The sequence below is a fragment of the Balaenoptera acutorostrata genome, chromosome 16 (assembly GCF_949987535.1).
Source record: "Balaenoptera acutorostrata chromosome 16, mBalAcu1.1, whole genome shotgun sequence".
Lineage (NCBI taxonomy): Eukaryota > Metazoa > Chordata > Mammalia > Artiodactyla > Balaenopteridae > Balaenoptera > Balaenoptera acutorostrata.
Genome location: NC_080079.1, coordinates 32620168 through 32692256, shown reverse-complemented (window position 1 = coordinate 32692256; position 72089 = coordinate 32620168). Strand labels below are relative to the sequence as shown.

General features: G+C 37.2%; 1 protein-coding gene across 1 annotated transcript; it reads left to right on the top strand.

The window, feature by feature from the left end:
• The first annotated feature begins 42977 nt into the window (after positions 1–42977).
• On the top strand, positions 42978–71799 carry CC2D2B (coiled-coil and C2 domain containing 2B). Its single transcript, XM_028167818.2, has 10 exons — positions 42978–43013; positions 51642–51740; positions 54227–54424; positions 57558–57647; positions 60250–60363; positions 62392–62526; positions 62923–63045; positions 67490–67548; positions 69546–69723; positions 71611–71799. Exons 1-10 carry the CDS (start codon positions 42993–42995, stop codon positions 71797–71799), a joined length of 1206 nt encoding a protein of 401 aa, XP_028023619.2. The 5' UTR covers positions 42978–42992.
• The last annotated feature ends 290 nt before the right edge of the window (positions 71800–72089 follow it).

Genomic DNA, 72089 nt, shown 5'->3' with positions numbered 1-72089 from the left:
ACAGTAAATCTTTGTTGCTTGTCTATTTTAGGTATAATAGTTTGTATCTGTTAATCCATTACTTATAATTTGTTCCTGCTTCCCTCCTTCTCCCCTTTGGTAACCATAAATTTCTTTTCTATGTCTGGAGTTTGTTTCTGTTTTCTGTATAGATTCATTTGTATTATTTTTTAGATTCCACATATAAGTGATGTCATATAGTATTTGTCTTTCTCTTTTTGACTTACTTCATAAGTAAAATATTCTCTAAGTCCATATGTTGCTGCAAATTACACTATTCCGTTCTTTTTTATGGCTGAGTAATATTCCAGTGTGTGTGTGTGTGGGTGTGTATGTGTATTTTTTTTTTTCTTAAGCCAATCATCTGTTGATGGGCCCTTGGGGGTTGTTTCCATATCTTTGCTATTGTAGATAGTGCTGCTATGAACATTGGGGTGCATGTATCTTTTTGAATTAGAGTTTTCATTTTTTCTGGGTATATACCCAGGAGTGGGACTGCTGAAGATCCTTAGTCTTTAGGCAGTTATAGAAATGGTTCCAACCTTTCGTAAAAACTCATTTTTGTGTAAGAATATTTCATAGAAGTGTCACATGAAAGTAGTTGTAGTTTTACAGTCTATTTTTAAAAAATACATGTTGATTAAAAACTACTCTGAACTTATTAATACCTTTCAATTGACTTGGATTATATTTATCTCAAGTGTTTGTATATGTTTGAGAATTAGTCCACATACACATATGTGCAAGATATATTATTAATTCAGTCTAAAAACAATACTCAGATAGTATATAGAGTTAAGGACCCCTGTAAAAAAACGTGATCTACAAGCTGGGAATCATTGGCTGATAGACTCATTGGGAAGAGAAGTTAGGAAAGAATAAAATAACTGGAAAATTAATTTCAAGTCAACACATGATTATGTGTCAAGGAATCTCCAAAAGCAGGAAAGCTCTCTGGGAGGTACTTATTGGGTAGAAAGTTAAACTACGCACAAAGACATGACATCTGTGAGAGTGATTTGATAGTTAAAGAATTTCCCTGACTCTCTGCCCATTGACCTGAAATGGCTCTACAAGCTCTTAACCACTAGAGGCAAGTTGTTTTAAATAATTGGTTTCCTAGAATAACCTAGTTAAATGCAAACAATATTACTTGAGGAAGTTGACATATGCCTTGTACAAGTACTGGCACATAGTGAACTCTCAATAAATGTTAGTTGAATGAATGAGTGAATGAACAGAAACCTTCAGTATTTACAAAACAAACTAGTGTTATTTATAAAATTAACTACAACTTAAGGCAAAGAACAGTCATTGGCATAAGGAACACAGAGCAAGTAAGGAAGGATTGAGGAGCAAAGAGAGTGGTAAATATGTGGGTAAGTCTCAATGAACAATCCTGTAGTGATGTAATGATGTCTTACAGTGTATAAAAATACAGAGAGAGTTAAAATATAAAACTTTTAGAATGGAGTAAAGAATGGAGAAGGGTTAATGTAATTAAAGATATTTGCATTGACTAGGAGGAGAATAAAGGTAAAGCTTAATATTAGACTTTGATAAATCAAGGACTTAGATTTTAACTTGTGACCTCTAAAGAAAGAGAATTAAATATATCTTCCAAATCAATTGAAGAGGAAAATAGGGTAATAAGAAAATACTCAAACAATCCAAAAGAAGGCAAAAAAAAAAAATAGAGAGAAAAGGGACTGTAGAGACTGATGAGACAAGGAGAAAGCATAAAAGAAAATGGTGGAGTTAAACCTAAATATATCTAAGTGAGTTAAGTGATCCATTTTTATCTAGACTGGATTAAAATAATTGGATTTTTTTTCTGGAATTTTTCTTTGTGGCAGTTATGTCTGAATTTTATTTTATTTTATTTTTATTATTTTTGGCTGCATTGGGTCTTCGTCGCTGCGTGTGGGCTTTCTCTAGTTGTGGCAAGCAGGGGCTACTCTTCGTTGCGGTGCGCGGGCTTCTCACTGCGGTGGCTTCTCTTGTTGCGGAGCACAGGCTCTATGTACATGGGCTTCAGTAGTTGTGGCACATGAGCTCAGTAGTTGTGGTGCACGGGCTTAGTTGCTCCGTGGCATGTGGGATCTTCCTGGACCAGGGCTCGAACCCGTGTCCCCTGCATTGGCAGGCAGATTCTTAACCACTGTGCCACGAGGGAAGCCCAATAATTGGATTTTTTAAAATCCAGTTATATGTTATTTAGGAGAGACTTATCTAGAGCATAGGGATATAGAAAGTTAGAGAATAAAATAATGGAAAAAATATGCCACATAAACACTAACAAAAGAAAGCTGGCATAGCTAAGTTAGTATAAGATAAAATAGATCTTTAAGGCAAAAAGCTTTACTAGAGCTAGAGGACTACATCAGAATATATGGTTTAATTCACACGTGTGCATACACACACACACACACACAGACATATACATATATGCATATCATATGGCTTCAAAATATATAAAGCAAAATTTGACAGGAATATAAGGAAAAATAGCAATTCACAAATGTATTGGGCAATTTTAACACATTCCTCTCAGTAATTGATGGAATAAATAAACCAAAAAATCTTATTAAGGATATAGAAGATTTGAACAACATGCTTAATAGACTTGACTTGGTGTATTTGTAGAATATTGTACCTAACAACTGCAAAATACCACTGTCTTCAAGAACACATGGAACATTTACAAAAATTGACCTTACGTTATCTCAACAAATCTCAGAGTCTCAATATATTCAAAGGATTTAAATCATTTAGTGCAGAAACCCAATACAAAAATGCAAAAAATATTGCTAGGAAATCTCCATATGTTTGGAAATTAGGAAATACAGGTCTAAATAATTTGTTAGCCAGAGAAGACATCATATTGATCATTGGAAAATGTTTTGAATTTACTGATAAAAAACTAATATGTATCAAAATTTGTGAGATACAGCTAAAATAATTCTCAGAGGAAAATTTGATTATTTAAATACATATGTTAGAGAAAAAGAAAGGTTGAAAATTAATGAGCTAAGCATCTTTCTTAGAAAGCTAGGGAAAAGGATAGAAGGAATGAGATAAAGAGAACAGAAATTAATAAGAAAGCTAGGATAGAATCAACAAATCCAGATGTTTGATAAAAAATTGATAAACTCGGGACTTCAGTTTATGAGGTTATCTTATCCTTGAAATTAAAACCTAACAACAATACAAAAAATGCTGCAACCCAATTTCATTCATGAAATAGCTAAACAGAATTTTATCAAATAATATAGCTAAACTGTGGTCATTCCAGGAATGCAAGGATGATTTAATATTAGAAAGTCAATCAGCATAATTTGCCTTACTATAGTGTGTTTGCAAAGTCAGGAAACCAGTAATAGTATATTACTTCAACATCCACATAATCTGCTCACTACCCATCAGGCAAAGTACCTCTAAATTTGAAGCAATAGTTCTAATTGTTAATCTGAAAAAATGTATAAGAAATATACTACAGAATGTCCAGAAAATCTGGAAATACATGGATGTTAGCAGAGCAGTTTTGAATAGTGAAAAATCTTTAAGAGGTATGAATCTCTAAATGGAATTTCATTCTCTACAACAAGATGTGGGTAAAATGAAAAAAAAAAAGGAAGGGTGGAAGGGCCCAGAAGAGTTAGTACAATACATTCTTCCAGGCCATTTGTAATGACTTGTACTGTAGTTCTAATCCACTAACATATTTTTTAAAATTTATTTATTTTATTTATTTGTTTTTGGCTGCATTGGGTCTTCATTGCTGCGTGCGGGCTTTCTCTAGTTGTGGTGAGCAGGGGCTACTCTTCATTGCGGTGTGCAGACTTATTGCGGTGGCTTCTCTTGTTGCAGAGCACAGGCTCTAGGCACGCAGACTTCAGTAGTTGTGGCACGCGGGCTCAGTAGTTGTGGCTTGCGGGTGCTAGAGCACAGGCTCAGTAGTTGTGGCGCATGGGCTCAGTAGTTGTGGCTCACGGGCTTAGTTGCTTCGCGGCATATGGGATCTTCCCAGACCAGGGCTCAAACCCATGTCCCCTGCATTAGCAGGCAGATTCTTAACCACTGCACCACCAGGGAAACCCCACTAACATATTTTTAATCTAACATTATTGTAGTAATACAAAACAGCTCTATGATTTAGAAAAGGAAAAGGACTTCTCCCTACTACACAGTATATTATGGACTTGGAAACAGATGAAATCCCTTCGACAACGCCAAGGGTTTACAAGCACCTCGATAAAGTTGCAGTTTCAGAGGTGAGTGGCTGCTCTATTTGTTCTTATAGGTCTCCTGAGGAGCTGCCCACGAATAACTGGGAATTCACAGTAACTTGGAAAAGAAAATCCAGAAGCTAGTCAACTATTTGACGTAGTCAACAAAGAACTTGTATTTTGAATGTATAAACAATACTTACAACTTAATAAGACAACTCAATTTAAAAATGGGCAAAATATTTGAACAGACACTTCATTAAAGAAGGTATATGGATGGCAAATGAACACAGGAAACAATGCTCAACATTATGTTATGTCAATAGGGAAATGTAAACTAAAACTGCAGTGGGATACACTACACACCTATTAGAATGGCTAAAATCAAAAAAAAAAAAAAGAATAGAGAGAAGAAAGAAAGAAAAGAAAAAGGCAATAACAAATGCTGGCAAAGCAACAGGAACTCTCACTGATGGCTGGTGGAAATGCAGAATGGCGCAGCTACTTTGGAAACAGTTTGGCACTTTTTGATAAAGTTAAACATAGACCCAGCAATCATACTTCTAGATGGAACATGTAAGTCACAAAAACATATCTAGTGGAGGAGATAGTTACAAATTAAAAACTTTGCTTGTTAATCACTTCTTAAGCTGTTTTTGAACCCACAGTGAAATATTGTGAACCCACAGTGAAATAACTGGTTCTCTCCCACAAGCCGTTGTCCTGGGTCTTTTGTTTTTCAAAACTATAAAAGATTAGTATAATTCCAGGCAATTAAGAAAGATGTTTAGCTTTGTTGATTTTTTTTCCTGCTGTAGTAGTTTTTAACAAAAGTGCTTCTGACAGTTTCTAAACCTAACCCTGCATGGACTTTGTTTATCTTAGGCTCCTGAATTCATGTAAACTTGCTGACTTGCCTCTCATCTTTTAAACCGGTCTAACACACTCGTGCATTATGAACCCCTCTTCAGAAAAGGAGAGTCACAGATGCAGTAAGCTTGTTCAGAACGATAGCTCTGGACCAATATTGCCTGCTCACCACCTACTCTTTTTCTACTAAACTCCAATCCCACCTGAGGCCCTTTGCATTTGTTCCTTCTGACATTTACCATTCAACTTTCCCAGTGGACTTTGGCTTGGGTTTGCCTCTCCAGATTGCTCCTGTAGACTTCTGAACTAAACCCCACAGTGTCAGTGATGAGTTTGGCCGCAACAGGACTAGCTAGCCCCAGCTACCCTAAAATGGGGCATTTCACTTGAGCAAAGTATCATTCTTTTTTTTTTTAACATCTTTATTGGAGTATAATTGCTTTACAATGTTGTGTTAGTTTCTCCTGTATAACAAAGTGAATCAGCTATATGCATACATATATCCCCATATCCCCTCCCTCTTGCGTCTCCCTCCCACCCTCCTTATGCCACCCCTCTAGGTGGTCACAAAGCACCAAGCTGATCTCCCTGTGCTATGCGGCTGCTTCCCACTAGCTATCTATTTTACATTTGGTAGTGTATATATGCTCAATGTTACTCTCTCACTTCGTCCCAGCTTCCCCTTCCCCCTCCCCGTGTCCTCAAGTCCATTCTCTACATCTGTGTCTTTATTCCTGTCCTGCCCCTAGGTTCATCAGAACCATTTTTTTTTTTTAGATTCCATATATATGTGTTAGCATACGGTATTTGTTTTTCTCTTTCTGACTTAACTTCACTCTGTATGACAGACTCTAGGTCCATCCACCTCACTACAAAGAACAAAGTATCATTCTGATCAACTAGAAAAGCTGATGTTTCAAGATGCTCCTGGGAACTCTGTTTCTAGGCTAAGTGTATCACCAGCAACCTCACCACAGGCCTTCACCTTGTAAACCCTAATTGAATAAGCTTGTAGCCAGGCCTATGTGAAAGACAGTACTTATGACAGGAAGACCTGGGACCTAGACACTGAGCTCAGGTTATCTTTTCTTCATATATTTGGTTTTGGGCATATCGAATTTGATAAGCTTTTGAGACATCCCTAAATAAAGCAACTGAATGGGCAGCTGGATGTATGGTTTGTACTAGAAAGAAAAATGCTGAATTTTGTGGCAGAGTAATAGTAATTGAAGCCATGTGTGTGCATGAATCTGGTTAGGGAGAGGGTAGAGAATGAGATGAAAAGAGGGCCGAGAGCTAAGTCTTGAGAAACTGCCTTGAATGGCTTGATAGAGGAGGAGAAACCAGAGGAGGGACAGAGAAACACCAGTTAGAGTGTTTTGCCACAGAGGCAAAGAAAGGGGAGTATTTTAAATAGGAGGGAGGGTTAATAGTGTTTAATGCTTCTGAAGAATCAGTTAAGTCTCGGACTAAAAATGTTCATTGGATTTCCTCACATGGAGGTTACTGATTGAGAAATTAGAGCAGGTTTTATGAAGTGATGGTGGCAGAATAAAATAGCAGGAAGTTGAGGATATAGTCCTGTCTTCTCATTCAGGCAATAAATTTTCCTTGTCAAACATTACCAACACTACATTAAACTTAGAGAAACTGCCTGGGTAAGTAGCCACAAACCTTGTTGTATTTTGGCTACTGAACCCAAACCACAGCACTGGTAAATAGCACGGTGAACCCAGATTCCTATATATTGTCTTTACCTGTGTTCTCTGTTAGGCTCCTACTTACCTGGAAGGGATCCAGATAACTGTCAAAGGGGCTTTTAAAAGATACAGAAAGAGCAAGCTATTCAAGCAGGAAAATCCATGTCATTTCCCAGAGCTGCTGAATAGAAAGGAGGAAGCTGTGGAACCAAGACCACTGTCTCAGTGATCTCCTCAAAAAGAGACTGCCTGTTAAAACACCTATTGTCTAAATACTGTACATTGCCTAAGTTACTCTACCCTGGAATCACCTGGGAGAGATCTAAAAACCACTATTATGATTTAGTTGGTACGAAGTATGGTCTGGGCATCAGGAACTTTAAAAATATCCCCAGGTGATTTTAATATGTGACAAAGTTTGAGAGCCATTGGATTAAACAGTAAGTTAATTGACTTTCATATTGATTACCCTGAAGCAGAGGAAAATAATAATAATATTTGTTGAGTGTTTGTTATACTCCAAGCACTGGACTGAGCACTTTACATGAATTAGTGCATTTAATTCTCATAACAACCCAATTTTCAGATGAGAAAAGTAAGGCATAGAGTACTTAAGTAACTTGCCCAAATTCCATAGTGTCAGTAATGGGTCTGGGCTTCAACACAGGTAGTCTGGTCTCTAGCCCATATAGGTAGTATCTACACTAGGTTCCCTATATTTCACTGCAGAAGGCAAAAAGCATATGATATTTTACAATGATAATGAGATATAATTCACATACCATACAGTTCATCCATTTAAAGTGTACAGTTCAATGGTTTTTAGTATGTTCACAGCATTGTGCGAGCATCACCACAATTAACATTTTATAACATTTTAGGCACCCCCCCCCAGTAGAACTATCTTCCTATTAGAAGTCACTCCTCACATGTGTAGATATAGTTTTTATTTTTCTTGGGTATATACCTAGGAATGGAATTGCCGGATCATATGGTAACTCAGTGCTTAACATTTTGAGGAACTGCCAGACTGTTTTCCAAAGCAGCTGCACCATTTTCTATTCCCAACAGAGCATATAATACTTATCAAAAAATCTCCTTTTTAAAAGATTAAAAATAAAAAACTGAACTTTGAACTGAAAAGAATAAAGTCAACTCCCAGACCAATTATTTTCTGAAAGGGTTCCGGAGAACTGGGGTTTTGCTGGACTACTAATAGAAGAGGAATAATAGTAATACCTACTTCGTAGGGTTGCTGTGAGAATTAAATGAGTTAATATGTGTAAAGTACTTAGAATATTGCCTGGCATGTGCTTAGTAAGTACAATGTAAAAGTTAGCTGCTGCTACTACTACTAGTAATAGTGGTGGTAGTAGTAGTGGTGGTAGTAGTAGTAGTTGTTAGTGGTAGTGGTGGTGGTGGTGGTACTAGTTATAGTAGTGGTAGTAGTAGTTGTTGGTAGTTGTAGTAGTGATAATAGTAGTAGTTGTCATCGTTGTTAGTGGTGGTGGTGGTGGTGGTAGTTGTAGTGATAGTAGTAGTGGTAATAGTTGTCATTGTTGTTAGTGGTGATGGTACTAGTTGTAGTAGTGATAGTAGTAGTAGTAGTTGTTGTTGTTGGTGGTACCAGTTGTAGTAGTGATAGTAGTAGTAGTTGTCATTGTTAGTGGTGGTGGTACTAGTTGTAGTAGTGATAGTAGTAGTAGCAGTTGTCATTGTTGTTAGTGGTGGTGGTACTAGTTGTAGTAGTGATAGTAGTAGTAGTAGTTGTTGTTAGTGGTGGTGGTACTAGTTGTAGTAGTGATAGTAGTAGTAGTTATCGTTGTTGTTAGTGGTGGTGGTACTAGTTGTAGTAGAGATAGTAGTAGTAGTAGTTGTCATTGTTGTTAGTGGTGTGGTGGTACTAGTTGTAGTAGTAGTTGTTGTTGTTAGTGGTGGTGGTAGTTGTAGTAGTGATAGTAGTAGTGGTAGTAGTTGTCATTGTTGTTAGTGGTGGTGGTGGTACTAGTTGTAGTAGTGATAGTAGTAGTAGTTGTTAGTGGTGGTGGTACTAGTTGTAGTAGTGATAGTAGTAGTAGTAGTTGTCATTGTTGTTAGTGGTGGTGGTGGTGGTGGTAGTTGTAGTGGTGGTAGTAGTAATGTCATGAACTGCTTACTGTTTATGCATAAACCCCAAGGAGTATAACTGAGATTTACCACTTAATATTCCTATAGTGTCCTGCCCTTACACATGCTCATGTTCTCACAGCTTAAAAAATATGAGAGGGACTTCCCTGGCAGTCCAGGGGTTAAGACTCCACACTTCTACTACAGGGGGCACGGGTTCGCTCCCTGGTTGGGGAACTAAGATCCTGCATGCCATGTGGCAAGGCCAAAAATTTTTTTTAAAATATGAGAGGAAGCAAAATGAGAGGAAACATGGCATGTGCCCTTAAATTTATATCTTCCATCCCCCTTGGTTACTTATTCTCACCAGAGAGGTTTCTTGATGTCCCTAGAAAAGGCTGAAGACACTAAGTAGGGAGAAATCTGTGAAAACTAAGAACAAGTTTATGAAGTTTTATGTATATACATATATATGTGTGTGTATCATACTGATAATTTCCTTGGGATGTAAAATTATTTTATGTAAGAAATTGTGGTGTGTGTGTGTGTGTTGGCAAGATATCTAACAACTCTCAAATCCATTATTCCTGCTTTAAATAATTCTATTTATTATTAATTAGGATGAAAATGAATAAATGTGATGAACAAAAACAAGAAGAATTGTCAAAAATGTCTGAGACTCAGAAGAAAACTGAAGGAAAAGCATTTAAGAATGGGGAGAAACAGGAGGTATTTATATTGCAAAATAACATTCAACTCATCTTAACTAGTTATAATATTTGTTTGGTAGAATAGGAAATCTTGGTATTTGTAACAGTTACCCAAGAAAATGACAAATATAAGAAATAAAGTTTAATTTTAAGAATAATTGTCCTAAGCAATGAACTTACATTATAAATTATATATTTATTTTTCTGTTTCTAGAGCTTCTCATATTTAGCTTCAGAATTTGAAGAAACAGATATTGAAAGAATAAATCCAATTACCTTGATGCCACAACTTTCTTTCACAGCAGAATTAACAAACTTATCTAGATGTTCACTGTAAGCATTTTTAAAGGATTATTTCTTCATTATATATTGTCTAGTAATTGTATTGTTTTTTTAATAACGTTAGATTTCTTGAGTGAGTACCATATACCACATATACCAGGCACTTAGCATGCTGAGTTTAAAAAATATATTTGCACATTTAATTGCCACCATAGCTCTATGGTATTATCTTCATCTTAGAGATGGGGGTCACACTTCTAATTCATGACTGAGGTGGGACATAACCCAGTTTAGACTGATGATTGTTTTTTGTTTTGCTACGGTAGTAATTTTTGTTCAGGTATAGATAGGTGGAATATAAAGCCACTGTGAAAAATAAGGTTATATGGTCACCCTTGCTTGTTGAAGGACCTCCTGGCTTTCATAGAAAGTGTTTGGTATAGAAAAGGTCCTCTGGACAATTTTCTACTTTGACAATGCAAGCTTCTTTCCTTCTCAGTTGTGACTTCTTCCTTGAGCTTTAAGGTTTTCTCCCTACTCCTAGGACATCCATGCATAAACAGATGTCATGCCGATTCCCATTTCTCCCATCTCTAAGCCTTTGGATCTCATCTCCCTTAAAGAGGATGTAGCAACTTAGAGCACTGAACTAGGTACAACTTTCCAGCATCTCTGTCCCATGGAACACTTGGTACAGATTCATCTCTGAGCACTGTGAATGTGCATCATTTAGCATGGTGTTGGAAGGTAGTGTGTGCCCAATAAATACTAATCTTCATTAAATGAATGAATAGGTGGTTAAACTTTTAAATGAACATAAAGAGTAGCAAACACAAAGGCACAATTATCATTACCTTCTTTCTGACTAGAGAAGTGCAGCAGTGAAGCAATGTTTTATTTGTTCTACACCTACTTCCAAAAAGGGCCCAAGATGATTTATTATGTAAGACACCCATGCAAAAGGACCATCTAAATGAGGACAAGAGAATAACCATAAAATGGAAGTTGGAAGTAAAAAGGAGAAAGAGAAGGAGGAAGATATCTGTGCTGGAAAGCCTAGGCTAAAACTTAGTGGAGGTCAAGGCAAAAGACAATATAATGCTTTATATCTTTTCAAAGCTATTGTTGTCATGTGGCACTGCTGTCATTATCCATTTAAAATGTCCAGTTGAATAAGAATTGATTCTCTAGAAAACAATAATATACTGATGTCAAGGATAGAGGTGAAAGGAGTACAGGGATTAAAGAAAAATTAAAAAGTTTACAGGTGAAGAAAAAGGCAAGATTTCATGAGGATAAATATAATCCCGAATTAACAAATTTTCATAATCAGTTCATAAGCTCATTATTTAAACTACTTTCAGAGGACTTATTTTATGAAACTATTTCTTTAAAGGTAATTGGGAGGAAGGTCAAAAAAGCCTACAGGGAGACAGGAAGAGTAAGTAATCTTTTGTCCCATAACCCTCTAAGAAGGTTACAGAGAAGATGAGCAGATATGGGGGCAGGGAGATACTGGCCTATAGGATGATTAGGATGGAGAACAGAAGGGGATTTTATTTTTCAACCTATGGCTTATCTTCCAGCTAGTCTTCTACCTTCTGAAAAGCAGGATCAAGTCTTAAATATCACTAGGTCAGTTGCCTTGCAGCTGAGAAGATATTCAGTAAATGTTGGTTGAGTGAACAAATGAATGGATGGATTGAAGACTCTCTTTGGTAGTCTCATATCATTGAGTGGATCAATTTCTTCCCCAAAAAGTGTTTTCATAGCAGCCCCAGGAAAGTAACCTCTCTGGCTTGCCTGTCTGATCTTTGGGTTCAGAGAAACAATGTCCTGGGGAAAAAAAGGTATACAACCTAAAGCCTAAAGAGATTCACAAAGACCTTTAAGAGGACAGAGCAAGCCTATTGACTTAGAGCCACCTCCTTGAGGTTATTGAAGACACGGTGTGTGTGACTGTGTGTGTGTCTTTTAAAAGTTAGAAAATATTTTTGAATTCTCGATTCACGCTCCCCCACCCCCATTCCTAAGTCCCTCAGCTTTCTCCTCTCATAAGACATCTTATAATGGGTAAGTGCTATAATCTCTTTAAGTTATAATTTAGTAAAATAACTGAATGATTTATAGTACCTTAATTTTAGTTCTTTTTGTATTTTTGAGTAAATGTCTTTTTAAAAAAACATTTGACGAGTAGGAAGGGCTTTTATCCACATATAGGCAAATGTTATTGGGCTCAAATGTTATTTGTCCTCTAAAATGATCATATTTTAACATGTTGAGGTACATTTTGAAAAGAATAATATTTTATATCTGGTTTGCTTTTCAAGGGTCCATTAAAGGTTTATTTAATTTTTAGGCATGAACAAAGGAGGAGAGCCAAAATTCAGAAGCTTAAATATTTTATTAAAATATTATACAACAATAAACATGTTTCTTGCACTTCAGTATCTCCCCTACAGTTTGATTTTAAAGTCATGTTTCAACAAATTTTCAATATTCAGTTAATATATTGGCCTGAAACAATTTGCCTGGAGGTATGCCATTGTCATTTAATTTTGTATCTTATTTTATGACATACATAATTTTAAATTTCTTGTTAGCTACTGTTATATGTGATAAGTAAGTTCTTTTATATTGAGATGACTGATCTATATGGGTAGACAAGATATTTATAAATAATATATTTATAATTCATCAATAGTCTTTTATTAATAGCTGTAAGTACAAAATTATTTGATTTGTAGTTGTTCCAAATACTTCTTTCCTGCTAAAATTCTTGCCAACCCTAGATGTGCAGCATTATTATTCATTTGTTAGTGAGGTGGAAGAGGGTTGTTTAAACTATGAGTAGTATAGCTATTGTAAGTGTTGAATGATTTCTCCAAATTGCCCCAACCTTGACTTCGTGATTTCAGTCTCTTGATATATTTGTTCATCTTTTTAAAAAATTTTGGATCCCTTTAAGAATCTGATGAAAGAACACACATACAGCAGACCCCTGATTCCTGCCCAAACACCCCACCATAAGAATCCCTTCACTAAAAGAGAAGAAAATAGGATGATGGAGAAAAATTAGAGACAGTAAAGGAGTTTAGACAAGATGGTTAATATAAGGGTTAAACTTGCACCTAGAGCTGAAAGAAAAGTTAGGAGGGAGTAAAGATTTGTTAACTAATGAGAACCCGCTGTATAGCACAGGGAACTCCACTTTGCTGTACAGTAGAAACTAACACAACATTGTAAAACAACTATACCCCCCCCAAAAAATAAAAATAAATAAAAGTAAAGATAAAAAGATTTGTGTATGTGAGTGTGGGGTGGAGTTTGAGGTGTGGGGAGAAGATTATTATTACAAATCTAAATCAAAGTTATTTTTCAACGCCTAAAATAATTTTGTGCTATCCCTGATCAAAAGCTGTATTCATTTTGTTCATCTGAGCTGTCAAGTTACTATCTTAAAATGTACCTCTGTTGAAATTTCTATTTAAAAAATATACTGACTACACTTTCCTACTATTGTACCTAAAATAAATTGTGATATAATAATCCAACCACTTGAAGTTTAAAACCTGCCCCTTCCCAAAATATATGTGTGTATTTTGAATCCCTCATCATCCCATGAATTAGCACATGATCTTAACAAAACAAGAGGCAGGGAAAGAAAGGAATCTATCTAGGGATAAATCGCACCATTAGCAGTGCAAAACTTGCTAAATAAATCTATATGCCCTAGACTAACAGATTCTAACCTACATTTCTAATTTTCTTCTTACTATTCTTCTTTACTCTTTCTTCACTTCAGCCAAACTGAACTGCTTGTTTTTTCCATACATTCTTGCAATTTCCTACTTAGAGTTTTGAATATTCTAGTTTCTCCACTTATGATGCCTATTTTCATTCTTCACACTCCATCTCAGCCACACAGTGGTGTTGATAGCTTCCATTAGGAGACAAGTCTGTCTCTGGGGAGATTCCAGGTAGAATTCTCTACATTTACATTTGCTACCATCCAGAATCTGGCCTCCAGCTCTGCAGTCTCAGAAACTGGATTTAACAGTTCCATGAGAATGCATCTACATACCCTAAATAAATTTACAAGGATGATGTGTAAAATCAGAATGCCAATTCAATATTTGAATGTATTTATCAGTTCATTGTCTCATTTTAGTTAGTCAATTTACTAATTTACAGTAAGAAAATTTTTTCACAGACCTAAATACTTTAAGTCCATTAGCTATAACCCCTACAAACCTTTCTGTATTAGGGATGCCTTTGTCAAAGGGACCAATGTGTTGGGTTAAATTCACTCTTACAGGGACAGTATTTAGATGACCAGAAAAATATTTGCCTCTTTCTCTTTCCTTTTCCCCTGCTTTCTTGGTTAATCAACTATCCTTTTGATTGGTACATTCTTTTTTTATCTTTCACGGGGCATTTACCCCCCCCTTGATTTCCTTCTTCTTAGAACACATATCACTGATTCCCCAAACACTGATAACACAGTATAAGTCAAAATGAGATTTTTCTATTGAAAAAAATTTAGGTTTGTAGTTATGGCATTGATGGAATTATAGTAGAAAGCACAGCATACAGAATCAGAAGACCTGGGTTAGTACCCAGTGGACATCTATGGGACAGTCTACTCAACACCTCCCTTACTCCTTCTGGGACTTTTCGTCCCTTCCCTGCCCCATAGCTTGTTTATCCTGTCCTTGGATTCCATGAGCCAACAAATCTCCCCTTTTCTTAAGCACTTCACCTGGGTTTCTATCACTTTTAATAAAATTTAATATAGTTTCATATAGAGACTCCACTTCTTCATTTACAAAATGGGAAGAATAATACCTATTTCCTATAATTTTTATCAGGTTTAAATGAGATAAAGAATTTTAAAAGTGCTACACAAAAGTAAGTTATTCGGGTATTGTGTTATATGTACTATATTCACAGAACTGTATTTGTAATCCTTTTATTCAATTGATTTTCTTTGAAACCAGTAAAAGGCATTATACTTTTAAATACATAGGATTATCTACTTTTCTCACAATCATGTGGATCAAATGCTATAGAGCAATACCTATTTTACATTCTAGTATTTTTAAAAGCATTATGTTAGTGATGATCTTTATTTTAGTTCTTTTTCTATTTTGTACTCTCAGTGATTTATCAACCATTTCTTTTATATTTAGGTTTATGAAATAAGTAAAAGGACAAGCTTATTGGCAAAACTATATTTACCCTTACCTAAAAACACAGAGCTAAAAGGCAAAACTGTTTTGGAATATGTAGAATTTAGCTCTGATAAGCTGGTCACACCTGCATATGGAGAAGTAGGAAGCAGTAAGTTTATTAAAAATGTTTCTTCCCTCCTATTTTCTTCATGAGTTCCATATCCTAAATGACCCTGGGTCATTTATATGAATAAAGAATCCTATATTTACAGAATTAGGTTAAAAATGAATTAAGTTCTTCTTCCAGACATTAAACTAATTTTTAAAACTTTGACTTGAATCAGATTTTTGGGATATCTAAAATTCGGGATTAGCCCCTTTGCTTTTCCTAGGACATCTGAGACAAGGGCGCTATGCTCTCTGGAATGTGAGCTCCACTCCTGAATGGGTAGGCTGCTCTGCCTCTGCCTCTCCTTTAGTAAATCTTAAAGATGCTCCAGGACAGGTTGATTCACCTTTGAACTGAATAGGGGAGGGAGGAAGATAAAGAGAGGGAAAGGAAGAGGTAAAGGAGAGAGGAAAGAAGAAGCGATGTTTTTGTTTATTGTTGTTCAATTGATTTTACTCCTCCTGCAATTAAATTTAAGTTAGAATGTCTGCCAGAATGCTGTCATTCCTCTTCTCCCCCAGCTCCCTTCTCTTTCACCTTCCTAGGGGTTTTGCAATTGCTGCATCCAGCTGGTAAAAAGAAAGGGAGTATGAATGAGTGAGCAAGGAGGAGAGAGAAGAAAATAAGTAGGCAAAGGAACCAGGGGAGAACAGAAAATGAGGGAGGAATGTAGTCTGCTTAGACAGAGTCCAGATGAAGCAGAAAATAGGGTTGTGGAGATCCAGGAGAAAAGACTTAAGAGTGAAAAATTTAAGGAGCACTAGGAACTTGGCAGAAGTTTCAAGGAGTATCGTTAAGCTCTCTGGAGACAGAAGGAAGATGAGGAGAGGGGGAACACTCAAGAATGTAGGAAAGGAGACAAACAGTAGCTCTTTTTCTGCTGCCAATATTTTTTTCTTGCTGGCAGCCACTCCCAGAAAGAATGGGTTAAAAACTTCTGTGTTCAGATAAATATGTTCCTCTCTCTTTTGTGGTCTGTTTGAAGCAGTCTACCTTGAGGGATCTTAGATGTGAGGTGAGGGAGAGCTCTAAGATTAGAGCCTGTGGTCAACATAAACTTTGTGTTCCTGAGGTTCCACAAGTAAAAGTCTAGAAAAAACCTGCAATGTGCTCAAATATTCATTTGTTTTTAATGCCTTTTGTAAATAGATGTGCCCTTTCTTCTTGAGGGAAACGGAACTGAAGAACTTTGTCTTTTGACTTCAGGAAAACTAAGCTATTCTCTATCATGGGCCTTAGATGAAAATGGTGTTCCTCTGACACCTATGTCACAGTCATTAAGATCTGCTTACTGCAGGTAATAAACGTTTATGCTTGAAAAATAATGCCAGTCCTTAGCAAAGCATCACACAAGGCCTACAAAAGGGAAAACTCTAGAAACAGTAAGAACAGTTTAGTTTACTTGGATGTTGCTTTATTTTTCATTTGTATTTATAAGTATGTAAAATATTTATATATTTTATTTATTATCACTCTACTAAGACAATAAGTATCTTTGTATGTAAGAGAATGTATGCTTCAATGCTTAGGATTAGAGCCACATGGATGATGAGAGAGGCAGTTCCACAGTCCTTAAATTGTAGGCAAAGGCCAAGACTCTGAAAGATTTTATTTCTGGGACCTTTATATCTCCCAATCATTCTGGATTATGAAAGAATCATTTTTTGCATTATCAATTTGCTGGAAGAAATTGCCGGACATAGAAATTTCATCTGTATCCCAGGATTTCCTAGAGGAATTGGGATTAACTGCTAGACCACATCCACAAACAGGATTACTAGAAGTAAAGTAAAATTCTATAAAAACGATGATAATGCTGGCTTACCTATTGTGCTATGTTTGAGTAAAATGGTAAATATAAAGGACCAAAAGATCCCATCATTTAAAAATTAGTGAATGATGATAACAAGAAGATAGCCTTTCCCCTCCCCATCTAAACACATATGTTTTTAAAAAAACATGGCTATATCCAACTATATGACATTATGGGGAAGGCAGAACTATGGAGACAGTAAAAAATGTCAGTGGTTGCCAGGGGTTAGGAAGAGAGAGGGATGAATAGGCAGAGCACATAGGATTTTTAGGGCAGTGAAACTACTCTGTATGATACTATAATTGTGGATACATGTCATTGCATATTTGCCAAAATCCATATAATGTAAGATACCAAGAGTAAACCCTAATGTAAATCATGGACTTTGAGTGATAATGATGGGTCAGCATAGGTTCATGGATTATAAAAAGTGCAATTCTTTTATTGCAACAAACATAATAAATTTTAACCCTGGTGCAAGATGTTGATAGTGAGGTAGGCTGTGCAAGGTGTTTTAGGAGAAAAATGGACAACTAATAAGGGTAATTCATTTTGGAACTAGTGAATAAGCTTTTAATACGCTGAACCATTATTTTCTTGTGTTTCTTAGTATTTCCCTAGCACAGTCCCCACTACAGCTATTTTTAATCTTTGCCTCATCATACTATTCTTTGCCTTTTTCTTGGAGTCAGATGTTTGTTCTCCTCACTCTAAAGCTAGCTTTTATACAAGTAATTTGGAACTTTCCTTCATCTCCTTTAGGATTCTGCTGACATATTTCTATCCTTTTCTTATCTTTTCTTCAACTTTTCCGTTTCCTATGCTATAAGTCTTTTGTATCCAAGAAGCCTTCTGTGCTTTGAAACAAAGAAAAATCCAAGCGTTTGATTAAACCCTGAAAACTCTTTCTGGTTGTTTTTCCCACCCAAGTCCTCGTATGGGTGGTCTACTGGTCTGCATACATTGCCTCTACTTTTAATTCACACATTTCGTCCTTAACCCAACTCAGTTATTCCTGAAGGCTACCAGGGACCTTCTGGACATATTCATTGGCCCGTCCTCCTCGTTTTGCTTCTTGAAGTCTCTTGTCTCTTGGCTTCTGTGATGCTGCACTTAACAGTTCCAGTTAGTTGGGAACTCAAGTTTATAAAAGATTGAGAGTAATTCTGCAAGATTGGAACAGATGACAGGTTTCAACAGAGAATGAATTGCAGGAGAGGTTTTCAAAGCTCAGAGTCCTTTCTAAAGTGAACTAGAAGTAAAACTTTACAGTTGGGGCCTCTGAGATCAGAGAGGGAAGTTACAGAACTCTCCTTCTCTACAGTTGTGGGAGGCCAAGGACTGGTGAGGAGCAGTGGTTCTAGGAACGGGGTGGGTGCTCCACAAGGCAAGATTGACTTGTGAGAGTCAGAGCATGGAGCCAAAGGAGAGCAGAAAGAAAGTATGCTCATTCACTGTTTCACTCACTCATTCATTCATTTATTCATCAACTACTGACAGAGCCAGAGACAAAGAAGTGAATGAAAAGAAGATCTTAGAATGCTTCAGTGTAACATTAGGCACACCTCTCCAATCCCATGTTGTCTAGAGTTTTTGTTTAATACATTTTTAAAACATAAAACAGTCTTTCTTACACTCACTAGTTAATTATTTTCTGACGTGGTTAACTGACTTTTATGTTTGCCCTCATTTCTTACCTCCCACAGCTTTCATTCTGGATTTACTTGCTGAAAGTTGCTCCTTTAATGATTCAGTTTTCATGGCTAGCAAGCTTGTTTAGTCTTTGTATATCTGAAAATGTATTTATGTTTTCCTCCTTCTTGAATAATTGTTTAGATGGGCATAAAATTTGAGGCTGATATTTATTTTCCCTATTTGAAGCTATAGTTGCATTATCTTCTGGGATTTATCATAGCTGTTTAAAAGTCTGCCATCAGTCTAAACGTTCGTATTTGGTAGATTGTCTTTTCTCCCTGGTACCTTTAAAATTTTTTGCTTAATTCATAGAGACAAAGCCAGGGGCTGAGGGGAGGGAGGGATGGAGAGTTATTGTTTAATGGTACAGAATTTCTGTTTGGAATGATGAAAAATTCTGGAAGTACGTAGTTATGGTGGTTGTACAATACTGTGGGTATACTTAATATCACTGAATTATATTACTTGCTTAGCATTTCGTTGTGAAGGAGGGGGTGCAGATGACCGAGGAATTTTGCCTTTGCCCACAGCTAAACACCTGTAGGGCCAGCTGGGGGAATCATTATAGCAAGGGCAGGAGATGTTCTGTGGTCTTTATTACTTCCCCTGAGGCAGAAATCTGGAGACTACCTTGAAATACAATTACAACCTAATTTTTTTAGGCTGTAATGGGATAAGTTTCTCTCCCTAATCTATTCATTGACATTTAAACTGTACCTCAGCCTTTGTTCTCTAGGGGACCTGGGCTAAGAATCTTCCCATGAGAAGGAAAATTTGTTACATGATGGTGTTAAGGGTGTCAGGCCCTAGATATCTCTTATGACAAAGACATTAAAACAGTTTAAATATGAGGGCAGACATAGGAATTAAAGAAAGGAAGAATACTCAAACTTCACCTATTTGTAATTTTGCTTAACATCCTGTCATACCAAGCATTGGCTTTGTTAGCAATAGCTTCCAAAGATTCATCATAAAAATATGAATAGATACTGATGGAAAGTAGACAGTGTAAAATGTATGTCCATGTTTGGGTTGACATTAGTGAATCTGAGTCAGAACTGTATTTCTGGAATCCTAGTTTATGGACTGGAATTTTTCTTGAGTACTTTACAGAAAGGATCTTAGAAATCTTCTAGTCCAAATTGCTCTAATTCTACATGATGAAACAAATTATCTATGAAGAGAGAGATTAAATAACTGGGATAATTGATGGCTGAAAATAAACCCTTACTGTTTAGAGTTGAATTCCTTCTGCACTTAGCCTATAGTTGAAGTCACTAAGGATGCATTATGAGTCTAGCCTATCTTTTATAGCTCTCTTAACTTGTGAAGATGGCCTCATATGATCAAAGATATTCTTCTGGCCCATACTTCCCAGTTAATTGTATTACATACTCTATATTATGTTTCAACTGTAAAGATATAGCCTAAAGATTCTTTTTTATATTGTGGACTTTAGATAGCAAAGATGAATATTTACAGACTTTACCCTTAAGAAGCTTACTTGTCTCTTAAGGGAGGGGTAGACATTTATCAAAAAGCTATGATACAGTTAGAAAGTGAGAAGAACCAGGAAAGATATCACATCTAAACCTTCTATTTTATCCTTAAACACAGGATAAGCTTTATCTTTAAATACCTGGAATGGGTAGGTTTTACCCCATATAACAGATTTATCACCTGCATATTATATACAAATTCACAAAATAGTTTTCTTTATGTTAGTGTGTTAAGGAATGTAGATGCAAGAGGTGTTCCTGGAATTCCATGGCTTATTAATGCACAGAAGCTTTTTGAATGGGCAAATGAGGTCAGAATTGACCCAAATAATCCAGAATATTCTGATTTAATGGAATTTGTTATGGTAAGTTATAGCAAATATCTGTACTGTAAATATATTTTATTTCTTAAGCTCTACACTCTTATACTCCACAGTTTGCAGTGTATTTTTCTAGGCATTAGGAGGCATTAAAAGTAAATCTGAGGACAGTTAGAGTTTTCAGCCAGTTCATAGTATTGTAAGGCAGTTAGAAATTCAGCAACTGAAATAATTACTACTTTAGGCCTGATGATTGGTACTCTGCCACTATTTAGCAGCCCTTGCTTGGTGCATCTTTTTTATTTATTTATTTATTTATTTATTTTCCACACACACACACACACACACACACACACACACACTGTATTTTATTTTTACAAGAGATAAATAGACTGACACCAAGCATTGTACATGGATGACCACAACAAAAGCAACAATGATTGCAATTATGCTTGGTGCATCTTGCATCTAGGCTGACATCTATTGTACATCTACTGAATGCCAGCCATATTATTAAATGCTGAGGATTTTAAAGATGATTTATAGATACACTCCTTCCCTCAAAGACTCTATTATCTATTCACTTCTCCTGCTCCTCCTTACAGCCAACTGAACTGCTCTGTGTGCTCCAAACAGACTTTCTTCATACCTTTATTCATGTCATTCCCTCTGTTTAGAAGGGCACCTATAGCAGCTGTCTTACCCACCCTGCAAGTCTGGTAAATCCTTCCTTGGCAACCTCAGTTAGATATGGGCTTTTCTTTCCTTGCCCTCCTGTTAACTTTTTTTCTTTTTATAAACTCTTATGGCTCTAATATCATTCTGCCTTTTACCTTAGTTATTTGTCCATGTGCTTTATCTTTCCTTGTGGAATTACAACTAGTAAATCTTTGTCTCTCTTATGGCAGCTAGCACTTTTCCTTGCATGTACCATGTACTCACATTTGCATTTATTGAATAAAGCAGTGCATGCATAGATTATTGCAGTTAAGTTTCTTCAGATCAGAGCTTCTCAACTGATGTGCTGAATTGATTACACGTGTACAGAAATATTGATCCTCTGTCGACTCATAGGGCAACTAGACACAAAATCTCTCATCTTTTAACCCACTGTGCAGTACACATGTTTTCATTTTCTGTATAAATCATGACCAGGAAAAGGTTGAGAAACTGCATAGGCAGGATTCTGCATTTTTTTTTCAGATTTCTGTACAGATTCAGTTGCTCTATTTCCTATTTCTATTGCAACTCTCATATCTCACAGTTAGGGGGAAAAACTGTTTTGAAATAATTCTTGAATTTTAAAAAATTAATATTTTAAGTAAAGACTTTACATTATTTGTGTTTTATAGTACATGAAACGTAAAGAACAGGATATTCCAAAGTATTTTCGTCTCAAACAGTTGCAAGATGAATTTAACTTTGTTTCTGAAGAGGAAATGAAAAAGAGTAAACGTTTCCAGCTATTGCAACTTAGAAATGCAGGTCAATTAGATGTTTTCCTTCTGCAGCAAATACCCCTCTATGACAGAGAGATTCCAGATTTACTCTTCCAGGTACTTGGTTTCTATTTGAATATAGTTTATTCTATGATAAGTTAATGTTTAGCTGCTTTAAATCTATCTTAATTTTTTTTAAAACTGATAATCTGTAGACAGCAATTTTCCTCTCTTAAATTTTTTTTTAATTGAAGTATAGTTGATGAACAATATTTATATAAGTTTTATAGGTGTACAATATAGTGATTCACAACTTTTAAAGGTTATACTCCATTTATAGTTATTTATAAAATATTGCCTATATTCCCTGTGTTGTACAACATATCCTTGTAGCTTATTTTATATATGATGGTTTGTACCTCTTAATCTTCTACCCCTATATTGCCCTTCCCCACTTCCCTCTCCCCACTTGTAACCACTAGTTTGTTCTTTATATCTGTGAGTCTCTTTTTTGTTGTTGTTATATTCAGTTGTTTGAAACAATATGTTTTGTTGGACATATTAGGCAACATGTTGAACATGGATAGGCAACGGTCATGTCCATGTTGATAATACTTTCTCTTTCACAATTAAGTCGAGCTTGTTTCATGGGAATTTTTCTTTCTTGATTTTTTTGGGATCCCCTTTTCTTTAGGCATTAAAAATGTATAGCTCTCCCAAATTTCAGAGAGTCCTTAGCTTAACTTTGCAACTTAGTTGTCCCAACAACCTATTTCACAGCCAGACTCCTTTAAGTATGTTATAAATTTACGTAAATATTGTGGTTTTTATTGTAAAATGTATCACTAATTTAATAGCAACTTTCGGGGATAAGGGAGAGAAACACTACCAGGTTAAACTTACACTTGATCATAAAGCACAAATCAATTTCAGAAACTTTAAAATGTGGGGAAAAAAGAAAGAAAGAAAAGTTCATCTCATGCTGTGTAGTGATGGCGTGCTGGAGCCTGCTGTGTGCATCTCTTCCCAGCTCCACCTTCAGCGATTTCATGTTGGTTGCTTTAAATGTATTGCTGGGAGAATGTCTACACCATAAATCAGCAAATGCTGCAAATTGGGGCTTCCCCTCCCACTCCCAGAGAACTGGCTGTTAAACATTTACCAGCACTCCACTAGGCTTAAAAGAATGGAATTATAAGAGCTAATTCCTGTAGAAAAAGACAATTGTACTAATCCTAACACTTGTGCTTGCAAAGAGATGGTTCAAGAAGAAAGAAACCAGTGTTCCATCTCTGAAGAAAATGCCTGTGTAGTAGAATTACCACTGTAGGGTGACGTCAGCCAGCTTAAAGATAGCAGATGCTGATGAAGGATATTGAGGTTTATACATCTTATGAGTCAGAAAGAGTGAATGCCTTATACTAAAATTGGTTATAACAGGTTTATTAATTTAACTCTGGTGAATTATTATCAATTGATAAAAAACAGATAAACTTTTTGATATTTGTTTTCATTTGATTCTGGACTGAAGGGAAAGAGCAGCAAGCCACTTAATATTAAAAATAGTAAAAGTTACTTATAAAAAGGTTTATGTTTTTTTCTTGTTGTTGCCACTCAGCCATCCTTTAGCTGTTATACCCTAATATAGAGGAGACACAAACAAAACTATACAGGACTCATTACATTTAAAACTCAAGTAATAGTGGGAAGACAGTCATGGCTGAACCAAGTGGATTGTCTGAGAATCTCTTGTGGTGTGGCTCAGAGGTGAAAGAGGAAATGCAAATTAATGATTTTTCAATGATAATATCATGGCACCACCGGTTAGCACATACGACTATTATAGTCATAGGATTTGCAGATTATTCATTATTTTCACAAACATGGGTGAGTAGAAATATATGTATTCACAAACAGACCAATTGACATTTGGCTTTGGAAAGCATTGCTCATCTTTTAATTGTGATTCATCTATTTTGAGACCTTAGGAATTTCAGTTAGTAAACTGCAGTGGGAAGGCCTTGGCTTAGAATGGCTGAAAAGTTATTCAATTTCCTCCTGCTTCTCTCAATGATTGAATTCAATTCCACAGTTCCATAAACTACTATGGGCAAAGCACAATGCTCAGCATAATTGAGGATATAACATCATAAAAAAGGAATAGTTTCTGCTTCTGAAACTAGGGGCTTTGCTAACTTTCCTTATCTTATACAAACTATTCAGAGAACACAAAAAGAGGGAAAGCAACCCAACTCATTTTCTGAGGTTGATGACCTTCATGCCAAAATTGGGCAAAGAAAGCAAAAAATGATCATTTTAGGTCAATTTCACTTATGAACATAGATGTGAAATTACTAATAAAATTTTAACAAATCAAAAAGCAATATATTATGTATAAATATATAATTATACACCATAATCTAGTAAGGTTTATTTCCAGATAACAGAGCTAAGCTAATCTAATTAAGGAATCTATTAATATAATTTACCACATTAACAGACTTAAGGAAGGAAAAAATATGCTCCTTTTTTTTTTTTTTTTAAATCATTAGAGCTTTTTTTTTTTTTAAAGTTTAATTTTTATTTATTTATTTATTTATGGCTCTGTTGGGTCTTCGTTTCTGTGTGAGGGCTTTCTCTAGTTGTGGCAAGTGGGGGCCACTCTTCATCGCGGTGCGCGGGCCTCTCATTATCGCGGCCTCTCTTGTTGCAGAGCACAGGCTCCAGACGCGCAGGCTCAGTAATTGTGGCTCACGGGCCCAGCTGCTCCGTGGCATGTGGGATCTTCCCAGACCAGGGCTCGAACCCGTGTCCCCTGCATTGGCAGGCAGATTCTCAACCACTGCGCCACCTGGGAAGCCCAATATGCTCCTTTTAAATGCCCAAGGGACTTCCCTGGTGGTCCAGTGGTTAAGACTTCGCCTTCCAATGCAGAGGGTGCGGGTTCCATCCCTGGTCGGGGAGCTAAGATCCCACATGCCCGGAGACGTCTTCAGCCTGTCCCCCTCCTCCTCCTCCTCCCTCCCTCTTACTCCCCCCACCTGGTCCTCCTCCCCGCTTCCTCCTCCTCCCCCTCCTCCTCCTCCTCTAATTTGTTTACAAGAAATATGAGGAATAAAGGAACAAGTTAAATGGCACCACAAAGAAACAATTAGACAAATTTGGAATGTGGGCCAACTGGCTAGCAAGTACAACTGTTTCTCTCTGTTGCATTTTGATCTCTTTAAAAAGTCATCATTTTTAGACCTAAATAGACATTTCTCCAAAGACATACAGATGGCCAACAGGCACATGAAAAGATGCTCAATATTGCTAATTATTAGAAAAATGCAAATCAAAACTACAGTGAGGTACCTCCTCACACTAGGCAGAATGGGCATCATCAAAAAGTCTACAAATTAAATAAATGCTGGAGAGGGTGTGGAGAAAAGGGAACCCTCCTACACTGTTGGTGGGAACGTAAATTGGTGTAGTCACTATGGAGAACAGTATGGAGGGTCTTTAAAAACTAAAAATAGAGTTACCATGTGATCCAGCAATCTCACTCCTGGGCATACATCGAGAGGAAACTCTAATTCGAAAAGATATGTGCACCCCAATGCTCATAGCAGCACCATTTACAACAGCCAAGACATGGAAGCAGCTTGAGTGTCCCTTGACAGATGAATGGATAAAGAAGATGTGGTACATGTATACAATGGAATATTACTCAGCCATAAAAAGAATGAAATAATGCCATTTACAGCAACATAGATGGACCTAGAGATTATTATACTAAGTGAGGTAAGTCAGAAAGAGAAAGACAAATACCATATGATATCACCTTCAATTTAGGAAATGCATTACAAAGTCTTAAAAAGAGAGCTGTGCAATTATGTGCTCATACACATACATCCCTTGATGGTATTAGGTTTGCTAGGAATTTCCAGGCTGGAATCAGTAGCAATTCTCTAGAATTTTGTGAAGCCATCATTTGGCTGTCTCATGTAAAGCTTGTTCTCAATAAAATAAGATGAAAGAAAAAAATATCATATGATACCACTTATATGTGGAATGTAAAAAAATGAGACAAATGAACTTATTTACAAAACAGAAACAGACTCATAGACATAGAAAACAAATTTATGATTACCAAAGGGGAAAGGGGTTGGGGGAGGGATAAATTAGGAGTTTGGGATTAGCAGATACAAACTACTATATATAGAATAAATAAACAACAAGGTCGTACTCTATAGCACAGTGAACTTTATCCATATCTTGTAATAACCTATAATGGGAAAAAAATCTGAAAAGAATATATATATTATATGTATATGGAGATATACAATATATATATATGGTGAAAAAACAGCAATTGGTGAAATTTGGATATTGGACTATTATGTAATATTGATAATTGAATAGTAGATATATTGGAAAATTGTTAGTTTTGTTGTCTGTGATTATGGCACTGTGGTTGTGTCCTTAGTTTTTGGAGATTCATGCTGAAGTACTTATTTAGGAATGAAGTGTCATGGTGTCTGTAATTTATACTTTGAGATATTTTAGCCAAAAAAAAGAAAACAAAAGAAACAGATTAAGCAAATATGGCAAAATATTAATTACTTAATCTAAAGGGTAGATTCATAGATTTTAACATTCTTTCTAATTTTCTGTATGTTTGAAAAACTTGAGGAAAAATTAAAAACAAAAAATAAATAGCATTCTATACACCAACAAAAACCCACTAAAAATGTAACTTAACAAAGATACACCCTGCAATAGCAATAAAAACTCTTAGATTCATAGGAGTATATTGAACAAAACATGTACAAAAACTTAATGGAGAGAATTATAAAACATTTTTGAATGGTGTAAAATTAGATTCAGACCTCACAAAAGAAATAAATACCATGTGTAATGAAGATTACACATGAAATGCATAACTTTAAATGTATATCTTAAACTTGGGCAGGAAAGTATTTCTTAAACAAAACACAAAAAGTATAAATTATAAAGAAATAGGTTAATAAACTTGATAATATTAAAATTTAAACCCCACAGATTAGGAAAAGATATTTGCAAATTATATATTAATTAATAAAAATATCCAGAGTATTTAAGTGACTCCTATAAATTAATACTTTTAAAATAAATAAAGTGATATGAAATAGTAATATAATATATCCTTAGGTAAAAAGCTGTTACTTGTCAACAGGATTAATTTCAAGATTTCTTGTGGATAATTAGAAAAACAAATAAATTACTTTCAGATAATTTCCTTAAGATAAGAGATACTTCATAATTTTTGTGTCATCTTTAATGCTCTCTATAATGTAAAATGATTTCAGTGTGCAGTTAGGAACATATCCCACAAATGCAGATATAACAGATGCAATTTATTCTAAATTATATAGATGAAGCATCCTGACAAATAATCTTATACCAACTGCTGGATGTTAAATTAAAGTTATTGATTATGGTCAGCATATTTTGACTACTTACTGTATGCCATGCACTTTATAGATATTGTTTCAGTTAAATCTCACAGCAATCCTGTGACATATTAATAACAGTAATATTATAATTATTACAAAAGAGGAAACTGAGGTCTGCAGTAGTTAATCGACTTTTTCCCAAACCACAAAGTTAATAAATGGCAGGGCCAACTTGAATCCAGGACTATGGCCTCCAAAGCCCACTCTCTTGACCCTTATACTCTACCACTTTCCATTTCTTTTGTTTCTAGTGATTACCAGGTAAATGCATTCATGAAGAATAGTTCTCAATCGTCTTTACATTTTCTTATAATTTTCTCAATCGCAAATTTTTTCTCAATCATTACTCAGTTTTAAAAGATGAATGGACCTCCTCCTAGAAGCAAACAAAATATGTGTTCTTAGTTAATTCTTAGTGGGAGAATCTAAAAGAAATATTCTCTTCTCTCAATTCCAGAACGTTGCCAATATCTCCTACACATGAACTGAAATGAGTAGTTAATATTTTATTGCAGTGTATCGTATCTAACCTCTGTTACATTCAAGAAGTGAAACTAATTTAATTCTCTGTTTATAGGAATATGAAAGTCAGATAGAGAAGGGTATGTCCATTTCAGATATGAATTCTATTACTGCACAAAGGATTAATTCTGCCAATTTTCTGAAAAAGGTAACAACAACAAAATAGTTTTATCAATATGTTTGAATTTACTTTTGTGAAAACTGGTCTGCTGGATGCACAGTACTATACTCTTCCCAGAGAGTCAGATGGACAGACCTGCTTACTCATCACCTCTTTCTGATCACTGAGGGGTTTTCTGTTCTATTCAGACTTCCTTTTCAGAGTTAGTTACTGACCATCTGTAAATGTACACTGTTGATGTACATTGTTGATGCAGCAGTTACTTCAATTGACAGCAAACTCATTATTAAAGCATATCCCAGCTGTTTCCATTTACAAATGAACGTTAAAGACTTCCCATCTCTTTTTGACCCTAAAAGTTCACTTTGGGAAGTACGCCAGCATTTTGCCAGAATCCCTAGTTTTATTAATAACTCATAATGCCGTACACCAGAGCAGTTCATGGGACAAAGGGATGGAGGAGCTACTAGGAGACAGAACACCCTAACAAAGCCTAAACCAGGTTTGAGGTGGAATCCCTCACTGAATTTCACCCCTAATTTCTTTCCACTGACCCCTCATCGCTCCAGGGACTGTATATATAGATCCATAATGCCCAGCACAGTGCTCTTCACTCAGAAAATGTTGAGAAATGTTTGAACAATTAATGAAGTAAAGGATAAAATTGCAGGCTGAGGAGGTTTCTAAGACTTCTGCAAGAGTAGAATCTATAGCCTTTGCTATAGGGCACCAGAGCAGCCTTTTAGGGTAACTTGAAAAGAAGCAGAGAGCCATGGAAAGATCTAAGAGATAAATACAAATCCCTCATGGAGACAGGAGAGAAGCAACCTTGTGTGACTAGAAGAGCCCTAGGCAGGTGTGTGAAGACCTGTTCTGACCATCCTGTTTGTCTTTGGGAGGGTAATCTATGCACTGAGTCCTGCTTTATTGTTCTATAAAAACAGACAATAAAAATGCCTGCCTTGCTTTACTTCTGAAGTAAGGAGCAAGTAAGATAAAACCTCAAGTGCTATGCTAGTTTGTACTCTGCTCCTATGGAAGTGTGGCAGAAATGCAGACCACGATAGCTATTGTAGCCTGAAAGAGCACCTCCTCTTTATCGCTGGCAGGCGTTTTTTTCCACTCACTCTTGCCCCTCTTACACCTTCTTCATTAGCTCCATATATATTTTTTTAAGTTGAGATGTGATTTAATAATGATATTTAGGTCTTAGGAAATAAAGAGGTGTTCTTACTTATAAGAAAAGAGAATACGTATCCTTCTTATGCCTTCTCTTTTTTTGGTGTATGAGGAAGCCCAGAAGGGAGGGCAGCAAAAGATCAGGAAGGTGGTAAGAGAGCAAGTGTCTGAGGATTCTTGACCTTCATATAGGAATCCTGGGAAGGAGCTTTAAGAACATTGTGTGATTGGGTTTCGACTCCTTGTGAAGACTTCTTTGCTATCTCAGGATAGTTTAAAACTACAAGTTCAAGGGATAATTACTTTAATTACAGGTACTGGAATCCTGCATTGACACTGGAGGCCTAATAGGGCCCTAATAGGGCCACCGGTGTTTAAATCCTGCTGTGGGAGGGACTGTGAGTTATATGCATTACACTTCCTGCCGTGTTACTGGGGTCAGTGGGGGCTGAGGCCGGGATGGGAGCAGTAAAGTCCCAGCAGTCTCAAGGATTGCTAGATAAAGTTTTGCTGAAATATTTGCATCTAAGAGGCCAGTGCTTCTCCTCAAGCTGTCCCTTTCATTAATTTACTCAATAAATACTTATTGAGCACCTGCTATGAATCAATCATTACACTAGACATTGGAATTACAGCAGTAAACAAAACACACTAAAATCCCTGGCCTCCTAGAGGAGGTCGTTCTGGTGGGGGAAGTCAGATAATGAACAGAACATTAGTATGTTAGAAAGTGATATGCGCCATGACAAGTAAAGTAGGAAGAGAGAACAGGAGTGTGTATGGGGGTGGGGGTCGGGTGTGATTTTAGATAAGGGAGAGCCTTCCTTAGATCAAGGAAAGCCCTCGAGAAGCTAACGCTTCAGCAAAAGACCTGAAGTGAACTGAAGGAGCTAGCCATGGAGATTTTTTGGGAGAAGAACATTCCAGGCTGATGGAACCACATGTGGAAACTGTGAGGAAGGAATATGCGTGGCCTATGGGAGGAACAGCAAGGAGCTCAGTCTGTGTGATAGCAAGGGAGCAAGGGAGAGGGAGAGAGAAAGAGAGAAAGACAGAGAGAGAAAGCACAAGTGAGAAGCCTCAAGCACAGTGATGGGGTCAGAGGGAAGAGGGGTGTGGTTCACCTTCAAAGGAAACAATTTGTTCCCCACATGGCAGGGTAATTCTTAGGAATTATCATTTCCCATTCTCTTATCACCCCATTTTCCTATCGAATTTAAGCAGATCATTAGGCTCTAGGTTACATTATCTCCGGGATGATTTGTGGCAGGACAGAAAGCAGAAAATTGCCTCCAGACACACTTCTTCCTGGTTTCATTTCTAAAAGTCTAAATCTGTTGTGAAACATGGGGTTAGAGGAGAAAGGGAGGGATTTCCTCAGACTAAAAAGAAGAATTTCAGAGTCCTTGGAGGAACCAAGGTCTGTGGGTTCTGCAAGTAGCAAGGGCTTAGGGGAATGGCTGTGTTCAAGCACTAAATATCTTACCAAGCTGACAGAATGAGAGCTTAAGGTCAGAATAGAATGGACTCAAAGGAAATACAGAAATGTGATCACATTTCCTTGTGGATCAAGATTTGTGTGTGTACAAGTGACTGTTGTAGAAACACATTCACAGGATAATCATCTCCTTTGGTGAAGATTAGTTCTGTCTACGTATACTATGAGTTAGGTGGAAAAAGAGATGAGAGGGACATTAATGAGAACGTTAGGAATGATTTTAATAATGGTAGCAAACAGAACCATACTTTCACTTATCTAATTCCCCTTTCCATTCATTGCTTGAAAATATTAGGAGTAAAAAATAGTGACACCAGTAGCATTGTATATACTTAATCTTAAAATATAAACTGTGCATTTCTTTAAATTCTAAAATTTTTTTTGTAGATGAGAAGGTTGATAATGAAAAGAATTGCCAAAGTTAGCAAATTTAACTTATCAGATATTGTGGCTGATTATGAAGAAATTGTATCTGCAAGGTACATACTAAAATTATTATTATTTAAGTACAAAATATAAAGCTATAAGATAATACCTTCAAAGTCCTCTAATAAGTTCTCTATTTTTATATTAATTAAGTTAATGTCAAAATGCAATTACAAAGCATATAATGAAATACAGTGACCTAAATATTTTTGGTCATTTTAAAATTGCATTTTGGACATAACTATATGATTTGTATTTTCAATTGTATAATATTTTAGATTTTAACCCTCTGCTTATTGATAGTTTTTAGGGCAAGAATGAAAAAAAAAAAAAAAAGAAATACCTTTGTCCCAAATTAGTTTTGCCCTAAGATTTCCCTGTCCCGAGACTGCTACTGGAAAAGTCATTGCTGGTAGCACCACACACTAAGCCTGTAATCTCTCCCTTTCAAAACTGAATCCTCAGCCATATAAGGGCTCTGTGATCCACAGGCAGCAGTTGGGGGAGCCTTTGGCTGAAATAACTCAGTTCTCATACTGTCCTATCTGGGAAACTTAAGGGTAGGAACAGGAATTAGGGATGCTGCGTTTGGGGAAACCGCCCTGGGGCCACTTGCAGATTCTTAGTATTAATAATAAGGTTTTAATTGGTGTAAGATGCTGAAATCTATTTTTTTAGGGGGGGTTCTATTCTAAAATATACCTTGAAGTAATTCTTTCATGGGCACATTTTTTAAATGAAAACTTACTTTTTAAAAATTTTTACTGGGGTAGGGACTTCCCTGGTGGCGCAGTGGTTAAGAATCCGCCTGCCAATGCAGGGGACACAGGTTAGAGCCCTGGTCCGGGAAGATCCCACATGCCGCGGAGCAACTAAGCCCGGGTGCTACAACTACTGAGACCACGCGCCACAACTACTGAAGCCCGTGTGCCTAGGGCCTGTGCTCTGCAACAAGAGAAGCCACCGCAATGAGGAGCCCACGCACCATAAGAAGAGTAGCCCCTGCTCGCCGCAACTAGAGAAAGCCCATGTGCAGCAACGAAGACCCAACACAGCCAAAAATAAATAAAATTTTTAAAAATAAAATTTTTACTGGGGTAGAGTTGATTTACAATGTTGTGTTAGTTGCAGGTGTCCAGCAAAGGGAATCTGTTACACATATACATATATCCACTCTTTTTTAGACTCTTTTCCCATAGAGGCCATTACAGAGTGTTGAGTAGAGTTCCCTGTGCTATACAGTAGGTCCTTATTAGCTATCTATTTTGTATATAGTAGTGTGTGTGTGTCAATGATGAAAACTTATTTTTTTAAAACTTTTTATTTTTTATTGGAGTACAGTTGATTAACAATGTTGTGTTAGTTTTAGGTGTGCAACAAAGTGATTCAGTTATACATATACATGTATCTATTCTTTTTCAAATTCTTTTCCCAGTCAGATTGTTACAGAATATTGAGCAAGAGTTCCCTGTGCTATACAATAGGTCCTTGTTGGTTATCCATTTAAAATATAGCAGTGTGTACATGTCAATCCCAAACTCCCTAACTATCCCTCCTCCCCTCCCTTCCCCCAGGTAACCATAAGTTCATTCTCTAAGTCTGTGAGTCTGTTTCTGTTTTGTAAATAAGGTTATTTGTATCTTTTTTTTTTAGATTCTGCATATAAGTGATATCATATGATAGTTCTATTTCTCTGTCTCACTTCACACAGTATGACAATCTCTAGGTCCATCCATGTTACTGCAATGGCATTATTTCATTCTTTTTAATGGCTAATATTCCATTGTATATATGTACCACATCTTCTTTATCCATTCTTCTGTTAATGGACGTTTAGGTTGCTTCCATGTCTTGGCTATTGTAAACAGCGCTGCAATGAACATTGGGGTGAATGTATCCTTTCTGACCATGTTTTTCTCCAGGTATATGCCCAGGAGTCGGGTTGCAGGATCATATGGTAGCTCTATTTTTAGTTTCTTAAGGAATCTCCATACCATTCTCCATAGTGGCTGCACCAATTTACATTTCCACCAACAGTGTAGGAGGGTTCCCTTCTCTTCACACCCTCTCCAGCGTTTATTGCTTATGGATTTTTTGATGATAGCCATTCTGACTGGTGTGAGGTGATATCTCATTGAGGTTTTGATTTGCATTTCTCTAATAATTAGCAATGTTGTACACCTTTTTTTAAAATTAATTTTTATTGGAGTATAGTTGCTTTACAATGTTGTGTTAGTTTCTACTGTACAGCAAAATGAATCAGCTATACATATGCATATATCCCCTCCTTTTTGGATTTCCTTCCCATTTAGGTCACCACAGTGCATTAAGTAGAGTTCCCTGAGCTATACAGCATGTTCTTATTAGTTATCTATTTTATACATAGTATCAATAATGTGTATGTGTCAATGCCAATCTCCCAATTCCTCCCACTCCCCCTTTCCCCCTTGGTATCCATACAGTTTCTTCTCTACATCTGTGTCTGTATTTCTGCTTTGCAAATAAGATCATCCATACCATTTTTCTAGATTCCACATAGATGCGTTAATATATGATATTTGTTTTTCTCTTTCGACTTAACTTCACTCTGTATGACACTCTCTAGGTCCATCCACATCTCTACAAATGACCCAGTTTTGTTCCTTTTTATGGCTGAGTAATATTCCATTGTATATATGTACCACATCTTCTTTATCCATTCCTCTGTTGATGGACATTTAGGTTGCTTCCATGTCCTGGCTATTGTAAATAGTGCTGCTGTGAACATTGGGGTGCATGTGTCTTTTTGAATTATGGTTTTCTCTGGGTATATGCCCAATAGTGGGATTGCTAGGTCATATGGTAGTTCTATTTTTAGTTTTTTAAGGAACCTCCATACTGTTTTCCATAGTGGCTGTATCAATTTACATTCCCACCAACAGTGCAAGAGGGTTCCCTTTTCTCCACACCCTCTCCAGCATTTATTGTTTGTGGATTTTTTTTTAATAAATAAATTTACTTATTTATTTATTTTTGGCTGCATTGGGTCTTCGTTGCTGTGCACGGGCTTCCTCTAGTTGGGGTGAGTGGGGGCTACTCTTCATTGCAGTGCGCAGGCTTCTCATTGCAGTGGCTACCCTTGTTGCGGAGCACAGGCTCTAGGCACGTGGACTTCAGTAGTTGTGGCTCACGGGCTCTAGAGTGCAGGCTCAGTAGTTGTGGCACACAGGCTTGGCTGCTCCGCGGCATGTGGCATCTTCCCGGCCCAGGGCTTGAACGCATGTCCTCTGCATTGGCAGGTGGATTCTTAACCACTGTGCCACCAGGGAAGCCCATTTGTGGATTTTTTGATGATAGCCATTCTGACTGATGTGAGGTGATATCTCATTGTAGTTTTGATCTGCATTTCTTTAATAATTAGTGTTGTTGAACATCTTTTCATGTGCCTCTTGGCCATCTGTATGTCTTCTTTGCAGAAATGTCTATTTAGGTATTCTGCCCATTTTTTGATCGGGTTGTTTGTTTTGATGATATTAAGCCACATGAGCTGTTTGTAAATTTTGGAGACTAATCCCTTGTCAGTCACATTATTTGCAAATATTTTCTCCCATTCTGTGGGTAGTCTTTCCATTTTGTTTATGGTTTCCTTTGCTGTGCAAAAGCTTTTAAGTTTAATTAGGTCCCATTTGTTTATGTGTGTTTTTATTTCCATTACTCTGGGAGATGGGTCGAAAAAGATATTGCTGTGATTTATGTCAGAGAGTGTTCTGCCTATGTTTTCCTCTAAGAGTTTTATAGTGTCTGGTCTCATATTCAGGTCTTTAATCCATTTTGAGTTTATTTTTGTGTATGGTGTTAAAGAATGTTCTACTTTCATTTTTTTTTACATGTAGCTGTCCAGTTTTCCCAGCACCATTTGTTGAAGAGACTGTCTTTCCTCCATTGTATAGTCGTGCCTCCTTTGTTGTATTTATAGATTAATTGACCATAGGTGCGTGGGTTTATTTCTGGGCTTTCTATCCTGTTCCATTGATCTATATTTCTACTTTTGTGCCAGTACCATACTGTTTTGATGACTATAGCTTTGTAGTATAGTCTGAAGTCTGTGTTTTATTATCAGTCTTTGGAGGAAAATAGGTGTGACCATAAAGTTATAATTGCATAGGTTTGTGTTGCCAAGGTTGGCAGCACATATAACTAACTCCTATTCAGAACCATGTAGAAAAGTTGAGTATCTAACCACTTTCAAGAGAACAATTCCTAAAAAATGAATAATCCTTTGATATAACATCATGTTTCATGGAATTACCTCTCCATGCCCTTGTTTCTTCTTGGACCATACACCCAAATGACGTGGAGCAATCACATTCTCTCTTAACATAGCATCTCTTCTATGCTCAGGAAAAGATTCTTTCCTTGGGTCTAAGACAACTTTGTCTCCCCTCCACAATGGAGAGAACATGGTTCAGAATAATGGCCTTATTTATAATAATTAATTTTAAAAATTGATATCTTTCAAAGTTTAAGTTATCTTGCATCTATGTGATTGATCATTTTTTACTCTTTAGCCATTTGACACGTGCAGTTTGTAAGCTTCTTGAACGACGAAGAAAGTTAAAGCCTCAGAGGCAAGAAAGGAAAAAAGTGGCAACACAGACTATCTGTGATGGAGATATTAAGATTCTTGTCAGAATATTGAGGGCTTATAATATTCCTACAAGGAAAGCAATAGTTAATAGGTAAGGCAATTGCACCAATTTTTGGAGTTGCAAAAGATGTCTTAAATGTAAATTTCTATACTGTTTTCTTAATAAAACTTTGTACTTTATTAATACTCAATATACAGAAACTGAATGAAAGTTGAAATCTTCGTTTGGATAGTCAAACTTACTATCATTGCTGTGTATTACAAATTTTCAGAAGTTTGAGATGCCTAAAGTACATTTAACATGTATTTTTTTGGGTGCTATATCAAATAAATACCTTCTGTCCCTATTCCCTATTGTGAAAACTTAAGCTGCTATTGCTTACTACACTGTTCTCTGCCACTGTCCCCTCACAGTATTGGAAGTGTATAGACTACAGGAGAGAGTAAGCTCCTTTTTGGATTTATCATTTTAGGTGACTTCTACAAAAATCAGATCTTACCTATCTCTTCTGCAGGCACTCAGTGTGTTTTATTTGCGTTTCTTGGGCAGAGGATATGTAGGGTCAGAGTGGCCAAATTAAGGCATCATGAATATTAAATACTCATGAATATTTAGTATAACCTGAATATCAAGTGTTTCATATATTTAATCTCATGTATAATTTATATATTTTGAATATTTAGTGCCCAGGTACCGCAGGAATACCGAGTATCCCTCTCTGTCTACATTTAACACTTATGTGCTCTACTTGCTTATTTTATGTTTACCACATCCCATGAACTCTACATATGAAAAACAAATATTTTGCTTACTAGCTACGAATCTATAGTTAAAACCTCTTAAAGGTTTTGCCTGTGTTTTATATTATAAAATACGACTTTATTTATGATAGAATTGATATTTCAAAACAAATGCACATTTCAAGGCTGTTTTGTGAAATAAGGACATTATAAAATTACCACCATTTTCTATAATAATCAATTTGTAAAAGAAAGATATTATAACACCAAAAATAGGAAGAATATAGTCTCAAAGTATTACTTGTCTTATTTTTTTCCTTTTGCTGAGGGTCAGTGAAAACTCTGTCACAGACTGGTTCCAATCCATAGTTCAGCATTTAGGAGCTACCCTTTCAGAGTAGTGATTGTCACGTATTTATCTCTAACCACCTATGTTATGAAGATCCAAAGCAAACTCTGTAAGATCCAGGGTAGCTGACTTATATATCTCTATAAGCATAAGCAAAAACCCAGCTTCTCCCACCAAAACTAATATTAAAATTAATTAAAGTGCACATCTCTATATTGTTTTTCAGAAGAGCCTTGGGTATGCCTACTTATTTGATGTCATCCATGTCTCGCCTCAGACATAAAGAAACAATCAAATCCGTAGCCTCAGATGAGATCTTAAATGAGATAAGTGTTTAACACTTCTATAAAGTGCCGTTTTGATCGTGTTTTCCCTGAATTGCAACTGGCCCCTAACTGGACTATCCGTCTAATTCTAATTTACTTTCCATAACACAGTGAAGGTGCTCTTTATAAAATGTAATTCTAACCATTTCATTCTCTGCTACCCTGCTTTCAGGGTCTATAGAATAAGGTGCAAGCTCCTTACAATGGTAGCTCCTTAGAATGGCTACCAAACTCTGTAATGATCTGCTTCTTACATACCAATCAGCCACATTTCTCATCAGCCCACAGCAGTATCATATCATACTACTACTTGTTCTAGAAGGCCTCCGTATATGCCCTTTCCTTTGCCTGGAATGGCCACCATACCTCCGTGTTATTGGCCACATGAACTACTATTTAATGTTTCAAAGCTCAGGCCCAAGCAATGTTTTCTCTGTGAAGTTCTCCTTGTCCTCACCCCAGAGAGTTAATCATTCTCTCTCCTGAGTAACCATTATACCTTGAATATATTTCTTACATTTCACTGCAATTATTTGTTTACCTGTTTATTTTCTCCTGATAGACTTAAGATAAAAATCTTTAAGGATTTCCATTTATTTTTGGATCCTAGCAAAGTAGTACCTGATACTGAATAGGTTGAAGAAATGTTAATTGAATGAATGAATGAATAATGGTTGTTTGAAAAACTGGAAAAAGTAAGCCATCCAGTTATCAGCCAGTAACTAATCTCTACCTTTTATCAACTATATAAAATATTACACAAATCTAGTCAGTGTTAATTATGTGTTTCAGGATACTGTGCACCCCTTTGTGGAAGTTTCCTTTCAGCACACTGTGTACCAAACCAGTATTGCAAGTGGATCTCATCCATGCTGGAACGAAGAAATTAAAGTAGATTTTATGTAAGTTGGAGTCCATTTTTCCTCAGCTTCTAAAATAGAGCAGTAACAAAATTATTTTCTTGAGCCGTTTATTGAAAGTAATGATGGATATAGGCTTAATTTTTAAGTTTTTAAATTATGAAGTATTTCTTACATAGATATTAATATATATAATGTATATGTAAATGTAAGTTCTGAGGAAAAATGATAAAATGAATACCTGTGTATCTACCATCTAGCTTAAAAAATGGAGTATTACCAATATTTTTGAAGGCTCCACTGTGCCAATAACTAATTGTATCCCCTTTCTTTCTCCCCAGAGGTAACAACCATGAATTTATGTTTATCATTCCCTCTCTTTATGATTTTAAATCATAGGTATTTATCCCTAGCTATGTTTTATTTACCTGTGGATGTTTTCCAACTTTATGTAAATTGAATGATCTTTTGCAATCTGTTTCTTTACTCTTATTTTGAGAGATTTATCCATATTCATACTTGTAACTATTCCTTCCTTCCTTTATTTTCACTTCGGTATAGTATTCCACTGTATTAAAATGCCATAATTTATTTATACTTTATCCTGTTGATGCAGATTTGCCTGGTTTTAATGTTTTGCTATTGCAAATAGTATTGCTCTGAACATTCTTGTACTTGTCATCTGGAACACACATATAAGAGTTTCTTTTTAAGACAGCAGTTCTCAAAGTATTTTGTGCACTGAAATCACCTGTACAGCTTCTTTAAACAGTTTTCTGGGCCCAACTCCATAGTTTCTAATTCAGTAGCTCTGGCGTAGGGCCTGATACATAATTCCATTTCTAACAAGTTCCCAGGTGTTACTGATGCTACTAGTCAGGGGACACTTTGAGACACTTTGCTCTAGGATCTGTATCCAGGAGTGGAATTGCTTCAACTTTACTAGCTAATGCCAAATTTTTTTCTAAAGTGATTGTGCCAATACATACTCCCAACAGCGATATAAAAGTTCCTATTGTGCCACATCTTCAATAATATTTTGTATTTTTAAAATTAATTTTTCTAATACGGTGGATCTAAAGTGATATTCTTATTGTGGTTTAATTTACATTCCTGGATTTCTAATGAGATCGAGTTTCTTTTTTTTTCCATTTTAAACAAATCGATAGGCTTTATTTTTTAGAGCAGTTTAGGTTCACAGTAAAATTGAGCAGAAAGCACAGCGTTCTTATACATCCTCTCCCTACAACACACACACACAGCCTCCCTAAAGTGTCAGTGTGGTACATTTGTTACAATCAATGGACCAATGTTGACACATTATCAAAGTCCACAATTTACATTAGAGTTCACTCTTTGTGTTGTACATTCTATGGGCTTTGACAAATGTATAATGACATGTATCCACCACTGTGGTATCATACAGCATAGTTTCACTGCCCTAAAAATGCCATGTGCTTCACCCATTTATCTGTTCATCCTTCCCCTGGAACCTCTGGCAACCACTGATCCTTTCACTGCCACCATAGTTTTACATTTTCCAGAGTGTCATTGCATTTCAGGGTTCTCCATAAAAGCAGAACTAACAGGGTGTGTGTGTGTGTGTATGTGTCTGTTTGACTCTCTTTACCCTCTGTAATAGGGGTGCGCCTCATCCAATTGGTTGAAGGCTTAATAGAAAAAAGACTTACCCCACTTAGGAAGAGGGAATTCTGCCAGCACACTGGCTTCAGACTTGAACTGCAGCTCTTTCCTGGGCTTCCAAGCTGCCAGCTTACCCTGCAGATTTTGGGCTTGCCTTCCCCCCACAATCACGTGAGCCACTGTTACAGAGGGTAGTTTGCCTTACTCAACGTCTACTGACTTTTTTAATGTGGAAAGAACACTTAACATGACATCTACCCTTTTAACAAATTTTTAAATGTGCAATATACTACTGCTGAATGTAGGTAAAATGTTGTACAGCAGATCTAGAACTTATTCATCTTGCTTCCCTGAAGTTTTACGCCTGTTGATTAGTAACTCCCCATTTCCCCCTCCCCCCAGCCCCTGGCAACCACCATTCTGCTCTTTGACTCTATGAATTTGACTACTTTAGATGCCACATATAGGTGGAATCATGCAGTCTTTTTATGACTGGTTTATTTCATTTAGTATAATGTCCTCAAGGTTCATCCATGTTGGCACATATTGCAGAATTTCCTTCTTTTTAAAGGGTGAACAGTATTCCATATATATACCACATTTTCTTTATCCATTCATCTGTCAACAGACATTTAGCATGCTTCCATACCTTGGCTGTGTGAATAGTGCTGCAGTGAACATAAGAGTGCTAACATCTCTTTGATATTCTGATTCAGTTCTTTTGGATAAATACCTAGAAATGGGATTGCTAGATCATATGGTAGTTCTATTTTTAATTTTTTGAGGAACCTGCATAACGTTTTCCATAGCAGCTGCACCATTTTACATTCCCACCAACAGTGTGCAGGGGTTCCAATTTTACACACCTTCACCAGCACTTGTTACTTTATTTTATTTTTTTTATAATAGCCATCCTAGCAAGTGTGAAGTGATATCTCATTGTAGCTTTGATTGCATTTCCCTGATTATTACTGAGTGTTTTATTATTAGCAATTTTGAGTGTTTTTTCATGTATCTATTAGCCATTTGTATGTCATTTTTGGAAAATGTCCATTCAAGTTTTAGTACATTTTAAAATCAGATTATTAGCTTTTTTACTATCGAGTTGTATGAGCTCTTTATGTAAGTTGGAGATTAACCCCCTTATAGTATATATGGTTTGCAAATATTTTCTCCCACTCCATAAGTTGCCCTTGCACTCTGACGATTATTTCCTTTGCTGTGCAGAAGGTTTACAGTTTGATATAGTTCCACTTTTTTATTTTTGCTTTTGTTGCCTGTGCTTTGGTATCATGTCCATGAAATTATTGCCACAACCAATGATGTCATGAAACTTTTCCCCTGTATTTTCTTCTAGAAGCTTTACAGTTTCAGGTCTTACATTTTAAATCTTTAATTCATTTTGAGTTGAATTTTGTGTATGGTATAAGATAAAGATCAAATTTGATTCTTTTTTTTATTAACGTCTTTATTGGAGTATAATTGCTTTACAATGGTGTGTTAGTTTCTGCTTCATAACAAAGTGAATTAGCTATACATATACATATATCCCCATATCTCCTCCCTCAAATTTGATCCTTTTGCACATAGTTTTACCAACACCATTTGTTGAAGAGATTGTCCTTTCTTCATTGAGTAGTCTTGGCACCCTTGTCAAAGACTGGTTGACCTGACATAGATGCAGGGATTTATATCTAGGCTCTCTATTCTGTACCACTGGTCTATATGTCTGTTTTTAGGCCAGACTGTTTTGATTACTGTAACTTCATAATATATGTATTTTGAAATCAGGAAGTGGGATCTCCAGCTCTTCTTTCTCAAGGTTCATATTTGATGCTAAAGCTATATAAATAGGTTTTTGTAATTGAAAATAAAGTGCACTGATCAAGGCAAATTTAAAATGTAGAACTTAAAATTGTTCTCTAAACTCAGTTAGCAATTTTCAGTTGTTACTTCCTATACATCTTTAGCTCTCCCTCGGGTAAAAGGAGTATAAAGAACTGTCAACTACATCTGTTATCAAAGTCCGTTCTCTTTTCCGGGTGCCCTTACCCCCTTCTCTTGCCAATCTTGTTCAGCTCCCTCAATTTCTGCAGATCATATGGTTCTTGACTATTTGCATGGTTTTTTGATGGCATCCCTCTGACTTTTTTTTTTTTTTAACATCTTTATTTGAGTATAATTGCTTTACAATGCTGTGTTAGTTTCTGCTTTATAACAGAGTGAATCAGCTATACATATACATGTATCCCCGTATCTCTTCCCTCTTGCATCTCCCTCACTCCCACCCTCCCTATCCCACCCCTCTAGGTGATCACAAAGCACCGAGCTGATCTCCCTGTGCTATGCGTCTGCTTCCCACTAGCTATCGATTTTACATTTGGTAGTGTATATATGTCTATGCCACTCTCTCACTTTGTCCCAGCTTACCCTTCCCCCTCCCCGTGTCCTCAAGTCCATTCTCTAGTAGGTCTGCGTCTTTATTCCTGTCCTGCCCCTAGGTTCTTCATAACTTTTTTTTTTTTTTAGATTCCATATATATGTTAGCATATGGTATTTGTTTTCCTCTTTCTGACTTACTTCACTCTGTATGACAGACTCTAGGTCCATCCACCTCACTACAAATAACTCAATTTCATTTCTTTTTATGGCTGAGTAATATTCCATTGTATATATGTACCACATCTTCTTTATCCATTCATCTGTAGATGGACACTTAGGTTGCTTCCATGTCCTGGCTATTGTAAATAGTTCTGCAATGAACATTGGGGTGCATGTATCTTTTCAAATTATGGTTTTCTATGGGTATATGCCCAGGAGTGGGATTGCTAGATCATTTGATAGTTATATTTTTAGTTTTTTAAGGAACCTCCATACTGTTCTCCATAGTGGTTGTACCAATTTACATTCCCACCAACAGTGTAAGAGCGTTCCCTTTTCTCCACACCCTCTCCAGCATTTATTGTTTGTAGATATTTTGATACTGGCTTTAATGAAAGATAGCAGTTGTCCTGAAAGCACATAGATTTTCTTATCTTACACTTTATAAAAGAAAATAATACAGGCAATTTTATAGTCCTTCATGAATAATGCTTTTATAAAATCAATTAAGCATTTACGTATATTTTTCTTATTTACAGCTTACCAGGACATGATTATAACGTCTCAAGCTTATCTAAAATAAAAGATAATATATATATCAAAATTTTTGATGAAATGATTATTGAAAAACATGAGGTAAAGTAAAATAATTATAATAATCAATGTTGAAATAATTATAAGTTCAGACTGAATGAAGTCTATTAACATATTTGTAAATTTGGTTTTAGATACAATATCTATTTCCAACATTTTCTGAAAAGGATATGGGGCAACTTGAAATAAAATCAGACATATGACAAGTCAATTCAAAAATAACAGGGATCATAAACCACATATAAGAGGAGGAGAGATAAATATACCAAGAATTTTGGAAAAGTAGATTTCTGCAATTGAACGTTACATTTACATGTGAACTTCCTGGTAGCCAAGCTTTAGCGTATTTTTAAGGTTTGCTGCACTAAGCATATTTACTATGATAAAGGTATATACATTAAGATGCTTTACATTGTTTACTGACATGTAGCAAGATATCCAAAAGCAGTGGTTATGAACTGAAGGCAGGAATCTGGGGTATTGGCAGCTTTTTTCAAACTTTGGCCCTTCCCCAGATTCAGGTAAATAGCAACAACAATCCCAGGGCTTGGAAATTGAATGCCATGGCTTTCTTGATATTCTTAACAAAATTGTCTATTATGATCATAGAGTACTGCCAGTGGGGTTGGTCGTGGTGGTAAATGCCAAACCCATTTATGTCTAGTCCCTGCTTCCCTTACTACACATACTTTCTCTAATTTAAAAACTAGGATTATTGAGGCATAATTAGCATATAATAAACTGCATGTAATTAAAGTGTATACTTTGACAAGTTTTGACATATATATACCCATGAAACCATCATCAAAGTCAAGATAATGAACATATCCACCACTCTCAAAGGTTTTCCCCTGTCGTGTTAGAATACCTCCCTCCTTCCTTTCCTTCCTCCCACCTCAGGCAACCACTGATCTGCTTTCTGTAACTATAGTTTACATTTTCTGGAATTTTATAGAAATGGCATCATACAGTATGCACTTTTTTCCCCTTGGTCTGGCAACTTTCACAGGAAAATTATTTTGAGATTTGTCTCTGTTGTTTTATTTATCAAATAGTTCATTAATTTTTATTGTATTGTGGTAGTCTATTGAACACATACATTCTGTTGTATGTTTAAATATTCAGCTGTTGATGGACATTTGGGTTTTCTTTGGGGGTAGCTATTATAAATAAAGCTGCTATGGGCATTTGTGTATAAGTCCTTGTATGGACAAATGCTTTGATTTCTCTTGGGTAAATACATAGGAGTGAAGTGGCTGGATCATATGGTAAGTGGACATTTAAGAAACTGCTAAACTGTTTTTCCAAAGTGATTGTACCATTTTTTATTTCCACCAGCAATGTATGAGACTAATAGTTCTTTCACATTCTTACAAACAAATGGTCAGACTTAAAAATTTTAGCCACTCTAATAACCGTGTGGTTGTATCTCATTGTAGTTTTAATTTGTATTTCCTAATGACTAATGATGGCCAGCACTTTTCCATGTATTTATTTACTATCTGAATATCTTCTTTGGTGAAGTGTCAGTCCAAATCTTTTGTCTACTTTTCAGATTGGGCTATTTGTTTTCTTATTATTGAGTTCTGAGGATTCTTTACATATTCTGTATACAAATGCTTTATCTGATACATGACTTACAAATATTTTCTCCCGGTATGTAGCTTGTCTTTTCATTTTCACAACAGTGCCTTTTGAAGAGCAAAGTTTTAAGTTTTGATGAAGTCAAATTTATCAACTTGCTTTTGGTGTCATATTTTTTAGCTCTGTTTTTGCTTTATATATTTTGTAACTCTTTATTAGGTGCACATACTTTTTTTTAATTTTTGAATTTTATTTTATTTATTTTCTTTATATAGCAGGTTCTTATTAGTTACCCATTTTATACATATTAGGGTATACATGTCAATCCCAATCTCCTAATTCATCACCCCTCCCCACCCCCACCCCCCCCACCACTTTCCCCCCTTGGTGTCCATACATTTGTTCTCTACATCTGTGTCCCAATTTCTGCCCTGCAAACGAGTTCATCTGTACCATTTTTCTAGGTTCCACATATATGCGTTAATATACGATATTTGTTTTTCTCTTTCTGACTTACTTCACTCTGTATGACAGTCTCTAGATCCATCCACGTCTCTACAAATGACCCAATTTCGTTCCTGTTTATGGCTGAGTAATATTCCATTGTATATATGTACCACAACTTCTTTATCCATTCGTCTGCAGGTGGGCATTTAGGTTGCTTCCATGACCTGGCTATTGTAAATAGTGCTGCAATGAACATTGGGGTGCATGTGTCTTTTTGAATTATGGTTTTCTCTGGGTATCTGCCCAGTAGTGGGATTGCTGGATCATATGGTAATTCTATTTTTAGTTTTTTAAGGAACCTCCATACTGTTCTCCATAGTGGCTGTATCCATTTACATTCCCACCAACAGTGCAAGAGGGTTCCCTTTTCTCCACACCCTCTCCAGCATTTGTTGTTTGTAGATTTTCTGATGATGCCCATTCTAACTGGGGTGAGGTGATACCTCATTGTAGTTTTGATTTGCATTTCTCTAATAATTAGTGATGTTGAGCAGCTTTTCATGTGCTTCTTGGCCATCTGGATGTCTTCTCTGGAGAAATGTCTATTTAGGTCTTCTGCCCATTTTTGGATTGGGTTGTTTGTTTCTTTGATATTGAGCTGCATGAACTGTTTATATATTTTGGAGATTAATCCTTTGTCCGTTGATTCGTTTGCAAATATTTTCTCCCATTCTGAGGGTTGTCTTTTCGTCTTGTTTATGGTTTCCTTTGCTGTGCAAAAGCTTTGAAGTTTCATTAGGTCCCATTTGTTTATTTTTGTTTTTATTTCCATTACTCAAGGAGGTGGATCAAAAAAGATCTTGCAGTGATTTATGTCAAAGAGTGTTCTTCCAATGTTTTCCTCTAAGAGTTTTATAGTTTCTGGTCTTACATTTAGGTCTCGAATCCATTTTGAGTTTATTTTTGTGTATGGTGTTAGAGAGTGTCCTAATTTCATTCTTTTACATGTAGCTGTCCAGTTTCCCCAGCACCACTTATTGAAGAGACTGTCTTTTCTCCATTGTATATCTTTGCCTCCTTTGTCATAGATTAGTTGATCATAGGTGCGTGGGTTTATCTCTGGGCTTTCTATCTTGTTCCATTGATCTATGTTTGTGTTTTTGTGCACGTAGATTAGTTGATCATAGGTGCGTGGGTTTATCTCTGGACTTTCTATCTTGTTCCATTGATCTATGTTGCTGTTTTTGTGCCAGTACCATATTGTCTTGATTACTGTAGCTTTGTAGTATGGTCTGAAGTCAGGGAGTCTGATTCCTCCAGCTCCCTTTTTTTCCTTCAAGACTGCTTTGGCTATTCGGGGTCTTTTGTGTCTCCATACAAATTTTAAGATGATTTGTTCCAGTTCCATAAAAAATACCATTGGTAATTTGATAGGGATTGCATTGAATCTGTAGATTGCTTTGGGTAGTATAGTCATTTCCACAATATTGATTCTTCCAATCCAAGAACATGGTATATCTCTCCATCTGTTGGTATCATCTTTAATTTCTTTCTTCAGTGTCTTCTAGTTTTCTGCATACAGGTCTTTTGTCTCCCTAGGTAGGTTTATTCCTAGGTATTTTATTCTTTTTGTTGCAATGGTAAATGGGAGTGTTTCCTTAATTTCTCTTTCAGATTTTTCATCATTAGTGTATAGGAATGCAAGAGATTTCTGTGCATTAATTTTGTATCCTGCCACTTTACCAAATTCATTGATTAGCTCTAGTAGCTTTCTGGTGGCATATTTAGGATTCTCTATGTATAGTATAATGTCATCTGCAAACAGTGACAGTTTTACTTCTTCTTTTCCAATTTGGATTCCTTTTATTTCTTTTTCTTCTCTGATTGCCATGGCTAGGACTTCCAAAACTATGTTGAATAATAGTGGTGAGAGTGGACATCCTTGTCTTGTTCCTGATCTTAGAGGAAATGCATTCAGTTTTTCACCATTGAGAATGATGTTTGCTGTGGGTTTGTCGTATATGGCCTTTATTATGTTGAGGTGGGTTCCCTCTGTGCCCACTTTCTGGAGAGTTTTTATCATAAATGGGTGTTGAATTTTGTCAAAAGCTTTTTCTGCATCTATTGAGATGATCATATGGTTTTTATTCTTCAATTTGTTAATATGGTGTATCACATTGATTGATTTGCGTATATTGAAAAATCCTTGCATCCCTGGGATAAATCCCACTTGATCATGGTGTATGATCCTTTTAATGTGTTGTTGGATTCTGTTTGCTAGTATTTTGTTGAGGATTTTTGCATCTATATTCATCAGTGATATTGGTCTGTAATTTTCTTTTTTTGTAGTATCTTTGTCTGGTTTTGGTATCAGGGTGATGGTGACCTCATAGAATGAGTTTGGGAGTGTTCCTTCCTCTGCAATTTTTGGGAAGAGTTTGAGAAGCATGGGTGTTAGCTCTTCTCTAAATGTTTGATAGAGTTCACCTGTGAAGCCATCTGGTCCTGGACTTTTGTTTCTTGGAAGATTTTTAATCACAGTTTCAATTTCATTGCTTGTGATTGGTCTGTTCATATTTTCTATTTCTTCCTGGTTCAGTCTTGGAAGGTTATACCTTTCTCAGAATTTGTCCATTTCTTCCAGGTTGTCCATTTTATTGGCATAGAGTTGCTTGTAGTAGTCTCTTAGGATGCTTTCTATTTCTGCAGTGTCTGTTGTAACTTCTCCTTTTTCATTTCTAATTTTATTGATTTGAGTCCTCTCCCTCTTTCTCTTGATGAGTCTGGCTAATGGTTTATCAACTTTGTTTATCTTCTCAAAGAACCAGCTTTTAGTTTGATTGATCTTTGCTATTGCTTTCTTTGTTTCTATTTCATTTATTTCTGCTCTGATCTTTATGATTTCTTTCCTTCTGCTAACTTAGGGTTTTGTTTGTTCTTCTTTCTCTAGTTCCTTCAGGTGTAAGGTTAGATTGTTTATTTGAGATTTTTCTTGTTTCTTGAGGTAGGCTTGTATAGCTATAAACTTCCCTCTTAGAACTGCTTTTGTTGCATCCCATAGGTGTTGGATCATCGTGTTTTCATTGTCATTTGTCTCTAGGTATTTTTTGATTTCCTCTTTGATTTCTTCAGTGATCTCTTGGTTATTTAGTAACGTATTGTTTAGCCTCCATATGTTTGTGTTTTTCACGTTGTTTTCCCTGTAATTCATTTCTAATCTCATAGCATTGTGGTCAGAAAAGATGCTTGACATGATTTCAATTTTCTTAAATTTACTGAGGCTTGATTTGTGACCCAAGATATGATCTATCCTGGAGAATGTTCTGTGTGCACTTGAGAAGAAACTGTAATCTGCTGTTTTTGGATGGAATGTCCTATAAATATCAATTAAATCTATCTGGTCTATTGTGTCATTTAAAGCTTCTGTTTCCTTATTTATTTTCATTTTGGATGATCTGTCCATTGGTGTAAGTGAGGTGTTAAAGTCCCCCACTATTATTGTGTTACTGTCCATTTCCTCTTACAGCTGTTAGCAGTTGCCTTATGTATTGAGGTGCTCCTATGTTGGGTGCATAAATATTTACAATTGTTATATCTTCTTCTTGGATTGATCCTTTGATCATTATGGAGTGTCCTTCCTTGTCTCTTGTAATAGTCTTTATTTTAAAGTCTCTTTTGTCTGATATGAGAATTGCTACTCCAGCTTTCTTTTGATTTCCGTTTGCATGGAATATCTTTTTCCATCACCTCACTTTCAGTCTGTATGTGTCCCTAGGTCTGAAGTGGGTCTCTTGTAGACAGCAAATATATGGGTCTTGTTTTTGTATCCATTCAGCAAGCCTGTGTCTTTTGGTTGGAGCATTTAATCCATTCACGTTTAAGGTAATTATCAATATATATGTTCCTATTACCATTTTCTTAATTTTGGGGCATTTGTTTTTGTAGGTCCTTTTCTTCCCTTGTGTTTCCCACTTAGAGAAGGTCCTTTAGCATTTGTTGTAGAGCTGGTTTTGTGGTGCTGAATTCTCTAAGCTTTTGCTTGTCTGTAAAGCTTTTGATTTCTCCATCGAATCTGAATGAGATCCATGCAGTGTAGTGTAATCTTGGTTGTAGGTTCTTCCCTTTCATCACTTTAAGTATATCATGCCACTCCCTTCTGGGTTGTAGAGTTTCTGCTGAGAAATCAGCTGTTAACCTTATGGGAGTTCCCTTGTATATTATTTGTCGTTTTTCCCTTGTTGCTTTCAATAATTTTTCTTTGTCTTTAATTTTTGTCAATTTGATTACTATGTGTCTCGGCGTGTTTCTCCTTGGGTTTATCCTGTACGGGACTCGCTGCACTTCCTGGGCTTGGGTGGCTATTTCCTTTCCCATGTTAGAGAAGTTTTCGATCATAATCTCTTCAAATATTTTCTCTGGTCCTTTCTCTCTCTCTTCTCCTTTTGGAACCCCTATAATACGAATGTTGTTGCATTTAATGTTGTCCCAGAGGTCTCTTAGGCTATCTTCATTTCTTTTCATTCTTTTTTCTTTATTCTGTTCCGCAGCAGTGAATTCCACCATTCTGTCTTCCAGGTCACTTATCCGTTCTTCTGCCTCAGTTATTCTGCTACTGATTCCTTCTAGTGTAGTTTTCATTTCAGTTATTGTATTGTTCATCTTTGTTTGTTTGTTCTTTAATTCTTCTAGGTCTTTGTTAAACATTTCTTGCATCTTCTCGATCTTTGCCTCCATTCTTTTTCCAAGGTCCTGGATCATCTTCACTATCATTATTCTGAATACTTTTTCTGGAAGGTTGCCTATCTCATTTCATTTAGTTGTTTTTCTGGGGTTTTATCTTGTTCCTTCATCTGGTGCATAGCCCTCTGCCTTTTCATCTTGTCTATCTTTCTGTGAATGTGGCTGTTGTTCCACAGGCTGCAGGATTGTAGTTCTTCTTGCTTCTGCTGTCTGCGCTCTGGTGTATGAGGCTATCTAAGAGGCTTGTGCAAGTTTCCTGATGGGAGGGACTGGTGGTGGGTAGAGCTGACTGTTGCTCTGGTGGGCAGAGCTCAGTAAAACTTTAATCCATTTGACTGCTGATGGGTGGGGCTGGGTTCCCTCCCTGTTGGTAGTTTGGCCAGAGGCAACCCAACACTGGAGCCTACCTGGGCTCTTTGGTGGGGCTAATGGCAGACTCTGGGAGGGCTCATGCCAAGGAGTACTTCCCAGAACTTCTGCTACCAGTGTCCTTGTCCCCACGGTGAGCCATAGCCACCCCCGCCTCTGCAGGAGACCCTCTAACACTAGCAGGTAGGTCTGGTTCAGTCTCCCCTGGGGTCACTGCTCATTCCCCTGGGTCCCGATACACACACTACTTTGTGTGTGCCCTCCAAGAGTGGATCCTCTGTTTCCCCCAGTTCTGTCGAAGTCCTGCAATCAAATCCCACTAGCCTTCAAAGTCTGATTCTCTAGGAATTCCTCCTCCTGTTGCCGGACCCCCAGGTTGGGAAGCCTGACGTGGGACTCAAAACCTTCACTCCAGTGGGTGGACTTCTGTGGTATAAATGTCCTCCAGTCTGTGAGTCACCCATCCAGCAGTTATGGGATTTGATTTTACTGTGATTGTGGCCCTTCTACCATTTCATTGTGGCTTCTCCTTTGTCTTTGGATGTGGGGTATCTTTTTTGGTGAGTACCAGTGTCTTCCTGTCGATGATTGTCCAGCAGCTAGTTGTGATTCTGGTGTTCTTACAAGAGGGAATGAGAGCACGTCCCTCTACTCTTCCATCTTGGTTCAGCTAGGTGCACATACTTTTAAGATTGTATTTCTTCTTCATGAATTGATTCCTTTATCATTATGAAATATTCCCCTTTATTCCTGGTTATATTCTTTTTCTTAAATCTACTTTGTATGTTATAAATATGGTGATTCCAGCTTTCTTTTAATTAGTGGTTGTATGTATTATATATCTTTTTCTTTCTTTTCTTCCTATTTTTTTTCTTTTAACCTGTGTCTTTATATTTAAAATGGGTTTACTTTAGACAGCGTATAGTTGGGCCTTGCTTTTTTATTCAGTATAACAATCTCTACCTTTTAATGAATGGCTATGTACATTTTGTGTAATTATTGACCTGGTTGAGTTCCTTCTTCCTATTTGCTTTCTGCTGTCCCATCTGTTCTTTGTTCCTTTTTATTTTTTTCCTCCCTTTTTTGGATTAATAGAGTTCTTTTATGATTCTATCACACTTCCACTATTGGCTTATTAGCTATACTTCTTTTATTTCTTAATTGTTGCTCTAGGTTTTATTATATATTCTTTATCACAGTCTATCTTTATATAATATTATGCCACTTTATATATAGTGTAAGAACAGGATATTACTATACTTCCATTTCCCCTCCTGTGCTTTGTGTTAGTGTTATCATACATTTTCCTTATATGTATGTCATAAACTCCACAGCAGGTCATTATTATTGCTTTAAATAGTCAATTATCTTTTAAAGAAATTTTTTAAAGTGAGAAAAAAATCTTTTCTATTTACTCTTTGGTTTCTTTTTAAAAAGGAAGAGAATTTTTTATACTTACCTCCATGTTTGTGTGAAATTATCTATCACATGATATAGAATGAGTAATAGAAAAATTATTTATTTTAATAGGATCACTGTTTCAAGAGCTGCAGTGGTCATTCATATATAAGAAAGAATTGGCTTGGATCCATTGTCTTCCCTTTCTCTGCTCTCCTGCAACAATCTGAGGTAATAGAAAATGATTCTTTGCTAATTATTCTAAATTTTTGTCTCTGGCTAATGGAAATACCTGTATCTTTGAGTCAGATTCTGACTGGCAGGTTGATAAGTCAGTCAAAATGATCTTGTATTCAACTGCCCCATGGGTGTTGGAGTATTTGAAGGTTTTAGCTGTCTCTGGAATAGGAGACACCCACAAATTTATTTCATATATTTTTAGAGTGTTCATTGATGAAGAAAAGGACAGGTAGCCTTAGGTCTTAAAGCAACATTCATATTTGCTCATAATAGTTTTGTAAGACCAGATTAATAAATATTCTGATTAATGACATTGCTTTGTAACCATGAGTTCCAGGAGTTTCAGCTCCTCAAACGCTGTTTATTGATAATGGTGAGACTGATGATTAGCATCTGTGTCTGTGGTACCCCCAGAGGGCTCTGCTGTTGGGTTTTGCAGCAAGAATATGCCTACATAGCCAGCAAAATATAAAAACCCCAGTCTAGATTTCATTTGGGGCCCTGTAACTTACAGAGATATGCCAGTTACAGATGATTCAGAAATGAATTTTCTACCTCAAGGAGTTCACTGTCTATAGAAGAAAACAACCATTTCAGTACAACATGGTAATGCTGTAGGGCTTTGATAGGGGCATGAGATTGGTACTATGAGAACACTGAGTAAGGAGTACCCTACCCTTCCTGGTTCGGAGGGGTTTGGGGTAGGTAAGAGGGGAATGAGGAGGAGGATGAAAGATCAGGGGAATATTTACAGAGGAGATAACTTTTAATCAAGTCCCTAAAGATGCATTTATCAAGCACACGAAGTCATTTGACTCAGAAGGAATTATGTGTGTATCAGTTAGTACTGTATTCAGTCATATGCAACAGAAAACCTGACTAACAGTGGCTGATGTAAGAGGTCTATTTATCTCACAAAAAAGAAGTCTATATGCCAGTGCATCTGCTCAAGAATATCATCAAGGATCCAAGCTACTTTTGTCTTTCTGTTCTACTCTCCATATCATGTGACTTTCATCCTCATAATTGCACCTCCAGCCTCATATTCATGCTGCAGACAGGAGGTGGGGTGAAGCAAGAAGGGGCAGTGCCTGTATCAGGAAAACAGACACTTCCCCAGAAAACCTCTCAGACTTCTCGCACTTTACTTATGTGACTTGGTCACTACATGGCTGTCAAGTTACCATCTAAAACTGTTGGTAAGAAAGGAGAAGAGAATAGAGGAGAATAGAAATGTCTGCATATTATGCAATCACAGGATGTCATGAGGGAGCACGTTGAAAATACAAGTGCTGCAAATAAAGAGCAACGGAGATTTTAAATTGTTGGAGGTATAGGGCTTCCTACGTTTGTAAATCCCTGCAGATGTTTCTCAGTCTCAGGCCAGATGCTAGGATAGAGAGGTAGTTAAGAATGTGAGCTTCAAAGGTGGACCAACCTGGGTTGTAATCCTGGCTCTACTACTCATTAGTTGTGTGATCTTGCACGAATTACTTACATGCTCTGAGCCCCAGTTTCCTTATCTATAAAATGGAGATAAGAGCGGTGTCTACCTCATTGAATAATATGATCTATATCAAGCACTTGGCAGAATGCCTTGTACATAGTAAGTGCTCAATAACTATTAGTTATATTAGTATTATTATTAGTTATTATTGTAAATTATCTCCTCCCAAACATGTGCGTGCGCACGCGCGTGCACACACACACACACACACACACACACACACACACAAGATCCCTCCTCCAGTGGACTTTGGGTCATCCTTCCTGCTGTTACATTTTTTTTCCTCTTTCCAGACCCAATGCAAAATGTATCATGGTCTTTTAGCATTTTCTCTGAGCTTAAATTAGATCTTCTAAGAGCTTTTATCACTCTGGTCTGTTAACTTGCTTCATTGTTTCATTCCTTTCTTACTTCTGCCTTCTCCACATACTACATATTAGACAGGGACCCAGGGTGTCAAGGTTGCCTGTGAACAAATCATCATGGAGAACCTTACCATCCTTGTGCAAGTACCTATTAGTAGAATCAGCATGAACCCATGCAAGCCTGTTTCCTGCAATGGAGAAGACTGAACTGAGCTATACTATATTTGACTGATGTTTATTTTCATCATGCAGAATCCATTATACTGATTTACTCTTTCAGATTAGTGGAACATTTCAAGTAAATATTCCACCAGTTTTGCTTGGGTATACTTGGAGTGAGACTTATGTGTCTCCTAAAGAAGATTATAATGGGCAGAATTTAAAAGAATCTACCTTCTTAAATATTTTTGCTACTATTGAACCTCAAATATCATATGCCATCTGTAATCCAGAACTAGACAAGGTAGGTTTTACACTGAATTATTTTCATATATACTATCAGAGAAGTGTTAATTTCAAAGCTGACAAAAATGAATGTTGGTTCTTGATATTTTCCTGTGGGGACAATGTAGTACAATGTTGAAATATTTTAAACTTGATTCTAGTTTTCAGGTCAAATAGATGTTTTGGAGAGAGCACAGATTTTTAAAAAAAATTGTAAGGCATTATTTCCTAAACGAAGAATCACAACTACTGTTTTTAATGATGAAGGGATACAGATCTTAGTAACAAGATATATCAAGGCATTGAATCCACCTCAACAACTCCTGGATATATTTCTTCATGATTCTAATGCAACACTTGTAAGTTATATTTATTTTAGTAGCTTTATTGTGATATTTGTTTACCATACAATTTGCCCTTCCAAAGCATATAATTCAATGGCTTTTAGTATATACACAGAGTTGTGCAACCATCACCACAGTAAATTTTAGAACATTTTGATCACTCCAAATTTATATTTATTTTAACTTGTTTACTTTTTAATATTAACTTTGAGTATAACTTTCTTATTAAAATTACTTTACCTTCAGAGACAGTTTCCTGAGAGAAACCATCTATGTTGCAATGTGTCCTCTTGAGCACCAGATGGAAGAAAACATTTCTTCCTGATCCCCTTCACTTCTGTCCACTTGTACTAGAGAGTCACTGTTGCCACACCAGTTCATGTGACCATATCAGCTTCACAACTTTTCTGTCAAACTTTGAAAAATGACACAGAAAAATTCCTTTGACTTCCAGGCAAAATTAAAAGTTATGTTTCTAAAGGAGTTTTGCCCTTCTAAGGATTGCTTCTTGTTGTATGTGGGAGTGAATAAACTATGTTTTTTTGTTTTTTGTTTTATTTATTTTTGGCTGCGTTGGGTCTTCGTTGCTGCACGCAGGCTTTCTCTAGTTGCGGCGAGCGGGGGCTGCGCTTCGTTGCAGTGTGTGGGCTTCTCATTGCGGTGGCTTCTCTCGTTGCAGAGCACGGCCTCTAGGAGCGTGGGCTTCAGTAGTTGCAGCACGCGGGCTCAGTAGTTGTGGCGCACGGGCTTAGTTGTTCTGCAGCATGTGGGATCTTCCCGGACCAAGGATCAAACCCGTGTCCCCTGCATTGGCAGGCGGATTCTTAACCACTGTGCCACAAGGGAAGTCCAACTATGTTACGTTTTGCTCTGTAAACCGCCAACATAACACTTCCCACCCCATCCTTATGTGGCTTTATGCATATCTGTTATTTACCAGCTGACAAAAGAGACATGTACCTGTATTCATTATGGACTCAGAAGAGAATATAGCTTCTTCCACTTTGAGAAAGGAAAATATGAAATCAGAGATCTAGTCTCCCGTTTAAGAAAAAAATAAGCTTTGCAGACAGCTTTACTTTATAAGGTTGGAACAGCAGCACCATCCATGAAATACAAACCACAAATTTTACTGTTTCTGAATTTCCTATATTGTTATTAATTTTGGTCTTAAGTTGATAGATTCCACAGAAGGTGATAAGTATCTTTTACCTCTTCCTCCATTAGAAAATTAGGTTAATAACGGATTTCTTGATCAAGAGCATCACCACTTACTAAAGCGTACATGGAGAGAATAATCAATAAACAGGCTTTCTAGGATTTTTTTTTAAGTCTTCTGCAACATTTATTGATAAACAGGAAAGGGGTTTTATTTACAGTTTTAAAGCTCTTTTTTGTCACTATTATTAGTAATTTTCTATCTATGTATGGTAATGTCCAGTTTTAAAAATACTTTATGATTTAAGACTTTAAATCATAAAATGTCTGTTTAGCTAATTAGTTCTCCCCTATACTTCTAAAAGAGAAATTGTACAGTACAAGAGTCATTCATTGGGATTAGATTAGTTACCTACTAGTCTGACATTTTAGGAAGGAGGTAATTGGTTTTTTTAAATGATGGATAAACTTGTGCTGGTGTTTTGGATCTTATGATGCTGAGCATGTTCTGCACTGGTGCTAATGTTTAACATAATTTTATATTATAAACATACCTGCTACCCAGAGGCAAGTATTAATTTAGTCCATACGGACTATTGACCCCTCTTGAGACTGCAACATACACACTCTTAAACACACTCATACATAGTGTGTTTAGACTTTAAAGTATCTTAACTCATTTCTGGACACGAATGTGTTATAAACCTCCTGATTTCTAGCAACATATAAAAAAACACTGCTATTAAAAACACTTCACAAGTCATTGTCAGCCATTGCTGGCATTCTGTCACTAGAGAATACACAGCAATATCTGGTATGTTGCAAGCTTTCAAGATAGCCTGGATTTCAAAAGTTGGTCCATTAGTTGTATCTGATGGGTGTAAATTTGTCTCCTAGTTCACTTTGTGTCAAGAGCTAAAACTGTGAACTTTCTCTTATTGGTGGGTAATAACTGAAAATAAAGATTTTATTTTCATGAAAAAATAAGCTTTGATTAAAGGGCATCTGTGAAAAATCATTTATACCTTTTATTTATTCAGGCTTGATTGAGTCAATAGGCTCTTCTCAGAAAATTTATATTATTTCCCAGTATAAAGCTCTTACCTGGATTCTTTAAGCTAAAATCAAAAGTCCTAGTTTAGATCACCTTTTGCTACACTCTGCTTTTCCATTACGGGTTTCTTCTTGCCTGTTTCCTGACACCCAAAGTCCAAGGAGATAATAATGCTCTCAGATTTCTTTCAAGGACAATCTTTGCCTTTTTAAAAAAGCATAAATCCTAGCTCCTTTGTTTCTCAAGGATTGTGAACCGTGTTTAATTAATTGCATGAAGTCAGAAACATGACCAGTGTAGGAAGTCATAATAGTGCATACATAAATGGTAGCTATTGTAAATCAGTGAAAATGTTGGTGAACTTTCTGTGTTAGCTCATTGTTTATTTGTATTCCTTTCTTCTTTCCTACTCTAGTCCGAGTCCTTATCTCTAGCCCTATAGGGGGAACAATCCACAATAGAACTTCTGTTGTTGGAAAAAGTAGGCTGTACCAATAACTTCTTGCTGCAGCAACTTATAACTAGTTTTTATTAATAAAAATATTTCTGATAGATTTTGAACCTAAAAGTAAATCAAACTTTTGCTAGTCTTCAACATCTTTTTTCATTTTTTAAACAGTTAAAGTATACATGTAATATATCGTGTTTAAATTTTTTATTTATTACAATGAAATGTAATGGTTAACATGCATGCTCTGAAGTCATGCTAACTTGGGCCCATTCCCAGAGACCCATATATTGTGTTAGTGTGTGACCCTGAGCAAGTTATCTTAGCACTCTAAGCTTGTTTCTTCTTTTGTAAAATAAAATTAATAATAGTGTGTACTTCATAGGCTTGTAGGATACACTAAATGTGATGACAGTGCATGTAAAGCACTGTGCTTGGTGATAGGCGTATAGTATGCTCTCAATAAATGTTCGTTAATATTATTTTAGGACCTCGTTGCTCGCTTTGTATCTTTGATTCCTATTATGCCTGATGCACTGGATGAAAATGATGGTTTTGATATATGGATGACATCAGAGGTAACAAATTACATTTTATAATTTAAATGTATAGTATTTCTTACTTGCTTTTCTTTTAAAGAAAACTTTTAAAAAATATTATGCACTTATGTAGTAATTTGCCTCGTGCAATTTGAAGGCATTTGATAATTTAATACATCATTTTCAGCTCTACAACAACCCATAAAAATAATTCTTAAAGACCAAAATTCTTATTCAACATTTTAAGTAGCTCATAATATTTAGATTCAACAGGAATTCCAGGAGTACAATATTATGACATTCTCCAGAGAGAAATATGGCTTGTTCACTACAGAGGTGGTCAGACCCTGAAGTCTAGCAGAAATACCACCACTTCCCAGAAGCTTTCCCCAGTTTTCCCACATCTGAATGAAGAGCTTGTATAGAAGTGCTCTTGCTTGGCACTTGGATTAAAATTGTCTTTAGACTGGTTGCCAAGTAAAATACAGGCCCCATGCAATATTTGGGACATATTTATACCAAAAAACTACTTGTTTATCTGAAATTCAAATTGAACTAGGCATCCTATTCCCCGCCCCCCCACCGCAAGTGTGGCAGCCCTAATTAGAACACATTTTCCATTCCACGTTAAACTATATTTAGTTGCTTATATACTGGCCCTATACCCACACACTGTACATATACATCCCAAGTTTAATCTCCTTGAATGATAAGGAAGATTTGATTCTTATTTATTTTTATATTCGTCACTTGTACATACTTTAAATTTAGCAAGTATTCAATATTTTTAATGGAAAATACCAGCATGATGGGAGCCTAAGAGAAGGACACTTTCCATCTGGAACTGATAGTCCTGGCACTTATCTAGAATGTTTTAGAGGTTAGATTTTGAGCAGAAATGGACTTAGGGGGCACAGGACTAACTTAATAGGTCAGCTACCCTGCCTTCTGCTAAGTGGGAATAAGGGAGATACAAGCACGTGGTTTGTTTCAGGATCCAGTGATTCAAATCTGGTAAAACTCAAAGAGGTGTCAGTTAACTCTAGACTCTTCTTAGACTCTTCAAACTAATCAGAATGTGTTCAGGGGTATTATGATCCTGCAGAACATTGAAAGATAGCCTCTAAAGTAGCTAAAAATAACCATAAAATAACCATTCAGGCAAATACTAGTGCTCCCGAGTGCCCTCCAATCCAAACAATACCCATAATCAACAGGTTACCACAGTCATAGGCTTCCTCTTGGCTAATGTCTTCCCATTGACATGAACTGTTTGGACTTGGGATACCCATGAGTGAATGACTAATTAGATTGTCACAAGACAAGAGTTATTTCTCCTACCCAACAAACAGTCTTGGAGTCAAACAAACCTTGGTTCAAATCCTACTTCAACCATCTGATAGCTGTGTGACCTAAGATAAGTTATTTAGCTTCTTTGGACCTCAGTTTCCTCATCTGTGTCATACAGGGGTTATGAAAGGATAGGCACCTAGAATGCAGTATGTTAGCTACCTGCTCTCATCCATTCCCTCCTTCTCTTATGAAATCCAATCAGGGGAACCTCCTTGGCCTGACATTGAAGACTACTCATAATCTGCTCTTCATTCTCCTGTTCACACACATCTTTCAGAAGAGCCACGTTACCGTCCTCCCTAGCCTCCATCCCTCACCATCACATTCAGCCGGTGTGTACTGACGTGTCCATATCAGTTGTTAAAACATTGAAATGCTTCCAGACTGGTAAATAGTCACTCCAAGAGCTCCCTGAGTGCCCCCTCCCCAAGCTCCCTGACCACCACAGCCCTTTCTCTGGGACTAATGAAATGGAAGCACATGTGCAGTCTAAATGGTGCAGCCGCTACTCAGCAATAACACATCATTGCCATATGAACATTTGGGCCTGTATATTTTATTAGATCCTTTGATTTTTCAAGCCAGAAATCCAGAGTTTTATATGAGATCTTCCAATTTTTAAAAGCATTTTGGGGCCAAACGAAACACACCTATCAACTAGAATTAGGTTACAGACCACTGGTCTGCCACCTCTGCTGTGCTTTTTCTCTCCTGCTACCACTGCTTTACTAGGCACCCTGTATTTGATTACACCCAGCCCAACTGTTCAGCTCTTTCAATTAAAGAAGTTTCCATCACTCTTTCTGATCGGGCTCCAACTCAGATCTCTTCCTCTCTTTCAGTTGAGAGCACTATATTGGTACAGGACAGAGTGTAGCTCCATTGACCAAAGGATCCCTTCCTCCAAAAACACTATGTGATTTCCCATCAGGTGAAGTTCCTTAAAATATCAGCCAATATATCCCTGTTTTCCCAGGGTATTTGTCTCAAACAAAAATGCCCCATTTTGGAGGATAAAATTATTGGGTCACTTACACAGTATCCACATTAATTATCCCATGGTAAAGGTGACCCTTATGTTCCAAGTTAATGTTCTCTCTTTCTAATGCCCTAGTGTTTTAACAGACAAAGGGTGCTGGAGCTTTCGGCTTTGCAGTCATCTTAGTGACCTGGCAAGAATGTGTGTGTGAGGGTTTGGAGGGACTCTAAATATGTTGGATGCTTGCATTACTCAACTTTCTCTCCTCCCCTCCTTTTCTGTGTCCTTGTTGCTTTTGTTTTGCCTTAGCGCTGCATCAGTTTGGCTATTGGAAATAAGGAGGAGCATGCCATACTTCTCTGTAATTTCTTCCTGTATTTTGGAAAGAAAGCTTTGGTCCTCCTAGGAACCTCGATGTTGGAAGTAAGTGTTGGACTTAATATTTAAATAGTGTAAACAAAACTAATTAGCTTTTAGCTGCAAATTTAAAAGACTTCAACCCCAAGTTTCCTTCTTTTCACAAGCTAATTAGGAAATATCCTAGGCGAACTATTATTTACTTAGGAGGATAATGTTCATTCATGAAAATTTCTACAATGTAAAGAATGACTTCCTTTTGTTTTTCTTCTTCGTAAAGTAGTACAGATAATAGTGCTACTTCATGGAGCTACTAAAAATATTAAATTACATAGTAAGTATATGGCACTGGGAACAGCACCTGGTTTATGTGGAAAATGCTCAATAAATTGTGGTGGTAGGGCATGTAGTAATAGTTACAGTGGTAGTTATAGTGGTTGTTAACCGTTATCACCACCATCATCTTTATGTGTCCCTAACACTATATTTTAAGATCCTTAAGAAGTACTTCTTCCCGTTTTCCACTGCTCAATTTTTTATTGTGGGCCAGAAATTTATGTTAACCTACCTGAAATTTTTACAACTTAATTATATACACCTGCATTCAAACCTCCAGAAGGCTGTATTCTTTTGGACTGTTTCTATTTCTACTATGAATATCTTGATAAGTGTCAAAAACTTCCAGTCTTGTTTTATGGTTTTTGTCATGATCATTTATTTCTCTATATTCCCTTAATTTCCCCATATGATCCCCCTGCTGTAGTTTTGAGTGCCACTAGATGGCAGTAAACAGTCAACAATATTTCAACAAATATTTTTACAGTTTTACCTCTGAGTCAACACTAGGTGGCAGCACTCATCTGTGCGTTTCACCTCTGCTACCGGTTGAGGTGAAGCCTCTTTACTGTAAAGAAGATGAGCACAGTGATAAAGAGCAGGAGCTTTGGAGTTCGGGAAGCCAGGCTACACAGCACAGTGTTGAGAGTATAGATTTGGAGGTCAAAGAGGATTTTAAAACCCAGCGATGACGTTTACTAACTGTACGATCTCAGCCTTATTTCTCTGAGCCTCACTTATCTCCTCCCCGAAAAGGAGTAATTCCATCTACTGTTACCCTAGACAAGCTCTTAACCTCTTATTCTTCACGTGAAAGGTGGGCATGATAATCATCCCTACCTCACAGAATTTGGAATTCATGTGAGAAGGTTAGTGTGAGTGCTGAGTACAGTACCTGGGGTATAGAAATACTCAATAAATGTTAAATAGTCACTATTGTTGTTACCTGAAATTTTTATTCTTTGCTAAGTAAGAAAGGTTTATGCTTCGAAAGTATGTGCAGAGCAAAATAACAACATAATGACTACTTTTATTCCTCAGGTGCTTTCCTGTATAATTTCTCTCTGGCCTCTAACTCTGTATCTTGTTCACAAAATTAATTTTATGGCTTTTCAACTTCACTTGGCTTTTCAGAGCCTTAGGCAAAATTCCATTCCCTAACTCTGCACGGTGTTCACCCTTGGTCTCCAAGTATATTCTACATAAAGCAGGGCTAATCCATATAGCACCTTTGTGTGAATTACACAAAAGCGCCCCTACCTCAAAACCCTTTAGTACTAGCTATTGGGAATTGGTCATAATATACTGATTTTGTTAGGACAACATATTTTATTGCTGTGTGGGTACACCCTTCAGGACCATACGTGGCAGCACTAGCTCAAAATTTCTCTCATTTGAATCCAACCTGAGGATTTCGGTTGCTTTGGTTTTATCCTTTCCAAAAAAATTGTAAAGGTCCTAAAAAAGACTTTTAAAAATCAGAGATACCAGGGAGTTCCCTTGTGGTCTAGTGGCTAGGATTCTGGGCTCTCACTGCCGTGGCCCGGGTTCAATCCCTGGTCAGGGAACTGAGATCCCGCAAGCTGTGCGGCAAGGCAAATAAATAAATAATACAGGAATAAAGAATAACTAAGGTAACTGGCAATCTTATCTATTAAAAAATCAGAGATATCATATGCTTACACTATAATTTCCACATACAAAAATGAGTTAAATCAATCATTCACCAAAAATGACTTTAACTCTTTCTTCGTACAGGGGCATGTGGCTTATGTATTAACGCCAGAAACTGATGAATATTTGCTTTGGAATCCATTAACTGGGCAATGTCATAAGCAGTTTGACCCATTTTGTCCCTTACAAAGTGTAGATTGCTTGTTTGATGGTGAAAATGTAAGTATATGGCAGGGGTGGGGGGTGATGGTGGATCTTGAGTTATCTCCTCAAGAGTTAAACCTGTGGTTCTCTACACTGACCATATATTAGAATCATGTGGGAACTTTGAAGAAGCTATAGATGTTCAGCTAGAGTCCCTGGGGTGTAGGGCCAGGGGAATCTTTTCTCCCCAAGTCTCCTTGACGTGATTCTGCAGTGCCTCCGAGGTTGAGAACCAGCGAGCAGTCTAGTGTGCACACACCCCTGGAATCTCTGTACCTTCTGCCTCAGAACCATCCTTGGCTTCTGCCACTTCACTGGGGAGTAGGACTGTAAAATTTTGCTCCGTCCTAACCCACTATGGGCTTAGTACTCCTGTGGGCCTCTACTGATTTTATGTTGTTGTATTAATAGGTCTGGTTTAATATTCAGCAAAATAATTCACCAAGGGCTGTATATTTTGACTATTCAAAGGAAAGTTTCTGGAAACAGTTGCTTCCAAAAAATTATCAAGGGACGAAAGCACAAAGCATACAGGTAAATTATACTTTTCAAGGTGTGTCTCTATGAAAGTTACCATTGGTTCTAATCTTGGGAATTGTGACAGCTTTTATTATGTTTATACAGCTGATTGCTTGTTGAATTATTTGGCAGTATTAATAAAACCTAGTTTTCTCTGCCATCCAGCCTGAGTTTGGGCTATTGTGATCCTTTTTCTCTACTTGCAGAAAAGAGGAATTGAGAAGAAGGTATCATCTTAATTGTGAATGTAGGTTTTAACATAAAATTTTTAAAATGTTCATCATGAAACATAAAAAATAATGTCAAGATGGTGTAATAAGTTCTGACTTTGACCTAGCCCTTCTACTACATATCCATTACAATGATAAAGTATAAAAATTGAAAAACAGAAGGCTTATCTGGGCTCCAAACCATGACCGTTATCTCATGGAGTAGAAACAGGACAGAAACACTAGCAGTGAGTGGGGCCCGAAGAGGGTGGCACCAAGGTCTGAAAATGCTTCATGAAACCCAGAGAACCAGAGCCAGTCTCACTTTTTGAAGCCAGGGACCGTGTTGCGCCTCCCCTACTTTGCTACTCTTGGGAGAAGATGGGAAAGAAAAGCAGCAGACTCACTGCCTGGGGCTCAGGAGGTAAGAGACCAAAGTACAGAGCTGAGAATCAGGAACCAACCTCATCACCAGATGGCTTTGTCCAGGGGATCTATGATGTACTGACTAGTGCTTTGGGAAGGCACCCAAATTCCATTTCAACAGCTGTTTCTGGATTGAGAGCCATGGTATGGCAGTGTGCAGGCAATTGCAAAATTCAAAAACTAGGAGCTATGACCCAGAGGAAGAAAGAGAGGGGGGGATGAGAAAAAGAACAATGGAAAAATAGGAAGAAGACAATTCACAGAAGCAGAAACTCTAGGGCTCAACATCACTCATAATGAGGGAAATGCAATTTAAAACAATAAAACACTATTTCACATGTAGAAGATTGGCAAAACTTTTTAAAAAGTGTGATCACATCTAGTATTGGCAAAGAGGCAGAGAAATGGTGGGAGTGTGAATTGCTATAAACACTTTAGAAAGCAATATGGTAAGGTTGGTAAAGCTGAAGAAACTCAGCCTTTGATCCACCAGTTCATCTTCTAAGTATATGCCCTAGAGATACACACACAGGGAGACAAGTACACGATGGTCATTACTGAATTGCTTGAAATAGCAAAAAATAAATAAATAAATAAAAGGAAACAATTCATCAACCAGAAAATGGGCACATGAGTTATGAATACTCATACTATAAAATATTCTATACAGCAGTAAAAAAAAGAATATATGAAACTAATTTACTATAGTTCTCAACTTGGCTATACATGCATTATATCAGAATCTCTGTGGGAAGAGCCCACGCATTGGTATTACTTAAAGCTCCCCAGGTGATCCCACATGCAGCCAAGGTTGAGAACTACTGACCTAGAGCCATTGTTATCAACATGAATGAATATAAAAAATGTAATGTTAAGCAAAGTAAAGAAGATGTGCAATGACACACTTATATGAAGTTTGAAAAATATATGTTGTTTACGTATATAGAGATACATAGTGATAGTGTAAAAGCTTGCATGGGAATGATAAACACCAAATTTAGGGTAAAGTTTACCTTTGGAAAGAGGAAAAAAAAGAATGATATCAGGGAGCAGTATACAGAGTACTTCAAATCTATCTGTAATGTTTTACATCTTTAAAAAAAACCTAAAACAAGTATGGAAGAATGCAAAGATTAGATATAGCTTGGTGGTACGTATGTTGGGTGGATGTTCATTACATTTTTCTCAGTGCTTTATCTGAGAATGTTTGACATATTTCATAATATCAAAAAGAAGGAATGGTGGTTGTGGGGAGAAAAATCAAACAGTATCAAAGTGTATAAAGTGAAGAGTTTCTCTCCTCTTCAACATCTTTTTCCCACTTTCTAAGAAATAGCCACTGTTGGTAGCTTCTTGTGCATCCTTCTGAACATTCTCCTTGCAGATGTTTGCAAAGTCATTATAAGGAAGGGGAAATGTGCTTATCTCTCTTGAGCAAACCACATTTATGGCATCCACAGACCTTGCTTGTTTTTCCCATCCCAAAGTTGTGACCAAAGTATTGCTGCCTCCTAGGGGGAGAATGATATATTTAGAGTTGAGGTTTTTTGTTTCTATTAATCATTCTCTTATTAATTCAGGTAATGCTTATTGAGTGCTGCAGCGGGCCAGCACTGTTTTAGGTATAGGTACCACAAGAAAAAAGACATGTCTCAGTGCTCTTGGAGCTTGTGTTCTAGAGGAGGAAACAGGAGGAAACGGGCACTTGCTGTAGAGAGCGATAAATGCTATTATAGAAGAAATGAATGTGCTTTTGGGAGCACTCAGCAGGAGACCTGAGGTGAAGGGGAGTTGCAGGGGCTTCCTGGGGAAAAAACTGATGACTAGCAGAGTGAAGAAGGGTGAGCGGGAGCTGGTCTAGGTGAAAATTAAGGAGGAGAATGGTCCCAGCACAGAGCGGGAACAGCAGGCATGAAGACCTGCAGTGGCAAGCAGATGTCTGTCAAGGAGCTGAAAGGCCAGCTTGGCTGCTGCCAGGGAGTGAGCAGAGGACAATCAGAAGCCAACATCACCAAGGCAAGGGCTGCCATAATCAAAATTGTACTTTTAAAAGCCACTAAACCCTTTGTCAAGTTGAATATATAAATATAAAACTCATAGTTGCATTTGACTTGTATCCCTACTGATTTCTTTCCTGTGGGTTAATGGCCCTTGATCTTCTGCCTTGTCGCACACATACCGGAATAAACCACTATCTGTGGTGAACACTGTTTTTTTTTTTTTTCTTAATCACAATTGAGAACACAAACTTGAGTGTGTATGGGTATTCAGAGATGGAGTTAACAGGGAAATCCTCTCGAAGTTTTAAAGGATGTGAATTCCCTGAAAGGGGCCTTTGCCTGAAAAGAAAATAGACTAACAGTCCATAAATTTATCAAGTCAACATAACCCAGGCCTCTTTTTCAGGCCTGAAAGTGGCCTAACTAATCCATAAGAGTTGCCAGGATAGGGGTGCTGGGGATTGTTTTGGAGGGGCAGACAGTGGTTGGTGACAGCAATCAGGGAATTCAGTTTACCTGTCCTGTCTGTGATAGTTGGTGGCCCCTGTAAGATGATGCTGGCGTTTATGCTTCCCTTTCTCCAGTATCTCTCGTCTCCTGCCGTGTTCACTGTGGGGAAATTCACTGTGCTTGAGCCTATGCTCGAATCTAGTGGTTCTCCAACCACAGCAGGCACCAGAACCTTCTGGAGGGCTTGTGGAAAAATGGATTGCTGGGCCTTACCCTCAGAGTTTCTGAATCACTGGGTCTGAGGTTGCTGGTCTGGGGGCCACATTTTGGGAGCCACTGGCTTAGATCATCACCTGACAGACTGAGCCTCCTCAAATCACTCCCGAAATTTTCTAAGACCTAGAGGCCTAGTAAATGTTTCCTTCTTGTCGTACAACCCTCATTCCTCTCATGAGGGGGAAACATCTGTCCGTGTCTCTATAGCTCCTCTATTTCTCAGCTCAGAAATATCCAAAGTAAAAACCATCCAAACCCAACCCCTCACTCTTGTCTATATGAGCCCTGCAGGGAGGGGGGAGGAACGGGTTAGGTAGGGGGGAGGGGGTTGGAGAAGTCCTCTCCTCCTCCCAGAAAATCCTGCTCAGGGGGCAACATGGGGAAACATGGGAGAGCATTGCTCTCTGCTGTTGCTGGGGTGCCTGGTGCAAAGGCTTGGAGACGGGCAGATTGAAATGGACTCTGCGTGCATGTGCAAGTGTGTGCGCATGCGTACATGCAAACACAGAGACCTGACTCCCGCCTGCTGAAAGGAACAAATAATCAAAGAAGGAAGACGATACACCATGTTACAAGAGTAATAATAACAATTGTATCTGATCTTTGTTGAGCAGTATGTGCCAGGCTTCACATGTATTACTTTATTTTAAAATCTTTGCAGGATCCCAGGGAAGTAGGTACTGTTATTGTCCCTCTTTAAAAGAGGTGGTAACTGAGACTCACAGAGGTTAAGTGACTTCACCAAGGTCACAGTTAATAAGTGGAAGATACCAGTGCAGCTTCCAACATTATCTGGTAGAATCAATAAGCATGTCAAATGCTTGTTTGAATAAACAGATGGGGATAGCAGATCTGTCTTTTTCTGTCATGAAAAATATCTTTTGTAAATCCATTCTCCCTTCCATGCCCTGGTGAAGTAGTATTAAAATCAAAGGGAACACTGTGATCTGTGTTGCCTTTGTGCCTCTACTATTGAGTGTTTTTGCCACATGAGACTGGTTTAAGTTCACCCTCATTATAATCAGCACTCCAAGGGGCGACTGACGTAAAGATGGTCTCCCTAGAATCTTTTCTAACTTTCAGTTTTCTGTATTTCAGCCTGAAGAAATAATTTATTCTGATACTAATAAAAGCATGGTAGAAGATCTAAAGAACAGGTATGATCTTTATTTATATATTATGATTATCATGTTTTCTCTCTAATCTCTCATTCAGCCACCCTTCAGTCCTCTAACCCAGTCTCTCAAAATACCCATTAGATTCAGCAACAGAAGCATGAAATGGAGATTATAATAGTTACTTCCACTGAGTCATCTGTCTCTTGGTGCATGCATCAAAAATCAGCCCCTCTGCTATCCACGGCACTCCTTGAAAAAACATGCCAAGTTAAATATGGTTGCATCTGGAAAACATTGTGGGCTGCTGTTAGGAAGTTCTCAACACAGACACCTGTTGAGCCGTATAGTAATAATAATGCAGTAGCGAACACTTCTTGCAAGGACAGGAAGGTAAATGGCCCACAACTTGGTGTGTGGTAAAAACAGCCAAGCTGGGTGGCAGCAACATCACCACTGTCCCTCGTAGGCACCCCTCCCCCTCCCCCCACCACACACACACACACACACACACACACACGTCCGGAGGAGTTGTTGAGTCAAGCCCAAAGGGTCACAGCCTTGCAGCAGACCTCACTCCTACTCCAGATGTGTCAGAAGCTTCTAGATCTGACTACCTCCAGTGACTCATGCTGACACAGCAGGCTGGCATGTAAGCCGCTACCAACTAGTTGAAACAGAATATGACAAAAATCATTTTGCCACTCCCTTTTCTCACTAGCACACAACTCTCACCTCTTATTCCCCTCCTTCTTCCCCAACTCTTAACAATAAAAGGAAGAAAAGCACTAGGAAAATGGTCCCCAACTTCTGGTTTTCATCAGAAATTGCTTCTAGAACTATTTTAAAATATAGGTGCCAGAGTCCAAGACCAGACCTGTTGAATCACTATCTGGAAGATAGTGAAATATTTTGATAAAGTCCTACAGGTGATTCTGGCGTATAGCCGTGACTGAGACTCTCTGCAAACTTGAAACCACTTAGTTACTTTATAGACTCAGCCAAGAGGAGAGGCCCAGCAGCTTCTTCTGTAGCACACAATGATTCTGCCCAGAGGAGAAGCTTCCATCAACCAACTCACACTGTGCTCCACTTTCTCCCCTCCCCGAAAGAGTTCCTCAGCAGGCACAGTTTTAGAGGCGGCATAGGTAGGCAAAACTCCCTGCCCTTGTGGGGCATCCATTCTGGTAGGGGAAACTGCTCATCACACCGATCAGTCCAGGGCTTCATTTCCTCCCAGTTCTGCTTGCTGAATTAACTGATCCAGTTACCCCATTCCTGCTAACATTATCCCAGACCAGATATCTGAATTTTTATAAAGGCATTTCTTGGAAACACAATGTCTTCTGTCAAAGGAGGGTCTTGGAGAATAGGAATGCCAACCCAGTAATCAGATGGTAGGCAAATCACACCCAGTAGGCAGCTGCCTACATACGGGTAACTGGAAAAAAGATGTGCCTTTGAGAGCTAATTGCTGGCTACCCCAGGAAGCGTCTTGCCTTCTCAAGCCGAGCAAGAGCCTGCTCTCCCCTGGACTTGACTAATGCGAATGACAGCAGATACCCCTAGCCATAGAGGTCTGGTTTTCTCCTAATCAAAAAAGTATCATTCCCGGGCTTCCCTCGTGGCGCAGTGGTTGAGAGTCTGCCCGCTAATGCGGGGGACACGGGTTCGGGCCCTGGTCTGGGAAGATCCCACGTGCCGTGGAGCAACTAGGCCCGTGAGCCACAATTGCTGAGCCTGCGCGTCTGGAGCCTGTGCTTCGCAACAAGAGATGCCGCGATAGTGAGAGGCCCGCGCACCGCGATGAAGAGTGGCCCCCACTTGCCACAACTAGAGAAAGCCCTCGCACAGAAACAAAGACCCAACACAGCCAAAAATAAATAAATAAACAAATAAATAAATAATAATTTAAAATGAATATCTGCTTATAAAAAATATATCATTCTCATACTTAAGAAAAAGTGACAAAACTTTTTTCACATTTATTTAAATGAGTTGTAATTTATCATAAAATGATCTTTGCATTCTTACCTTAGGATTGAAAGAACTCTGAAATATAAAATAATGGAATGGCGACCTAAACAGCCAACACGTTGGAATAGACAATGTACTTTCATTTTAAGACAAATCCTTCCTAAGTTAGAGCTTGGCACCAGAAACTTTGTTTCATCTGAAGAAGAGAGTGAATTTGAAAGACTGCTACAATTTTATTGGGTTTGTATATGATTTAATGCATTAATGTCATTTGTTTTATCTATGTTATTAATTGCCAGATGATACTAATCTTAAATATCCCTGAAATGCCTTTTATCTTGATCTTAGGTGATACATGCTATGCCATTAAAATGCATTTACTTATAGACTGAGAAATTTCAAATGTAGTGAGTAACTAGTACCCTGACCAGATTGCATGACATTTTCTTGGAATCAGTTTTTTAATGTATAAACCACAAACTTTGGAAAGAGATACCCAAAACGAAACCACCTGCAACTAAGAAACTAAAAAATGGTTTCTAGATGGTAGTAATAGAATGGATTCCATGTCCTTGCTTCTGGGCAAGAGGACTACAGGCAAGCTTTAATATCTTCTACATGCAAATTATTCTCAAATTTATACATCCAGCCTGGACTTCTGACCTCCTCTTGTATATTCACCAGCACATTTGACATCATCCTGGATGGTAGAAAGGCATTTCAAACTCAGTTAAGTCCATAATCAAACATGGTGGGCATCTGGTGTATTGTTAGGGTCCTTCTTTTCTTCCCCTATGATATCCTTAGTTCTGGAATCCTCTCACCTCCTTTTCCCTATGAATTGTTCCAGTGGGTTTTTGGAAGCCCCAGCCTCCCAAGAGTGATATTCCTTCTCCCTACTATCCCATAGACTAGAAGATGTCTCCTCGGGAAACCCTGTAAGAGAAGAAAGGAAGGAATCTGTTGGGAGTTTATACTCAGGCTGCCAGGGAGGGATCTGCAGGCACTATTCATTCATGAATAGGGAGGAAGTTGTTTTGTTTTGCTTTCTTTTTAATAGAATTAGGGGGTAAAGAGATAAGCAAAGCATAGTTAAGTATAAGCCAAGGTTTAAAACTTGGAGTTCCTTTGTAAAATTATCTGCTATTTAATAACACACATTCATAAACCTAGACCGAATCCTGCAGCTTGGGTTCAAATCCTGGCTCAACCACTCATTAACTTTGACCAGATTACCTAACTTCTCTATACCTTCTACCCCACTGCTCAAGATAAACAAGGATAAAAAGAGTTACCTGCTTTGTGGTTGTGGTGAGGATTAAGTGAGCTGCTTAACCACAGCACCCAGCACTTAATAAATGTTAACTATAGTTTGTATCCTATGTGGCAGCCATTGTGCTAGACACTTGGGGTTATGACAGTAAACAAGACAGATACAATCTTGAGCATTCACAGAGACTGTGGGCTAGTTAGAGAAATAGACCAGAAAACGAGTAATTGCAGTATATTTTATTAAGTAAGCTAGGATAGGACAGTGTCCTATGCAACCACAAGAGAAGAGCACATCAACAGATTTAAAGATCAGGAAAAGCCTCCCGAAGTAAGCAAACTAAGTCTTGAAAGAAGCTAATGATTGTCCTTTGTATATTCTTAAATAGATACTTTTACATGGGACCATGTTCCATATCCTTTAATCCTGCCATATAGTTATCAATAAATATAAACTGAATCAATGTTAAATAAATTCTTCCAAAATGCTCCCTTAAATCTGTCACTTATAGGATCAAGGTTTCCTTGTTGGCAGTTTGCTATTCCAGAAAGGGTGCAAATATGTGGAATGTTAAGTGTGCAGGCTCTGGCATTAGACAGACCTGGTTCTGCTCCTCTCTCTGTAAAGTGGGGATTATAACAAAGCCTACCTCATAGGGTTGTTTGAGGATTAAATATGTATGTGAAGTATTCAGCATTGTGCCTAGAACATAATAAGCACCCATGAAATGATAACTATTATTATTATTTTATGACTTCCATTTCTTTGAGGCTTCTGTAATCTCTTTGCATACAGTAATTCTCCATCACCTACGTGACTGTAATGTGGTTTTACGTGTTATTCTGTCATTTGTCTAGGTTGCAGGATTTCCTATCCAGATGCCATACACTGATGTACAGTCAGTTATTGATGCTGTGTATCAAACTGGAATTCATTCCTCTGAATTTCCACAGACAGAATTTGCTCTAGCTGTGTATATTCACCCCTACCCAAACAACATATTATCTGTTTGGGTCTATTTGGCTTCATTAGCTCGATATCAGTGAAAAGGAATAAGGGAAAAGGAAAAGATTGTACATAGGCCCCCAACCAGAAGCCAAACTTTTCTAGAACTTGGGATTTTCCTATTTATCCTCAAATCCAGACAAGTGTGAGCCCAGTTTTTGGTTCACTTATAGAGTTGGGCACAAGACTCACTCCCTGAGTCTTTGAGGACAAGCGTAAATGACCTCCTCACCGGAGACCTCGTCAGGGAGGACACTTTGGGAAGTCTGGCGCCTTGGATTGCTGTCTACAGTAGGTCTTATTCTGGGAAAGAAGCAATTCTGGCTTCTCT

Bases quoted from the DNA above. Each gene is read 5' to 3' on its own strand.
- CC2D2B (XM_028167818.2), top strand. From the start codon at position 42,993: ATGATTATTGAAAAACATGAG. The intron at 57,648-60,249 runs GTAACAAATTAC...GTTTTGCCTTAG, and splicing joins ATATATGGATGACATCAGAG to CGCTGCATCAGTTTGGCTAT. The intron at 69,724-71,610 runs GTTTGTATATGA...TCATTTGTCTAG, and splicing joins GACTGCTACAATTTTATTGG to GTTGCAGGATTTCCTATCCA.